This window comes from Ammospiza caudacuta, chromosome 28 (assembly GCF_027887145.1).
Source record: "Ammospiza caudacuta isolate bAmmCau1 chromosome 28, bAmmCau1.pri, whole genome shotgun sequence".
Classification (NCBI taxonomy): domain Eukaryota; kingdom Metazoa; phylum Chordata; class Aves; order Passeriformes; family Passerellidae; genus Ammospiza; species Ammospiza caudacuta.
The window spans coordinates 4,226,907-4,288,322 of record NC_080620.1 but is presented as its reverse complement, the minus strand read 5'-3'; the positions used below and the strand labels follow the sequence as shown (position 1 = coordinate 4,288,322).

General features: G+C 56.8%; 1 protein-coding gene across 1 annotated transcript; it reads right to left on the bottom strand.

Annotated features, from left to right (window-relative positions):
• Nucleotides 1–21,331: 21,331 nt before the first annotated feature.
• EFNA2 (ephrin A2) lies at nucleotides 21,332–60,692 on the bottom strand. The gene is made up of 4 exons (XM_058821193.1): nucleotides 60,571–60,692; nucleotides 26,109–26,398; nucleotides 22,751–22,816; nucleotides 21,332–21,548 (listed from the first exon to the last, which is right to left on the bottom strand). The coding sequence occupies exons 1-4, from the start codon at nucleotides 60,690–60,692 to the stop codon at nucleotides 21,427–21,429; spliced, it is 600 nt and encodes a 199-aa protein (XP_058677176.1). The 3' UTR covers nucleotides 21,332–21,426.
• Nucleotides 60,693–61,416: the final 724 nt, after the last annotated feature.

Below are 61,416 nucleotides of genomic sequence, written 5' to 3'. Positions count from 1 at the left end.
CGCTGCAGGGAGAGAGGAAGATGAGGATGCTGGGCCGGGGCTGCGGAGCACCGGGACCCTCCCCGGCAGCATCAGCGGCTCCCGCCTGGCTCGGCCGTGCCACCCCCCGGCCCGGCGCCGCCACTGCACCCCCCCGAGCCCCCCCCGGGGCTACGGGACCCGTGCGGTGCTCGGGGGGAGCCCGGGCGGCCCCGAATCCCCGCCAGCACCGGCAGAACCGGCCCCGCTGCGGGGAGCACCGGAACCCCCCCGGTGCCGCGGACCCCATCCCGCCCCGCACGCACCGGGGCCGCGCTGTGCCCCCCCCGAGCAGCCGGAACCGGGAACCCCCCCCCCCCCCACCTCTCCCGGTGTCGGGGGGCGCGGGCGCTGCCCGGAGCCGCCGCACGGTGACGCCGTCGCCCACCGGATGGGAACGGGGGGGGGCGGGGGGGAAACGGGGAGGTGGGAGGGGACGGGGCGGGGATGGGATTGGGACTGGAGAGGGGTTGAGGTACGGGGCTGGGCTGGGAATGGGCTGGGAATGGTGGGAATGGCACTGGGAATGGTGGGAATGGCACTGGGAATGGTGGGAATGAAACTGGGAATGGTGGGAAATAGATTGGGAATGGCACTGGGAGTGACACTGGGAATAGCACTGGGAATGGTGGGAATGGTACTGGGAATGGTGGGAATGGTACTGGGAATGGTGGGAATGAAACTGGGAATGGTGGGAAAGAGATTGGGAATGGCACTGGAAATGGTGGGAACAGAGAATGGCCCTGGGAATGGCAGGAATGGCACTGGGAATGACACTGGGAATGGCAGGAATGGCATTGGGAATGGCACTGGGAATGGCACTGGGAATGGCACTGGGAATGGTGGGGATGACACTGGGAATGGCACTGGGAATGGTGGGGATGACACTGGGAATGGCACTGGGAATGGCAGGAATGGCACTGGGAATGACACTGGGAATGGTGGGAATGACACTGGGAATGGTGGGAATGGCACTGGTAATGGTGGGAATGAAACTGGGAATGGTGGGAAAGAGATTGAGAATGGCACTGGGAATGGTGGGAACAGAGAATGGCACTGGGAATGGCAGGAATGGCACTGGGAATGGCACTGGGAATGGCACTGGGAATGGTGGGGATGACACTGGGAATGGTGGGAATGACACTGGGAATGACACTGGGAATGGTGGGAATGGTGGGAATGACACTGGGAATGGTGGGGCCCAGCTGGAGGAGGAGGATGAGCAGTGGAGGTGAAGGGTGAGATGGGATCAGGGGATCAGGCGTGAGTGGGTTTAGGGTGGGATTGGGATTGGTGGTGGTGCCAGGAACAGGGAATGGAGATGGGATGAGATTGGGCAGGGCTGGGACTGAGAATGGGATGGGAGTGAGGATGGGGATGGGGATGGGATGGGATGGGATGGGATGGGATGGGATGGGATGGGATGGGATGGGATGGGGATAGGGCCAGGGTGAGACTTGGATTGGGATTGGGGTCAGGAACAGAATCAGAATGGACGCAGGATTAGAGAAGGAGATGGAACAGGTCCAGGAATGGGGTGGGAGTGAAGATAGGGCTGGGAAAAGGACAGGAATGAGGCTGGAATGGGGCCAGGAACAGAGTGGGAGTGGGGATGGGGTTGGGGTGCTGCTGTCCCTGTGTCTGGGGCCACCCACACTGTCAGGGAGCCCGTGGGGTGTTGTGTTCCCCATAGCAAGGGGAGCAGGAAATCCCTCCTGAACATCCAAGGCAAGGAAACAACAGAATTTCCAAGGCAAGAAACAGATTTTCCAAGGCAAGGAAACAACAGATTTTCATGTTTTTCCATTAAGAATTGGAAATAAGGAGAACATCCCAGTGACCCTCCAGTGGGACTGAGGGGCAGACAGGCCCTGAGGATGCTTCAGGCGCCCCCGAATCCCTCATCACAAACAGGAGACCCCCCAAAAGGCCCCGCCATGAAGGTCTCACCAGCAGGAAACATTCTCCTTGTCATGGGCTCCCCGAGTATTTATTAGAATATTTTATCATATCTGAGGGAGGCAAACTCAGCCCTGCTTGATCTCCTCCAGTTGCAACTCCCTTTTGAAAGGGATGTTCTCCGTGCAGGGAGTGACCTGCTCCGTGAATAAATTGACTCTGCCTCCGTTCTCTCCCTGTCCTGCAATGTTGTGGAGACAAGGGTGGGCTGCAGAGGCTGCTTGGCATAATTAATATTTATCACAAGCACAATCCCCCCCCGTTCATCCCCAAAGAGTGGGGGGCTGCCTTGGCAGCTCCTTCCCTTTGGAAATCTCATAATTGGGCTCTTAATTAGGGGTCCAACCCCCCTGGCACCCACAGGCACCCGTGGGTGGGCATGGGATGGACAGAGGGAAATGGGGGTGGGAATAGGGCATCCCCCGACCCCTGCACACCCCAAAACCCCCGTGAGGTGACGGGTACCCTTTACAGGAGCTGTCCCAACCCAGGACATGTCCCCAAGGTGCAGATCCAGCTGCTGGCAGCAGGAATTGCCCCATTCCCTGCCGGGCTGGTGGGACGCTGGGGCTGGATCCGCGCCTCCAGCCTTTTGTCTGCGGGAGAGGAATTAATTATTTTGTTCTCTCATTACCCCGGACTAAAAAATCCATTTCTGAGCGGCATAAATTTCGGTGCCTGAAGTGGCTATTTTAACATCCCGGGAAACATTTCTCTCCCTCCCTCGCCCTTTTCCCAATCATTTCTGTCTCATTGGCAGCCATCGATGTTCCGGATGAAGCACAAGATGGAGGGACATTATCCAAACCCGGCAAAACGGCCTTTTCTGGGTGGAAAATGGGATGGAGACGCTGAAACGGGGTCCCCACAGTCCCCCCAAACCCCCCGGGATGGGGGTCCGGTGCAAAGAGAGAGCAGAGTCTGAGAACGGCCCCACCAGGGGCGTGTGCTGCTCAATTGTTTGGAACATAAAATGGAAATTAATACATGGGGTGACCCCCCCACGGCATCCCCCCCTTCCCCCCAGCGCCGCTCGCCTCGTTAATTGAACGGCGCGAAGCAAATGAGGTCAGAGCTCACTTGAGCCAGACAAGGACACGGGAACACGCGAGGCAGGGCTGTACCTGCCCGTGTTTAGCATTCCTGCCGGGATCCGCTCATTAAAAACCTAAAAGGCGGCTTAAGCATCCCATTAGAGCCGAGCCGGGCTCCGCAGCCTTCCCTCGCTGAGGTTTGCGAGGAGAGCCGGGCACGGGGAGGGGGTTTGCGGTTCCTGCCCCATTGCCGGCTCTTTGGGGGGGGATTGGAGCTTTTTTGGGGGTTCCAGGGGCAGGAGAGGTGCTGGAGCACCCCAAACCCCGTGCCTGGGTCAGGGCCATCCCAGCCTCATCATCCCCGTTCTTTCCAAGGAGATTCCCTCAGCCAGGCCTTGGGAACAGCTCCCACGCCGTGCCTCAGTTTCCCCAGCTTGGGCAGGGCCTTGGCTGTGGGTGCTGAGCATTCCCATTTTCCAGGTGTCCCCAGGGGTGTTCTGGCTCCATCCCCAGCTGTGGGGTCAGGCCCTGCAGGTGCTGCTCCAGCCCTGCCTGGCCATGGATTTTGGGATTTGGGGATTTTTTCACCAGGATTTTGGGAAGAGGATCCTGTGGGATGCCTCCCAGCGTCCCCTCACCCAGGACAACCCAAAGGGCTCTGTGCCAGGGCTGTGGGCACCGATCCCATGGGAGGCTCCGTTCCTGTGGCACTGATGCTGTCCCTGCTCCAGGGGCCAGCTGGGGACCCCACTCCCTGTGTCCCATCCCAAACAGGACCCCAGCGAGTGGCAGGCACTCTGAGCCTCTCTGGAGCTGCTCAGTGCCCCAGCCAGGAGCACCCACACCTCGAGGCTTCTCTCAGGTGCCACCTTGTGCCACCTCCTCGGGGCTTTGTCTTCCCCAGCTGCTCCATCCTCATCCCAAGGAGCCAACCCAGCATCTCCTCTTTCCAGAGGAGGCTCAGCCATCCAGCATTCCCTCTTTCCCAGCATCTCCCTACATCCTCCTCCACTTCCTCCCTCTTCCCTTTCTCCCTCTCTCTCTTTTTTATTTTTTTTTTTTAAGACAAGAAATGAGTTGTCTTCCCGCAGATGTGACTAAAAGCACTCTGGAAATGTCAGCCACTGCTGGAAAGGGACCCAGATAACATTTAGCTTTAGGTAAGAGAGTAGATTTTCTCTGCACTAATTCATATTTATAAGCTCTCGTGTTCCCGGGGAGAGCGCGGCGCTGATGGCACTCGCTGATTGCCAGCGCGCGGAGCAGGGAATTGTTTTCATATCCAAGATTAAAGAGTGCTTTCTGCTCCCAGTGGCACCTGTGTATTTACACTGGTCATTCTCAATTCATTCTTATAAGATTAAGACTGGAAATGGGAAATGGTTATAAAGTGCTGAGCCCGGAGGGGTCGGGGGACGTGACAGGGACAGGGCAGAGCCCGGACAGTGAACTGGGAGCAGCCACGGGGGCTCTGCTCTCCCAGGGTGGGAAAAGTCTGTCCAGAGGGAAATTCCTCATCCAGATCCCATGGGATGGTCACTCTGAGTGACTCCAGCAGGGATGGATGAGGATGGTTGGGATGGATGGGGATGGATGGAGATGGATGGGGATGGATGGGGATGGATGGGGGCAGAGCCTGGACCCCGCACCAGGAGCAGCCACGGGGGTTCTGCTCTCCCAGGGTGGGAAAAGTCCATCCAGAGGGAAATTCCTCATCCAGATCCCATGGGATGGTCACTCTGAGTGACCCCAGCAAGCATGGATGGGGATGGATGGGGATGGATGGGGGCAGAGCCTGGACCCTGCACCAGGAGCAGCCACGGGGGTTCTGCTCTCCATGGGTGGGAAAAGTCTGTCCAGAGGGAAATTCCTCATCCAGATCCCATGGGATGGTCACTCTGAGTGACTCCAGCAGGGATGGATGAGGATGGTTGGGATGGATGGGGATGGATGGGGATGGATGGGGATGGATGGGGGCAGAGCCTGGACCCTGCACCAGGAGCAGCCACGGGGGTTCTGCTCTCCATGGGTGGGAAAAGTCTGTCCAGAGGGAAATTCCTCATCCAGATCCCATGGGATGGTCACTCTGAGTGACTCCAGCAGGGATGGATGAGGATGGTTGGGATGGATGGGGATGGATGGAGATGGATGGGGATGGATGGGGGCAGAGCCCGGACCCTGCACCAGGAGCAGCCATGGGGGTTCTGCTCTCCATGGGTGGGAAAAGTCCATCCAGAGGGAAATTCCTCATCCAGATCCCATGGGATGGTCACTCTGAGTGACTCCAGCAGGGACAGATGAGGATGGTTGGGATGGATGGGGATGGATGGAGATGGACGGCTGGAGCAGTGTGGACAGCAGGATGGACACCGACTCACCACAGATTAGCTGAGAGCTTTATTTCTATTAAGATTAGGTAAAAGATTTATTTCTATTAAGATTAGGTGAAAGATTTATTTCTATTATGACTCGCTGGAAGATTTATTTCTACTATTATTATTTTTCAACATATCCCGGGGTTTGTGTCAGCTGATTAAAAGCAAACAAGTAAAGCTCCTCTTCTCCGTGGCGGATCAAGGATTTGGGAACTTTTAGAGCTTTATTTAGTTTTTCTCTGTTTTATTTAATTTATTTTTTTTAAATCGTGTTTGTGAAGTGGCTGAGCAGCTCCAGAGAGAGTTGGAGTGTAAATATGGGGGGAAAGGGAAAAAAAATACCAAAAACCCTGGGTTGTGTCAGGGATTGAGGGGTTGGAATTAGGGGGAGGAAAGGGGCAAAAAAAAGAGGGAGGAGGCGGTGGGGGATGCAGGAGGGGTTCGGGGTGGAAAGGGAAAAAGGCGAAAGGAGAAACAAGACAATGGCAGAAGGCACCCCGGGGACTTCCTGAGAGGTTTTAGAAATTCAAAATACGCCTTAGAGCCTCAAAGCTGTGTCAGTCACAGCCCCGGCGCAGGGATCACTAAGGCTGCGGCCAAACAATACCAGATTGTGTGAGGAAGGTGGGAAAATCGGGGGTCTCAGCGGCTCCCGCTCACACCAGCGGTTCCGCCCGTCAAGCACGCGTTCCACATGAATCAATTCTGGACAGAGCCGCGGCATAATCCCCGCCAGCCTCGCTATGACAACTTGAAGGAGAATTCGGCGGCTGAGTGACAGCAGACGGAGAACTGACAAGGCAAAAGGCCGCAGGACTTTCCTGCCCTTTTTTCCCCTTTTTTTTTCTTTTTTCTTTTTTTTTTTTTCTTTTTTCTTTTTTCCCTTTCATTCTCCCTTTCCCCCCCCCCCCCCCATTCCCCATCCCAGGAACTTTTCCCGGGCGGCTCCTCGGGGCGCACACGTGTCCCTGTGCTGCTGCTGGGGGCATTGCTCACTCCCTGCAGCCCCTCTGCCCTTCCCTTGCTCCCAGGGACCCTTCCCACAGCGGGATGCTCGGGGCTGTGGTCACCTCTGCCACCCAGACGGTCACAGGGGGACACGGGGCTGTGACCTCCAGCCAGGGTGTTGGTGACAGAGGACACGTGGCGCTGGCACTCGGCTGCAGCTTCAGCACAGGGTGGTGGGACCCCAAACTGGGGGCTCACAGCATCCCCCTGTGGGGCTGGATGGAGCCTGGAAGAGCAGAGTGGCTCTCCCAGCCCAGCCAGTGAGGCTTTAATTACTCCAGGCTCATTATTAGAGAGGTGTAATGAGCCCTGTGGGTTTTCCAGTTTATCCTGGGCTGTGGTCACCCATGTGGGGGTGTTTGGAGGTCGTGACAAATTCCACCCCTGACCCAGGGGACATCGGCATCACCCACTGCGTTGTGCCAGCAAAGCCACCAGCAGAGCCAGGGCTGGGGTGGAGTTCTGGGGGTGTTTTTGGGGAGGGGAGCAGCACCCCTGAGCAGCTCCAAGCCAATATTTAAAGATTCCAGTGGTTAAAGCTGCTCCTCCATCCCCACAGCTGAAAGGAGCACTAATCACCTCCCCGCGCCACCCCCCGCGCTCCCGCCTCGTTAGGTAAACGAGTGTATTATTAATAATCATATCAAGGATAAAAAGTGCTTTTGTCACCTTTGGATCCCGCTCCTTTCCGGGCTGCCCTGTTCCGGTTCCACATGCCTGCTCAGGGAGGAAGGAGGGAGAAAGGAAACTAATTAAAAATTGCCAGTGTCTTATGTCGGAGCGTTTGGGTGCGTTGGGTGGTGAAAGACGAGCGGCTTGTTGCAAGAAAATCAATTTTACAGTTACAGGAGCAGAATAAATAGAGGTGGTGCGTTAAGGCAGGAGGATGAGCAGCCCCTGAGGGCTCCGGCTCCGCGGGGATACGGAATGAGCCAGCCCGGGATGCTCCGGGTGTCCCCACCCCATCCCGCAGCATCCCAGCTCCATTTTGCTCAGAACCTGGTGGAAAAACCGCAAAAACTGCTCCTAAATTCAGGCTGGGTGCTGCAACCGGGGCAGAAATTAGGGAATTTTTTACAGGAAATTAAGAATTGGGACCCAAAAACCACCCAGAGCATGGCTGGGAGGTGCACTGGGATTTAGGGGGGGGTCACCTCATCCCGACCCCGGGCAGCCCCGGCACGTCCCAGCCCCTGCTCGAAATCCATTCCCATCCCCGCCGCACGAGGCTCCATCTGCATTTTATTCCTCTCGCCTCTCCGCAGGCCTGTGGCTAAAATCTATTGCTTTCGTGCAGGATCTCATTGTCTTTTTGGGGTCAGGGAGACGGCGAGGCAGCCAATTCCCCTTGGCGGGGGGGTTAAACGCTGCTGGCCCCGCTCAGCCGTCCCGCGGGGGCCCCGATGCCTGGGAATGAGGGAGCAGCAGCCGGGGGTCCCCGACCAAAATGACTTTTATGCTAAACGGGATGCGGGAGGGCTGGAGCCGCTGGGAGCGCCTCGGGATCTCGCTGCTGCTTCCAGAGGCATCGCCCGGGACCCCTCCTGCTCCTCAATCCCTTCCCAGCTCCTCTTCGCAGCCCTGCATCCCTTTTTCGCCCTTCCTGGCCCGGCTGGGCTCGCTGATCCTTTCCCAGCCTGATTCCAGCCCCATCAGATCTGTCTGTCCTTTACTCGTGGACATGACGATCCCTAATCCTCAAATCGTCCCTCGCCGGTTTTACATCCATCTCTAAGCTCCTCATAATAGATTTGTTTAAAAAAAAAGATTCAAAAGGGAAGGAAATAAAAAACCCTCTGTGGGTTATTAGGGGATGTTTTGGTTTTAATTGAAAAGTCGCCAGAGAAGAGGGGCTGGATTTGGATCCTCCTCGGTGAGAAGGACGGGACAAGTTTATCCCAAATGTTACAAGCATCCCTTTGCTGGGAAATAAAGGAGGGAAGGAGCTTGTGAGGGACTCCTTGGTGGGGTCAGGGAATCCCCAAGTGGGGTCAGGGGGTTCCCAGAGCATTGTGTGCAGGGACAGAGCCCACTCCATGCTGTGGATCCCTGGATGGAGTTTGCTGGAGCTGCTGCTCAGCTCCCAAAATGTTCCTGGAGTTTGCTGGGCTGGGATTTTTTTGACCAGGAGCTGCCTGGAGCAGGCTCTGGCCTGAGGAAAGGGAGGTCTCTGGGTGAATCAGCATTTCCGAGCTGTGCCAGGCATCCCAAATCCCCGCTCTCCATTAGCACCTAATAAAAACGCGGCTAATTATGAATTAGCGCCGGGATGAAAATGTTTTGGTTTGTGCTCCCCGGGAGCTGCTCAAACCCCTCGGCCAATTTGGAGCGAAGGATGGACAGCATCCCTTGGCCCCAGGGCCAGCGAGGGGGGACAGAGCTGGGGACACCCAGAGATGGGAGAATGAAGAGCTGGGGACATCCAGAACTGGGAGAATGCAGAACTGGGAGCACAGAGAGCTGAGAGAATGCAAAACTGGGGGCACAGAGAGCTGAGAGAATGCAGAAATGGGGGCACAGAGAGCTGAGAGAATGCAGAACTGGAGGCATCCAGAACCCAGGGCAGAACTGGGGGCACCAAGAGCTGTGAGAATGCAGAACTAGGAGCACCCAGAGCTGGGAGAACGTGGAGCTGGGAGCACCCAGAGCTGGGAGAACACAGAACTCTGGGCATCCAGAGCTGGGAGAATGCAGAGCTGGGGGCATCCAGAACCCAGAGCACAGCCAGGAGCACACAAACTTGGGGACACTCAGAATTTGGGGAGCATCAGGACTGCACTGCACAAGGGATCCTTCCACAAGGAATCCCTGCACGAGGCACTTTGGGATCAGCAGCATCCCCAGATGAGCAGATGCTGCCCACACCAGCTGTGTGAAGGGCACAGCGGCTGCCCTGGTGCCACAACTCCTGCCCAGTGTGGCCCTTTTGGGGTCCCAAAGCCTCCTGGGCCACCAGGATCAGCCCCAGGCTGGCACGGACTGGGCTCAGAGCTCGTTGTGGATTCACGGCACTCCCCGGCACAAATGGGTTTAAACTACCTTAAGTGTTTCAGCAGGGAACTGGCGCTGGCGGTGTAACACTGTATTACCACAGCATTAGGAGTGAAGTATTGATCCTAATCCCCTGGTTCAAAAATAGGATTATCAGAAGGGGAGGGGAGGGGAAGGAGGGAGGGGGTGCGGGAGGATCCTCAGCCCCAGCCCCCGGAGAGCCGGTCCTGCAGTGAGGGGAGAGGTTGGGGCACGGGGGTGGCACCGGGGGGATCGGGGGGGTATCCAGGGATCCATCAGGGCGGTACCCAGGCATCCATCAGGGCGGTACCCATGTATCCATCAAGGTGGTACCCAGGTACCCATCAGGGCGATATCCAGGCATCCATCACGGTGGTACCCAGGTACCCATCAGGGCAGTACCCAGGTACCCAGCAGGGCAGTACCCAGGCATCCATCAGGGCAGTACCCAGGGATCCATCAGGGTGGTACCCAGGTGCCCATCAGGGCGATATCTAGGCATCCATCAGGGCAGTACCCAGGGATCCATCAGGGCGGTACCCAGGCACCCATCAGGGCAGTACCCAGGGATCCATCAGGGTGGTACCCAGGTACCCATCAGGGCAATATCCAGGCATCCATCAGGGCAGTACCCAGGTATCCATCAGGGTGGTACCCAGGCACCCATCAGGGCGATATCCAGGCATCCATCACCCCTGGAATGGCTGCGTGCCCCCACATCCAGCCTCACCCCTCATGGATTTGCCCGCCCAGAGTTCTTTGGGGTGAGCAGGAGCTGCCACCGCTTTGGGGCTTCTCCTCCCCAAAGCACCACGAGGGGCAGCCACCGTGGCAGGAGCGGTTCCGTCTGGCTGTGTCCAACATTCCCGTCCCCGTGAAAAGCCATCTCCCCGCCTGATCGATCGCCACGCCGGTGCTCCTCATGGATTGATTGATTGACCGACGGAGAGAGCCCGGGGCTTGGAGAATTCCCCTTGCTGCCCCTCCTGTTACTTCTCTACCTTCTGGAGCAGGGTGAGGGGGGAGCAGCGGCTGCTGCGGGGCACAGCGAGAAGGGGAGGGTGCGAGGAGTGGGGTTACACCGAGGAGTGAGGTGGCACAAGGGGCGGGTGACACCGAGGGGCTGCTGCCGTGATCGCCCCGGGGGTGATGGCGCTGGGGGATCAGTGATGATGGGAGCGAATTCCTTGGATTCCCTGGATTCCCTGAATTCCCTGGGGTGTGTCCCACTCCCCGGGATCCTGGACATCCACCTGGAGCCGTCTCCTTACTATGGATTAATGCACATGACACAGACTGGGCAGGGATCGGGGCTCTTCTGTGCGGGGCTCTTCCTCCATCCCAGCCCCGCTTTTTCTTGAGCCTTTCTTACTACAGATAAATGTGCATGACAGTGGATTCCCTGGATTCTCTGGGGCGTGTCCCATTTCCCGGGATCCTGGACATCCTTCTGGAGCCGTCTCCTTACTATAGAATAATGTACATGACAGAGGCTGGGCAGGGATCGGGGCTCTTCCTCCATCCCAGCCCCGCTTTTTCTTGAGCCTTTCTTACTATAGATTAATGTACATGACGGTGGATTCCCTGGATTCCTTGGGTTCCCTGGATTCCCCGGATTCCCTGGGGCGTGTCCCACTTTCCCGGGATCCTGGGCATCCACCTGGAGCCGTCTCCTCACTATACATGACAGAGGCTGGGCAGGGATGGGGCTCTCCAGTGAGGGAGAAAAGGGAGGGTCTGCGCAGCCCCCAGCCCATCCCAGCCTCGCTTTTCCTTCATCCCCCTCGGCACCGGAGCCGGTCCCAGGGTGACCCCCCCGGCCCCTCCTTGGCCACGGCCTCTCCCCGCCTGGCTGACTCTCCATACAGTTCCCATTTCGCTCCTAATCTCCTCTCTTAGTTTTTAATCCCCTCTCTCCTCCCAGGCTGCCTTTCCCTGTCCTCCCTCGCCTCCTCTCCTTCCCCTCTCCCTTCGCCTCCCCCTCCCCGCAAGACAAATTACCCTTAATGATATGCTGAAGGCCATGACACCCATGTTGTCTCTTTGTCATCCTTCGCGGTGCAGCGTGAAAAGATAATACAAACCGCGGCACTTATCTACAATTGAGCGCCAAGACAACCTGCTAATCCCTTAATAACGCGGCGCCGGCCCCACGGCTGCGCTCCCGCCGCTGAATGCCAAATCGGCCGAATCGCCGCCGCTGCCGGAGCCCGCGGCCCGGCTCGGGGTGCCCCGGGACCCCGCGGGGCCGTGGTGCCGCTAAACGGGGGGTAAAACGCGGTACTGGAGCCCGAAAGGTGCGGGGAGAGGGTGAGAGATGGGCACGGCAGAGGATGGGGGGATAATCAGCGATGGATGGGTGCAAAAGGTTGGGGAGATGGGGGGGGAAAACGTCGATAAATGGGTGAAAAAGGATGGGGAGATGGGGGTCATTGAGTGGTAGAGGATGGGGGGAAATGCCCCACAAATGGACCTAAAATGTTGGGGAGGTGGGGGGGGAAATCTCAAGAAATGGGTGAAAAAGGATGGGGAGATGAGGGTCAATGAGTGGCAGAGGATGGGGAGAAATGCCCCACAAATGGACCTAAAATGTTGGGGAGGTGGGGAAAAGGCTCGATAAATGGGTAAAAAAGGATGGGGAGATGGGATTATTGAGTGGCAGAGAATGGGGGAAAATCCCCGCCTAAAAGATTGGGCAAATGGGGGGAAAACCTCGATAAATGGGTAAAAAAGGATGAGGAGATGGGGAATATTGAGTGGCAGAGAATGGGGGAAAATCTCCCATTAATGGACCTAAAACGTTGGGGAAATGGGGGGAAAGTCTCGATAAATGGGTAAAAAAAGATGAAGAGATGAGGGTCATTGAATGGCAGAGGATGAGGGGAAAATCCCCACCTAAACGATTGGGCAGATGGGGGGAAAACCTCGATAAATGGGTAAAAAAAGATGGGGAGATGGGGAATATTGAGTGGCAGAGGATGGGGGGAAATCTCCCATGAATGGACCCAAAAGGTTGAGGAGATGGGGGAAAAGCCTCAATAAATGGGTAAAAAAGGATGGGGAGATGGGATTATTGAGTGGCAGAGGATGGGGGGAAATCCCCATAAATGGACCTAAAAGGTTGGGGAGATAGGGGGAAAGCCTCGAGGTAAAAAAAGGTTGGGGAGATGGGATCACTGAATGGCAGAGGTTGGGGGAAAATCCCCACCTAAAAGGTTGGGGAGATGGGGAAAAAGCTTCCATAAATAATGGGTAAAAGAGGATGGGGAGATGAGGGTCATTGAGTGGCAAAGGATAAGGGGATAATTATCAATAAATTTATGCAAAGGGATGGGGAGATGAGATCACTGAGTGGCAGAGGATGAGGGAAAATCCTCCTGAATGGATCCAAAGGATGCAGTGGTAGGAGAGGTGAGCATGGGGTGGGTACCAGCTCCGAGGGGGAAGATGCTGGATCCCTGTGGGGCCCTCCTGATTCTGCTGGTGCCCATGGAAAACCCATCTGAGCTGGCTGGTCCTTGTCCAGCTGCAATCTGCAGGACATCTGGGCACATCTGGGCATCCCAGAGGGGTTTGTGCCTGGTGCCCACCCTCGAGGATCCCAACTGTTGTGAGGCAATGTGGGGTCTGTGACAGCCCCATGGGGAAAGGTGTGACATCCTTGCAGGTCCCATGCCCATCCTGCTGGTGTCCCATCCCATATGGCCAATCCCAGCACAGAGCACGACACAGATTTGAGGTGCACCAACATCTGGGCACATCTGGCCATCCCAGAGGGGTTTGTGCCTGGTGTCCACCCCCCAGGATTGTCCAGTGTCGATGTGGGCTCAGTGACATCCCTGCAGGTCCCATCCCCAAACCTGCTGGTGTCCCATCCCATATGGCCAATCCCAGCACAGAGCATAGCACAGACTCGAGGTGCACCAACATCTGGGCACATCTGGCCATCCCAGAGGGGTTTGTCCCTGGTGTCCACCCCCCAGGATTGTCCAGTGTCAATGTGGGGTCAGTGACAGCCCCATGGGGAAAGGTGTGACATCCCTGCAGGTCCCATCCCCAAACCTGCTGGTGCCCCACCCCAGATGGCCAATCCCAGCACAGACTCGAGGTGCACCAACATCTGGGCACATCTGGCCATCCCAGAGGGGTTACACTCAACGCCCCCCCCCATAAATCCCATGGGAGAACGAGCGTGGCTGCGCCCAGCACGTGACATCGGCGATGGGGACACCGTGTGACACCACACTGCCCTGACAGACAAGAATTGCCGCTCAATTTCCGGCTCCCTTTCCCCTTCCCACCCTCTGTGTGATTTACCTCTCCCCAGAGGAGCCCAAAAGCTGTAAACACACTTTTATTTGTCAGTCGTGTCCCCGCAGCCGCGAGGCTGTTGGGAAGGTAATAAATGATTCCGGTCCTCTTGGCTTGATGATGTCGGGATTAGGAGCCCTACATATTTTATGGAAACCTCTACATGATCTTCCTTGATAAATCATTTAAATAGGAGTGTCTTTTCTTGGTGTGGGATATAAAATATTTACTGGAGCGGGTGAAGGCTGTTCATCCGTGTTTACCCTCCCGCTTCCCAGCCTGGCTCTGGTGACAAACAGCTCAGCTCTTCACCAGCTCAATGGCACCTCGGCTGTGACACGGGGACAGGCTCCTTGGGCTTGAAAGCCGGGAATTTTGGGGATTTATGTGTTCCCCAAGTTGTGTTTTGCTGCAAAAAGGAGTGATTTTGGTGCAGCATCAGAGCATCCTCCCCGTAGCACCCACCAGCCCCATGCCAGGGTGTGTTGGCCATGCCATGACCAGATCCAGACAGCAAAACCAGGACTGCCACAAGGACAGGAGCTCACCAAGGGGAAATTTTGGCACCAAAACATCCCCCCAGCTTGCATTTTGTTGCAAAAAGAAATTATTTTGGTCCAGCACCCCAGAGCATCCATCCCGTAGCGACCACCAGCCCCATGCCAGGGTGTGTTGGGCATGCCATGGCAAAACCAGGATTGCCACAAGGACAGGAGCTCACCAAGGGGAAATTTTGGCGCCAACACATCCCCTCAGCTGCATTTTGTTGCAAGAAGTGATTTTGGTCCAGCACCCTGGAGCATCCTCCCTGTAGCGCCCACCAGCCCCATGCCAGGGTGTGTTTGCCACGCCATGGCAAAACCAGGATTGCCGCAAGGACAGGAGCTCACCAAGGGGAAATTTTGGCACCAACACATCCCCTCAGCTTGCATTTTGTTGCAAAAAGAAATTATTTTGGTCCAGCACCCCAGAACATCCTCCCCTGCCAGGGAATGTTTTCCACCAGCTCCAAACTGCAACCTCGGGGTTTCTCCAGCATCTCCCGCATCCCTGGGACCCCAGAGCATCCTCCCTGCAGGATCAGGGAATGTTTTCCACCAGCTCCAACCTGCAGTCTCGGGGTTTCTCCAGCATCTCCCGCATTCCTGGGACCTGCTCCCCTCATCCTTGCCCACTTCATCCCCACCTCATCCCCACCTCCACCCCCCGGCAGCCTCGGCGGCAGCGTCCTGCTCCCTCCTCCATTAGCATTCATGGCAATTCTTTTCATTTGTTACCTGGCAGGGGAATGAAAACACGTTGTTCCCCGCAGCGGGGGGTTTCCTACGGCGAGCCCCAACTTTTCAATCATTCCTTGGCAGCGCCGTGGCAGAGCGCGGCCCCCCCGCCCCCCGGGCAGGAGCCGGCGCTATTAAAAGGCTCACCCAGGGGCATGTATTTTCCATAAGACGCCGTGTACATGCTGTGCAACATTCAGGAGGATCATGCTGGAGCAATTGGTCCGGATATAATGCCGGTTACCTTGCGAGAGAGCAGCTCCGAGGGGAATGGATGCTCCCGCTCCGTGCCTGGGGGAGAAATCGCTCCCTGCAAAGCTCGGGGGGGTGCGGTGGGGATGAGCGGCACCGCTCAGGTCCGTGTTTGCCGACGGCCAAATTGGGCTTGGAAAGGGGGAAAAGGCGCAGGGAAGGTGATCTGGGGGTGGGTGAGAATCAGAGACTTCCCGCGGTGCCCTCACCTATGGGATACTGTGAAGAAATTCTTCCCTGTGAATGTGGTGAGGCCTTAGAATGGATTTCCCAGAGAAGCTGTGGCTGCACCATCCCTGGAAGTGTACTGGACAGGGCTTGGAGCAGCCTGGAGTAGCGGAAGATGCGCCTGGCATGGCAGGGGTGGAATGAGATCGGCTTTAATGCCTCTTCCCACACAAACCGTTCTGGGCTTCGCTGAATCGATGATTCCCAGGAATCTTGCACCATCCAGCAGCCCCCTCCCACCCCTCCACCACCCTCCCTCCTCTCCCCGGCCTGGGGGGGATGGAACAAAACCAAATCTCCAGCGGCCCGAAAAGTTCCATTTCCTGCCCCGCCACAGAGGGAGCGGCCACGGCTGAGCGCAATTACACACCCGGCTGGGTTGGCTCCTGCAAATCGATGGCAGCAAAGGGCCGGGGGTCCTTTGGCACCTGCATCCCCCCGGCATCCCCGGGCACGGCCCCGCATCCCGATGGGCCCGAGGGAGCCGCTGCTGCGCGCTCGCCTCCCCGCTCTGCTCTCCCGTTCTGTTCCCATAAATCATCCCCGCTCGGGGATCCTCCAGGTGCTCCGCAGCTCGTTCCAGGAGCGTTCCTGCTTGTAGCTATCAGCTGATAAGGACGGGAGGAGAGCGATGGCCGGGCAGGCGGGGAGGGGACGGCGGTGACAGGAGGGACATCGCGCATCCCCTGCGAGCTGGATCGGGGCAGGAGCTGCTGGAGGGACGTGACAGAGCTCAGGATGTGCCGGTGAGCCCGCGGCGAGCACACGGTGCGCGGGGTGTGGGGGTCACCTAAGCGGGGTGGGACAGGGGGACAAAGGGATGAGCCCTCCCAGCCCTGCAATGCTCAGAGGGGCTGAGCACACTGCGCCAATCTCGGTGGTCACTGTGCCAATCTCAGAGCCCACTGTGCTAATCTCAGAGCCCACTGTGCCAATCTCAGTGTCATCGTGCTAATCTCAGTGTCACTGTGCCAATCTCAGTGGCCTCTATGCCAATCTCAGTGTCACTGTGCCAATCTCGGTGGTCACTGTGCCAATCTCAGTGTCACTGTGCTAATCTCAGAGCCCACTGTGCCAATCTCAGTGTCACTGTGCCAATCTCAGTGGCCTCTATGCCAATCTCAGTGTCACTGTGCTAATCTCAGTGTCACTGTGCTAATCTCAGAGCCCACTGTGCCAATCTCAGTGGCCTCTATGCCCATCTCAGTGTCACTGTGCTAATCTCAGTGTCACTGTGCCAATCTCAGTGTCACTGTGCCAATCTCAGAGCCCACTGTGCCAATCTCAGTGACCTCTATGCCAATCTCAGTGTCACTGTGCCAATCTCAGTGCCCACTCTGCCAATCTCAGAGCCCACTGTGCCAGCCTCAGTGACCTCTGTGCCAATCTCGGTGTCACTGTGCCAGCCTCAGTGACCTCTGTGCCAATCTCAGTGGCCACTGTGCCAATCTCAGTGTCACTGTGCCAATCTCAGAGCCCACTGTGCCAGCCTCAGTGACCTCTGTGCCAATCTCAGTGGCCACTGTGCCACCTCCATCCAGGAGCCTGAGCCCTGCAGCACCCACCAGCCCCTGCAAAGCCACAATGCCACGGGGCACCCAGGGTGGCAAAGGGACAGCCTGGCCACTGGGAATTCATTTCAATGGAGCAAACTGAAGCTGGGTGTTGGATAAAAATTTATTTCCATCCCAGGATATTGATTAAAAAATTTATTTTCATCCCAACTCCTTGCTCTGCCTCGAGCAGCCCCGGGGAGGGTTTGGCCTCCTCCTGTGGCACACAGTGGGCATGGTTGCCCTGAGCCACAGTGCCCTGCCCTGCAGCACAAAATGGGAAAATACCTCTGGAAAGCCGAGCAGGGATGGGTGAATGAATAATCCTGCCTGCCTGAATGTCCCTGGAGTGAGCACCAGGGCAGGGAGGGAGCTGGGGACCATCCTGAGCCTCCTCACGGTGCCAACCTGGACCACAACACCAGGACTGGGGGAGCTGCATCCCTGTGCTCTCCACAGCTGGAATGCTGCACCTGGTGGGATTGGGATATTCCACGGGCCAGCAGAGCATGGAGCACCCACTGCCTCCAGGGGATTAAATTTAAAAAAACCTGATTAATGCTGAAATGCTGAAAGGAGCAGCGGGAGCGGAGACCTCGGAATGGTGCAGGATCACCCAGGGGTCCTGGTGCCTTTGCCCTGGAGCAGGTGGCGAGCAGGATGGCATCTCCCAGCCTGACTCCATGGAATCAGCCCCAGTTATCAGCTGGAATGACTCAGCTCCACTCCTGCTCTGACATTGCTGCGATGGGGATCCCGCAGCCCAAACAGGATCCAGCACACAGAGCACCCAGCTCTCCATCAGCACCACTCCTCACATCAAACCTCGATGCCTCTGCAGAAGAGACTCTAAACGATGGCTCAGAATGGCTCTAAACGATCCCATTCAGGCCCTAAAGCCCCACGACTCCATTAATTAATTACTAACGACGATCCGTCTCAGCCTCGCGCCTGCCCGCTCGCTATTTTTACCTCCCTATTTCCAACTCCCGGCGTTAAAAAATCATGAGCCAGGTCTCAGAAAACCTCCTGAGCGGGTCTAAAAACTCATTTTTTGGTCAATCCCTGCCAGGCTCTTTCGCTGGTGGTTCCCTGTGACGGAGGAGCTGGAGGTGGCACCCACGTCCCCGGTGGTGGGTGGCATCTCTCCCGCTCCTGGCACACATATGGCCTTTATTAAAAAGCAAAATTAGTCTTTCACCCTCTGGTGGCAAAACTTCAGAGCTCGGATCAGCTGTGGGAGCCTCAATTAATTACCAGCGGGTTGTTCCTATTGCTGCTAATTATGCTGGAATGGGCATAAAATGCCAGGAAGGAGCACGGGCTGCTCCAAAAAAAGTTTAGGATTTAAGAAAAGAAAGAGCCGGGGCAGAGGATGCTCGTGATGCCACCTCAAAGAAGCCTGTCCTGGCTTTGGTGGCCTGCCAGGATGTCACCTGTTGGTGTCTCATTGCTGGGGAAACTGAGGCAGTGGCAGGTGAGGAGCCGGGGCTGCGGGAGCTGCCAGCCCCGAGCGCCCACCCGCCAGGCAGCCTCGCCTCCTATAATTAAGTACTATCAACAATTGCACATTAATTAATTTAATATCCATTATTATTAATTAACAGGGTAATTAAGTCCTTCCTGTAATTAACACACCACCCAGCAGAGAGGCCTGGCTGCAGAGCCAAGGGAAAAGGAGCAAGGATGGACCAGCTTGGAGCCGGAGCCCTTTGGGGACACAACCCCAGCCACCCCCCAGTGGGGACACACAGAGAGGGAAAAGTGATTCCTCAAAAGCAAGGGCCTCACACGACATTTATTTGTATTTTATTATAAAAAAATACAGAATCCAAATGGGGGGGGGGTGAGAGATCCGGTTACCATCAGCACGACGTCGAGGACGAAAGCGGAAATGTCGAAGGACGGAGCGAGGCGCGACGGGGACCAGCACAGGGGGGGACAGCACCAGGGGCAGGGGGGGCTGCTCCAGGGGACCCCCAGCCCTCCCCCACCGCCGCCTCCGTCCTTCCACTCTCCCACAGTCGCTGTACACAATATAGATATTTATATATATAATCTATATATATATAAAACACAGACCGAAGGCCAGGCGGGTGCTGCCGGCTCCGTGGCAGAGCCCGGCGGGTGCCCCCCGCATCCCCCCCCCCCATAAACACAATGCTTTTGTCACCTTCGGGAACCACGACCTGGTCTGGACACACGGGACAGGGATGGCAGGGAATGCGATTTTTTTTTTTTTTTAATTATGTGGGATTTTTTTTTTTTGTAATTTTCTTTTTTTTTTGTAAATTTTTTTCTCTCTTTTTTTTTTTTTTTTTTTTTTGGATGGTCGGGATGAGCTTATTGCAAGATTCCAGCTTCCTAGTCTAAAAAATAAAAATAAAATAAAAATAAGATAAACCCTTCCATAAAATCCATTCTCAACAATACATAAAAAAAAAACGCTCACAGTATAGCGCTGTATGTACAGAGACAGAGGCCCCCCCCGGCCCCCACTGCGGGATCCACTCGGAATGGGGGGACTCCAGCCAGGTCTGAGCCCATCTCTGGCATCCCCTGGGACCACCGACCACCCCTGGCTCCTGTGGGATGGGCACAGCACCTCCCCAAGGTGGGACAGCCCCAGATTTAAGGCGAGGAGGGGTCAGACCCCGGGGCTGCGGGGTGACCCCTCCCTGGGGATCTGCCACCCCTGGGGTCACGGCCAGCCTCGGATTGGGGGTTTGAAGGAGGGGGTTTCACTTATTAATGCAAAGGAAAATGGGAAAAATCCCCAAGCCCAGCCCTGCAATGTCGGGGGACAATGGGGGAGCACCAGGAAGGTCCCACACCTGTTCACCGGCCCCCCCATGGGGGCTCCTGTACCCCCAAGGCATCGGGGGGACACGGAGCAGGGTGGAGGAGCAAAATCCACGGCACACACTCCTCTCACCCCGGCGCCAGCCAAACGCCCTCGGAGCGATGCCCACGGCTGGGCGAGCCCGGCCTGCCGGCTCCCAGCGCCCGCCGGTGCTCCCCGTGCCAGCCGCCCATTCCCGGTGCTCCCAGTGCCAGCCATTGGCAATGCCAGCCCTTCCTGGTGCTTCCCATGCCAGCCATCCTCAGTGCCAGCCCTTCCCGGCCTTCCCAGTGCCGGCCATTTGCAGTGCCAGCCATTCCCAGTGCTCCCAGTGCCAGCCATTTGCAGTGCCAGCCCTTCCCGGTGCTCCCAGTGCCGGCCATTCTCAGTGCCAGCCCTTCCCAGTGCCAGCCATTTGCAGTGCCAGCCCTTCCCAGTGCTCCCAGTGCCAGCCCTTCCCGGTGCTCCCAGTGCCAGCCATTCTCAGTGCCAGCCCTTCCCGGTGCTCCCAGTGCCAGCCCTTCCTGATGCTCCCAGTGCCAGTCATCCTCAGTGCCAGCCCTTCCTGATGCTCCCAGTGCCAGCGCTTCCCAGTGCTCCCAGTGCCAGCCATTTTCAGTGCCAGCCCTTCCCGGTGCTCCCAGTGCCAGCCATTCTCAGTGCCAGCCCTTCCCAGTGCTCCCAGTGCCAGCTATCCTCAGTGCCAGCCGTCCCCGGTGCTCTCCGTGCCGGTGTCCCCGGAGCTCCCGGTGCTGGCCGTTCCTGCTGCTCCCCATGCCGGGTGTCCCCGGTGCTCTCCTCGCTGCTTTCCCAGTGCCATCCTCGGTGCTGCCGTGCTGCCCAGACATCCCCGGTGATGCTCCCCAGTGTCCCCAGTGCTCTCCTGGCCTGCATCCAGTTTGCTGCTCACGGAGCCACCCCGGTGTCCCACGGGGACGCGGTGACATCCTGGCACGAGTGGAGAGATGCTCAGAGGGGGCTGTGTCCATCCAGGCCCCCCGTGCCCGGGGCAGGGTGTGGCCGGGGGTGGCAGGTCCGGCTCCGTGACGTCCTGTGGCCGGGCTGTGAAGGAGTCCGTGCCCACGGAGCCGGTGGCACCACGGCTGTGTCCGGTGCTCCCGGTGGCTCTGCCCGCGGTGGGGACAATGAAGGCTCAGCGGGGACTCGAGCCCGGCCCGTGCGGGTCAGTCTGGCACCAGGGGGACCCGACGGGAACAACTCAACGAATAAAAATAAAAATACTTTTTCTTTTAAAAAACCGAACGAAACCAAAACAAACCAAAAATAAAAAAAAAAAAAAAAAAAGGAAAAAAACCCCAAACGGACGAGGACTCTGTATTTGGTCTAGAAATGTAAAAAGCAACGCCCCACCGGGACAGCCGGAGCTGCGGGGCAGGGATGGAAATTCGGGACCCATTGCCCGGGGACAGCCCAGCACCGCTCCCGGCGGGACGGCCGTGCCACGGCGGGGACTTCAGGCGGCGACACGACCCTCCCGGGGCACCATGCGGGACGGGCGGGATCCGCGGAGCCGCTCCCGGCGCGTCCGTGCCGGTGCTACGAGACCAGCAGCGTCCAGACGACCGGCACCACCGCCAGCGCCGCCGGCGGCACCCTGAGGCTGCAGCAGGAGTTGTTGCTGGTGAAAATGGGCTCCGGGGACTCGTAGAGGGAATCGTCTGTGGAAAAGGAAGGGACAGAGCGAGGGTGAGACGGTGGGATGGCAGCGGAGGTGCGGGGATGCTCGGTCCGGGCTGGAAGTGGAGGCACGGGGATTCTCGGTCTGGGATGGAAGCGGAGGCGCGGGGATGCTCAGCGCACCGGGATTGGGATCTGGCAGCATTCCCGCTGCTGACCCCTCCCCAAATTCCAGCTTCCACCGCCGGGATGTGACACGGGGACATCCCAGTGTGGCAGTGAGGGTGGGAATGCCGAGGGTGCTCCTGCTCCTGCCCTTTACTGGGATTAGGGAGCGTTGTACCCCACGTCCCCCTGCGCCACAGGGAGGTGACATTGTCCCTGGGGTTGGACCCACTTGCCCACAGCCTGGGGGTCCTGTGCACATGGGGGGACACATAGGACCCCATGTGGCTGCTCCTCAACTCAGCTCACTCCAGTTTGCCACTGGATTATGGATTTATATGGATCTGGAGGCAGGAAAAGCAGAGTCTGGTCCTGCCTGGGGATGCTCCAATGTTCCACCCAGCTGATCCCCCTGTGCCCCCAATTCCAGAGGGTCCCTCGTGCCAGGATGAAGTTTCCAGACTCATTTTTGAATGAGTCAATTCCAGACTCATTCCAGGGCCAGACCCAGTCAAGGGGTGCCCCCTCCCACCATCCCCCAGGCCCAGCCTCTCTCCCCCTTCCCTTCTCTTCCCCTCCGCGAGACAGAACAAAATCCCAATATTATTAAAATACTAAAAAATAATATCGGGAGAGATTTTTTTCTCCCCCCTCTCATCCTGAATGGAACATGATGAGTTTTTACAGATGGTTCTGTTATGTTGGGTTTTATTTTAAAGCCACCAAAGGAAGGGAGGCGAGAGCCATCGGTTACCCGGTGACATTCCGCTGTCCCCAGGGAGAGCTGCTGCCATTTGCTAATTACACGTTAACAGGAGAAGAAAATTATTAATTTGTTTTTTTAAATGGCTGATTTATGCGAGTTGGAAAAGTAGCCACTGAGCAGGGATGATTATTGTTATTCATATATTTTTTTTTCCCTGTGTCTGGACAGTGCTGAGATGGCTCCAACAGAGCTGAGGGGCCCTGTCCCCATCCCTGTCACCATCAGGGTGGTAACCAAAGGCCACCACTTGTCCCCAACCCACAGGGCAGGACCTGGGGACTCCCCCAGGGACCTCCCAAACCTCTCACTTACTTGTTGGCCGAACATAAACCTTCAGCTTCAGGCAGGGCCTGTCCACTGTGTTCGGGGGGGAGGCGGCTGCAGGAGGAAAAGGGGACAATGGGGGTGGATTGAGGGGAAAGCAGCAAAACAAGGGTCAAGGCACTGAATAAAAATAATAAACATTGGGAGAGAGGGAAAGGGAGGAATGGCAGTAATTATCAGGGTGATACTTCCTCTCGGGATGAGAAAATGGGATTATTTTATATATATATTAAGAGATTTAATTTTCTCTCTTTTTTTTTTTTAATTAAAGCAAGGGGTTTTTTTACCCATCCCTTTTATTTTCTGTTTTGGCGCTTCACCCCATGGAGGGAAGGAGGAGGTGCTGAGCTGAGCAGGACCATGAGCACCCCAACTCCTCCATCCCAGCCCCATCCCAGCTCCTCCAGGGCTCCATGGGAGTGGGGATATTTTTACCCTCCTATTTTCTTTTCTTTTTTAGTGCTGCACCCCATGAGGGGATGGAGAATATGCTGAAGTGAGAGGCACCACAGGCATCCCAGAGAATTCCATCCCACAGCATCCCATCCCACAGAATTCCATCCTGCAGCATCTAAACCCACAGAATCCCATCCCACAGCATCCCAACCCACAGAATCCCATCCAGTAGCATCCAACTCACAGAATTCCATCCCATAGAATCCTAGCCCACAGAATTCCATCTGACAGCATCCTAACTGACAGAATTCCATCCCATGCATCCCATCCTGCAGAATTCTACCCCACAGCATCCCACCCCACCGCATCCCATCCCACAGCATCCTAACTCACAGTATTCCATCCCACAGCATCCCATCACACAGAATCCCATCCTGAAGCATCCCATCCCACAGAATTCCATCCCACAGCATCCCATCCTGCAGCATCACATCCCACAGCATCCTAACCCACAAAATCACATCCCACAGCATCCCAACCCACAGAATTCCATCCCACAGCATCCCACCCCACCGCATCCCATCCCACAGCATCCTAACTCACAGAATTCCATCCCATAGCATCCCATCCTGCAAAATTCCATCCCATAGCATCCAAACCCACAGAATCCCATCCCACAGCATCCCAACACACAGAATTCCATCCCATGCATCTTATCCTGCAGAATTCTACCCCACAGCATCCCACTCCACCACATCCCATCCCACAGCATCCCATCACACAGAATTCCATCCCACAGCATCCCATCCTGCAGCATCACATCCCACAGCATAACACCCCACCGCATCCCATCCCACAGCATCCCATCACACAGAATTCCATCCCACAGCATCCCATCCTGCAAAATTCCATCCCATAGCACCCAAACCCACAGAATCCCATCCCACAGCATCCAGACCCACAGAATCCCATCCCACAGCATCCTAACTCACAGAATTCCATCCCACAGCATCCCATCCTGCAGAATCCCACCCCATCCCGCTGCATCCCAGCTCCATCCCCAGGGCCAGCGCTGCCCTTGACCCGCTCCAGAGGCACGAGTGTGTCCCGGTGCCGGCGGGTTAATGGATTCCAATCCATGGGCTCGAGGAGGAGGTAATTTCTTTTCTTTCATGTCTGCTAAATACGGTTCCTCAAAGAGGCATAATTTCTAATGTTCCGCATGACGGGAATTCTAACCGGGTTAGCAATGATCAGCTTCCCATTTACTCCTGTGTAATCTCTCCCTAACGACATTAAAAAATAAAAAAAAAAAAAATAAAATAAAAGCGGGGGGGGGGGGGGCGAGGAAGAGAGACAGAGAGAGTTGTGGCCGCAGTTATTGCACCGGTGACATTTTACGGGGGGAGAAGAGAGAAGGGGGGAAATGGTAATTTAATATAGATAAAAGGAACAAATTAAGTGGGCTGAAAACAGCTGCTTTAGGAAAAAGAGGAGGAATGATAAGGCGGAGGAGCGTGGCCGTGGCTCTGGAGAGGGCGGCGGGGTTGGGGTCGCGCTGCCGCGTTTGGGGTTGGGTTTTATCCCAGCACCTGCCCCCAGCAATGCTGGATTGTTTTTCCTGTGGGCTCCTCTCCCCATCCTGTCCCTGTGGATGTTCTGGAAGTGGAAATTCCCTGCTGGGAGCCCCCATCCTGTGGCAAGCACTGGAGTTTCCTCCTGAGCGGGCCAGGCAGTTCAGGTTAGGGTGAGAAAGGGAGCCCAGATTTGGGAGAGCACAGGGATACATGGGAGAGCACAGGAATTCCATGTGAGAACATGGGAATTCCATGTGAGAAAGGGAGCCCAGATTTGGGAGAGCACAGGGATACATGGGAGAGCTCAGGTGTACATGGGAGAGCACACAGCATTACATAGAGCATAGAAATGCATAGGAGAGCACAGGAATAGATGGGAGAGCACAGGAATTACATGTAACAGCATGGAAATATATATGAGAGGATGGAAATTACGTGGGATAGCACAGGAATTACATGTGAGAACACGGGAATTACATGGGAGAGCTCAGGTGTATATGGGAGAGCACAGGAATTACACAAGAGCACGGGAATTACACGAGAGCACAGAAATACAGAGATCATGGGAATAGATGGGAGAGCACAGGAATTACATGTAACAGCATGGAAATATATATGAGAGGATGGCAATTACGTGGGATAGCACAGGAATTACATGTGAGAACATGGGAATTACATGGGAGAGCACAGGAATTACACGAGAGCACGGGAATTACATGACAGCACAGAAATAAAGAGGAGAGCACAGGAATAGATGGGAGACCACACAAATTACATGTAACAGCATGGAAATACATGTGAGACGATGGAAATTACATGGGATAGCACAGGAATTAAATGTGAGAACATGGGAATTACATGTGAGAGCATGGGAATCACATGTGAGAGCACGGGAATCACATGGGAGAGCACAGGAATCACACGAGAGCACAGAAATACATGGGAGAACATGGGAATAGATGGGAAAGCACAGAAATTCCATGGGAGAACATGGGAATTACATGGGAGAGCTGAGGTGTGCATGGGAGAGCACAGGAATTATATGTAAGAGCATGGAAATACATGTGAGAGGATGTAAATTACATGGGATAGCACAGGAATTACATGTGAGACCACAGGAATATTTTTGAGAGCACAAGAATACACAGGAGTTTATGGGAACACTGCACTGGGGCTGGGGACATTCCCAGTGCCATTTCCACTGGAATGAAACCAGTGCCTCTGGACAGTCCTGGTCATTCTCATGCCCAGTCAAACGTTTCCGTGGGATGTTTGTTTGCCCTGAGCTGGATTTTTGAGAGGATTCTGCAGCGTTTCGGCTCAACCAACACCAACCCAGCCACCAGGACCACCCCAAGCCCATCCCCACTCACAGATGTAGTAATACTCGTGGCCGGGTCGGAACTCGAAGCCCAGCGAGAAGGGGGTGAAGAGCTGGAACTTCTCGGAGAACTTGAGGGGCCCGTTGGGCGAGTCGGGGCGGTTGCACTCCCAGCGCTTGAAGCCGCGCTGCCGGTGGTCGCAGGACGCGTGGCCCTCGTAGTTGACCATGTAGAGGATGTACCTCTCCATCCGCTCCGGCAGCGGCTCCTCGTAGTGAGGGCAGTAGATGTCCAGGTAGTCGTTGATGCTCACCTCCACCGTGTAGTCCCCGCGGTGGAACCTGCAGAGATGTTGGGGCAGAGGGTCACAAACTCGTCTGGAGACCCCTCCCGGCGTGGAATCGCATGGAGGTTTGGGTTGGCAGGGACCTTAAAGGTCATCCAGTGCCCATGGGTGTTCTGGTTTTGGGCTCTGTTTGGTGTCCTGGGATGGGACCCTGCCGCGCCGCTCTATTTGGGACTGAAAATCCTCCTTGTTTTGCAGGAAAAGCCCAAGGAGGGACACTCCCAGGACATCAAGTGGTGCCTCCAGATGTTGGATATGAGTGGGTAAGGAAGGGCAGGTGAACACAGGACCGTGGAATCCCAGGATGGTTTGGGTGGGAAGGACCCTAAAGCCCATCCAGTGCCCATGGGTGCTCTGTTTTTGTGCTCTTTTTGGTGTCCTGGGATGGGACCCTGCCACGCTGCTCCTTTTGGGACTGAAAATCCTCCTTGTTTTGCAGGAAAAACCCAAGGAGGGACACTCCCAGGACATCAAGTGGCGCCTTCAGCTGATCCAGGACTATCAGATATGAGTGGGTAAGGAGGGGCAGGTGAACACAGAACCATGGAATCCCAGGACCCTAAAGCCCATCCAGTCCCCCCTGCCATGGGCAGGAACACCTTCCACCATCCCAGGTTGCTCCAAACCCCATCCAACCTGGCCTTGGACACTTCCAGGGATGGGGCAGCCACAACTGCTCTGGGCACCCTGTGCCAGGGCCTCACCTCTGTGTGATCCAAAGCCTGATCCAACCCCACCAGCCCCATTAACCTCCAGATTAACCCAAATCCTTTTTGTTTCATGCCAACAAACCGGCACCATTTGGCAGGAAACCGCACAAAAACGGCGATTCCCGGCGGCGCCGCAATCCCGGTGTCACTGGTGCTCTTGGCACTGACAACCCCAGAGATTAAGGGATTATCAACACTGGAGAACTCCCCGGCACATGCCAGCAACCCCCCTCCAGCTCCTCAGGGTGGCCCCTGTGATCCCCTCCCCAAATTCCAGACCCCCAGCACCACAGCTGGTGGAGCTCAAGGCCAAATTTGCTGTTCCCCCATGGCAGCTTGGCTTCCTCTCATCACTGAGTGAGGATTTTTTTATATAAATTTAAGGGGTTTTCTTATCAATTTGAGGTTTTTTCCTATCAATTTGAGGTTTTTTCTATCAATTTAATGTTCTCCTCATCAGGTAGCCCCCCAAAACCTCAGCACTGCCAGTGGTCACCCCACAGCTCCAGGGTTTGGCCAGTGGATGGAGGGATCAGCATAGCCTTGGTGGGTTGGGGACAGTGACCACAACTCCCTCAACCTCTCAAAGCAAAATTTTGGGGCTCCCAAACACCCCCTGAGGCTGTGACAGCTGCTGAGATGGCTCCAATTCATCCAGAAACACCCCAAAAGTGCAGCCCCATCCCTATGGGAGCAGAGAGTGACCCCCAAAAGGGAAGGGGGGCAAGAAGGGAGGACGTGTGGGGAGGACTGAGGGGGGTCCTGCAGCCCCCCTCCAGCTCATTACCTGCCTCATAAGCTCTCTGATCACACAGGGAACACGCTAATTAAGGAGCAGGGTTTCTCCCTCTCCTTCCCTCTCCTTTCCCGAGCCAGTTGTGCCAACCCTGCCCCTGGCAAGGTAACATTGGAAAATGTAAAATTAATACAAAGGGCTGGAATTTACAGGGAAACAATTTTCAAATGCGCGGAGAACAATAAAAAATATTTAAAGGAGGAAAAAAAACCAACAAAAAAAGCTTCTTCTCGCTGCCTTTTATTTAAAAAAAATTATTTATTTTAATGATCGTTACTAAAGCCCAAAGAAAGGCAGGGGGGCCCCCACTTACCAGGGGAATAATAGTAGCAATAATTATTACATTTTGGGGGAAAAACTCACTTTGAGGGAGTGACAAATTGCTGAATTAAAGCTGATTAAAGCTGATTAATGGCCCAGACACAGATGGATGCAGGGGGGCCACGGGGAGGAGGTCACCCTTGTCTAGGGGGCTGTGGGGAGGGGTCACTCTTCTTTGGGTGAGGGGGTTTAGGGGACCCCCAGCTTGGTGCACCCCATGTTCTGGGCTCCCCCACTGCATCCCAGTTTGATGCTATGGGATGGGGATGATTTCAGCACCAGGGATGCACCCAGGACAACCCCCAGCTCCATGGACACCCCAGCTCCAGAGCTCCATGCTCCCACCCTCAGGACATGTCACCCACTGAGCCTGGCTCCATCAGGTTTGGGTTTAATTTGGGTTTAACCAACAAATTCCCAGCACCGTGACACCTCTGTCCCTTCACGACAGGAGCAAGAATCCATAGAAAGGAAATTGTCTGGAATTAAAATCTCAGAGCTGGTGAAGCTCCTTTAGCAGTTCCCAACCCTGTGTGCCCTCACCATGCTGGGCAGGGTGGCAATTCCATGCTGGAAACACATTGGCTTCTCAAGTTTTTACCTCTTGGATATTCACCGTGGTCGGGAGAAACCCTTCCAAGGGGAGAGGCACCCGCAGATGGAGACCCCAGACCCAACCAGGAGAGCAAATCCCACACCCAAACCCTGGTCCTGCTCCCCCAAAGAACAGCCAGTGCCTCAGTTTCCCCTCAGAGCTGCAGCAGCACCCTCCCAAAATTCCCAAATTCGGGCAGCGACCCAGCGCAGGAACAAAGCGGATTTGTCTCTCTACACCCTGCGAGACCAGCCAGTGTCCCAAGGGTTAAATAATTCAGATTTTTCTTTCCTGAACAGCTTGAAAAGAGATATGATTGCGCCCACTGGAATACAGGAGGGGGGGGGGATATTATGGATGGAAAAGAGCTATTTAAGCTGAGGAACGGTGTTGGCACATAAACAAATGGGTTTAAACCGGCCATGAATAAATTGAGGCTGGAAATTAGGAGGTTTGGAACCACTGGGGGCTCACAGGGGCAGAGGGGCGAGGGGGGGACTGGGGCAGGGGGCCAGGTATGGGGTCCCCCCCGCTCCAAGGGCACCCGTCCTTGCGGGGCCAGGCACTGAGAGATTTAAAATCTCCCTTCCGCTTTCATCTCCCGAAATCTCCTTCATTCAAATAGTCACAGCGTGATCAGGAGTAATAAGCCTATTACAGAGCAAAATAAAACACAGCAGCCTCCCCCCCTGCCCACCCCCCCAAACCAGCCCCCCCCCAGCCCTCCTGCCCTCTTTGGGGCTATTAAACACAACCTAAAGGAAATTCAGATGTGGAGAAACCAATGTCACCCCTTCCCCAGCTCCCCCAGGTGTCCCCCTGCTCAGGAAATGGGGACAAAGTGGCTCCTGGAGCTGGGGGGGTGGCAGGGAAGGGTCCCTGGGGTGCAGGTGCCCACTGGCCCCTTGCACAGCTCCTTTCTGCATTAATCCTGTTGCTCAGCTGGCTCTGTGGCCGGCAATGGAGTTCACACCGGGAATGTTTAAGGCGGTTTTCCATCTGCTTCTCCTTCTCCTTGGGCAGGAATCACTGCCAAGCCCGGAGCCATCCCTCGGGATGACAATGGCAGCGCTGGGCAGGAGCAGGACGGAGCCACCAGGGGGAAATTGGGCCATGTGCTGGTCCCAGTGTCCTGGAGGCTGATCCCTATTCCCTGCTCGAGAGGCAGAAGTCACTTACGGAGCTGGGAGGGGATGGAGCTGGAGCTGGATGCACACCTGTGTGCACCCAGTTTAGGCCCAGTGGGTTTGGCCACCCCAGACCCCATCCCACTGCCCCATCCCACCACCTCACCAGTGCCAAGGTTGGTTTTAACCGTGTTTTCAAATATTTTCCATGGCAGAAGAGACCGTCCCCAAACTCCCTCCAGGCTGTGCCGGAGCATCCCAGCATCCTACCATGGCCAAGCCCTGGCGCTGGCAAGGATGAGATGGCATTCATGGAATGCCCTGTCCCCATCAACCCCAACCCCTGGGAGGGTGGCAGTGACAAATCCCAGTCCCCAGAGGCTCTGGGGTTGTCCCTGGTGGGACAGAGCGGGGACGGCGTCGTGGCTCACGGAGCACCAGTAATGCGGGCCGGAGGGACCCCGCCGTACACACAGCACCTAAATTATTTAATTTCTCCAAACTGCTGCACCTTTATAAATCATTAAAAGCTCCTTTTGATCTGTGTTAATGAGGTTTCCTGAGTGCGGGGCTGGGAAATGCTTCGGCGCCAGAAAGCGACGCCGCTGATTAAAAAAATCAAGAGGGGGTGAGTGGGAGCGTGGGGGGCACGGGCAGGGGCTGGGGGGCACGGGGAGGTGGGCACGGGGAGGTGGGCACAGGGCAGGGGGCACAGGGGCTCCCCAGGGCCCAGCCAGACAGTGGAGGGGCTTTAGGCATGCCCATCATGTTTATGTTCTTTCTCTTTCAGTTTCCCTTTTCAGTTTTCCTTCCCTTTTCTCTCTCCCTTCCCTCTCCTCTTTCCTGGAGCTTTCCAGCTGGGGAATGCCAGGAACATGCTGGTACCTGGGAAGTGCTGGTGCCAGGCTGGGCTTCTTGGTCCTCCCGGTGCTCTGGGAAACAATTCCCTGTTTGGGGAGCAGCGGGATGGGATGAAAGCCCCGGGGCTGTCACTGGGAGCCTCAGGAGGGTCCGGTCCCGTCGGTGACCCCGTCAGTGACACCGTGGGAGCGCCGTGGCGCCGGCCCTGACAGCTTTAATGCCGATATTTATCTGTGCTCCAAAGCTCCGAGCCCGGCTCCACACTCAGGAGCTCCATCACCGGGATCGGGACAGCTCCCGATGATGGCAGCTGGGTTTGGGTTTGACATCGGTTGGGGACACGGTGGGGACAGACAGGGGTGGGGATGGGGATAGACACAAGGACAGGGATGAGGATAAGGATGGAGGTAAGAATGTGGATAGAGACAGGGATGGGGACAGAGATAAGGAGAGGGATGGGGACAGGGATGGGGACAGAGACAGGGATGGGGACAGGGATGGGACAGGGATGGGACAGGGATGGGAACATGGGTGGGGCAGGCACGGGGACGGGGATGTGAATGGGGGTAGACACAAAGGCAGGGACAAGGATAAGGATGGAGATAAGAATGTGGATAGAGACAGGGATGGGGACAGGTATAAGAAGAGGGATGGGGAAAGGGAGGGGAATGGGGACAGGGACAGGGATGGGAATGGGGACAGAGATAGAGATGGGGACAGGGACAGGGATGGGGACAGAGATAAGGAGACGGATGGGGACACGGATGGGAATGGGGACAGAGACAGAGACAGGGATGGAGACAGGAATGGCGGGGGGGGATAGACAGGGACAGTGATGGAGATGGGGATGGAGATAAAAACTGGTATAGGTACAGGGATGGGGATAGGATTGGGGATGGGAATGGGGACAGCATGGGAATGGCAATAGAGACAAGGATGGGGATTTAGACAGGGACAGGGATGGTGATGGGACTGCGGATGGAAATAGGGACAAGTATAAGAACAGCAGGGAGGCAGGGATGTGGTGGGGATGGAACGGGGATAGAGACAGAGATGGAGATGGGCACAGGGATGAGGATAAGGACTGGGGCAGGCATTGTGGCTAACAAAAACAAATTCCATGCAGACCCAAGGGGCACTTCCCCAGCCCTGGCATCCCTGGAGCTGCTCAGGGAGCAGCACTGCCCCAGCTGGAGCAGGCGAGCAGCACCCCCAGCCCGGCTCCGCGGAGCTCACACCTCCACTGACGGATATTTCCCTTTCCCTCCTTTTAAGGTAAATGACAGAAAATCCCAGGACAGCCATCAGCCTCCGAGGTAACCTCGTCCCGCCTCGGCCGCGTTCCCACAGGACTCAGCGGCTCCTGTTACCTGGGGCAACGGCGGGGAAATGACGGCTGGCATCTAAATTGCCATCATTATGCTCCCGAGCCAACACTCCCCATTTACACTTTATTGTCATCTTTTGCTTTAGGGAGATGCTGAGATATTACAGGACGGGGTGACAGAGCGGGATGAGCGGGGACGCACGAGGAGAGAGGCGCGGAGATAAATGGGGACCCCCGGAGCTGTTATTCCAGCCTGATTGCGGATCCGGAAGCGGAGCCGAGCCCGATCCCGCAGGCTGTGGGGAGCTTTTAGCACACACAAGAAAATAAAATTTGTTTAAATGCAAGCGCCAGCCTGGCGGGGCCCGGGCACGTGGCAGCTGGGAGAGGATTCCCACCAAAACGGCGCGGAAGCAGCTCAGCCTCCTCCTGCTGCAGGGATGCTGATGGAAAAAGGGAACTGAGCCTCACCAACAGCTGCTGCTGGGCTGGGACCACGCTGTGGGGCTGGCACCCCTTTGTGGGGTTGGCACCCCTTTGTGGGGCTGGTACCTCAATATTGGACAGGTATCCCATTGTGGGGCTGGTACCCCATTGTGGGGCTGGTACCTCAATATTGGACAGGTATCCCATTGTGGGGCTGGTACCCCATTGTGGGGCTGGCACCCCTTTGTGGGGCTGGTACCTCGATATCGGACAGGAATCCCATTGTGGGGCTGGTACCCCATTGTGGGGCTGGTACCCCATTGTGGGGCTGGCACCCCATTGTGGGGCTGGCACCCCATTGTGGGGCTGGTACCTCAATATTGGACAGGTATCCCATTGTGGGGCCGGCACCCCTTTGTGGGGCTGGTACCTCGATATTGGACAGGAATCCTATTGTGGGGCTGGTACCTCAATATTGGACAGGAATCCCATTGTGGGGCTGGCACCCCATTGCATCTCCTGCACCCCACTGCAGTGAGGTCACTGGGGTCACTCCAAGGATACTCCTGGGCACCCCAAAGCAAAACCTGCTCTTGGCTCTCCAAATTCCAAGTTTATTCTGCCTCCCCATCCCACTTTTTGCACAAAGGAAATGCAAAGTTAAACTTGGGATGTCACCTCCCCATCCCCATAGGGGTGACTGCAGTGAGACGGGGCCAGGGGGAGGAACGGGGCCTTTCAAGTGTTTGCAGTGAAAAGAGAGAAAAAAGCAAAGAGTTCAAAACCTGAGCAACTTTCCAAGGAAGAGCCAGGGCGGCTTCACCCTCAGCCCCACAGTGCCATGCATGGGATTGGGATTGGGAGATTCCTTCCCACACAACAACAAAACACCTCCCTGAGTGGGACCCCACTGCTCACAGTGCTTGGATAAACCCAACCAGAGCCACGACCCCACGGATGCACCAGGAGCTGGGAGCTCCACATGACCCAGCACGACACGGACACGCTGAGTGGATGGACCCTGCCATGATGCCGAGCATGGAGCAGACAGGTTTTTCCCTCAGACTCATGACATCACCCTCTTGTCCAGAAAAAAAATGCAGGTGTCAGAAAGAAATCGTGTTTTTGGCACATAAATATTCCATTTTCCACATGCCACAGCCTATCCAGGGGGATGAACCCCCTCTTGGGCAGGTGGAGCCTCTTTTGGGGGAGCTCTACCAAAGCTCCCTGGAACTGCTCCAGCTGCTGCAATTCCTACCACTCACCCCTCATTAGCATGGATGCTCGTTAGCCCAGCGCTGAGACTAATCAATACTGCCATTAACCGACTCCCTGGAATTAATGCGCTTGAACCTGGCAGGCCACAGGATATTGGTCATTTTTCCACTTAACCTGGCAGGAGGAGTTTTTCCCTGTGCTGGTGGCTGTGGATGACAGAGGGAAGCTGGGACAGTTCATCCCTTCAGCTCCTGGCTGCTGGCTCACCACCAGCTTTGTGCTCACCACCACTTTTTGGTCATCCCTAGGTTGTTGGAGACTCTCTAGGGTCTCCAACCCTGTCCCAAGCCATTGGGTTGGAGACCCTAGAGAGGGTTCTGGGGTCTCCATCACAGCATAGGGACACCCAGATTGTGACCCTCTGGTGCCACCCCATTCCTGCAGCTGCTCCATCCCTTCTGCCCCAGGTTCCTGGCCCTGGAGCCCCGGGCAGGCACAGCCAAGCTGCTCTCCAGGGCACCCCAGAGCCACCCTCCCCTGCTGCTCCCGCCGCCTCGCAGCGCCTCTGGCTAAACAGAGATCAGAAATGTTAGATCTTTCTTAACATCTCCTGCCAGCACTGTCAGTGGCCCTCTCCAGAGTACCAGGGCCCTCTGTTATGTAAACACAGCACATTCTCTGTCAAAGATTAAAAAAAAAAAAGCCTCATTTGCACATAAAAGCAGCCTCTGCACTAGTTACGGGCACTGTGGCATGTAAGGAAGACTGTAGGTTAAATTCAATAATAAAGTGGGGCGGCACAGAGGTCCTGCTCCAGCTCCTTCTCCCACAGCTGCTCCAGCCCAACCTGCAGCCACCAAGTGGTGCCAGTCACAGGTCCCTGGGATGGATGGGGACTGAGGAGGAACCCTGAGCCCAGGCTGGGCTGTGCCTGAGTGACCCCAGGCCCCTCAGACCACCCTGGTGCTCCTCTGTGCCCCCTTCATGCTCATGGCACCCCAGACTCCACCATGCCCATCTCCTCCCCTTGGCACCCCATCCAGAGCAGGGCCTGCTGCCCCACATCCCTCCCCACACATTTTTGGGAGCTGGCACCACCCTCACACCCCAGCACAGCTCTGCCATTGTCACGGAGCAGCTCCACACAGGGAACCACACGGATCATGAATGTGACACCGGATCATGGATGTGACACCGCGGATGTGACACCCCTTGCTGCCAGCCCTTGGTGACTGCTGTGGGATGGCACCGGGGGGATCTCTGGCCAGGGCAGGGAGTGCCAGCAGCCCAGCTGGCTCCGGGGATGGCGGCAGCCAGCCGGGCCCGCGGCCGGTTCCGCGCAAATCGAATCAACAGAAACTGAACTGTCGGACAGACGAGGGCTGGGAAGTGTCACGGTAATTGTGTTAGTGCCAGCAGGGCTGTGGCTGCTCCAGGAGCCAGGGGCACGGTGAGGTGGGCACGGCAGGGTGGCACAGAGAAATGGGCACACAAGGATGGTCATGATAGGATGGGCACGGCAATGCCAGCACAGGGGCTCACCAGACACCCACATCTGTCAGGCCCAGGGGGAGGGAGTGAGGGTTCAAGAGGGATCAGGGCGAGGACCAGCAAACCCAGACAGCCACAGAGCCAGGTGGCACGAGGAGTCACAGCGATGGTTGACAGTGAAGGTGACAGGGACACCAGATTCCACCAGAGGGAGGTGATTCACTCCCAAATCACTGCATGTCACCATCCAGCACCCATGTCCCTATCAGCCTGGGGATCATGTCACCATCCAGCACCCATGTCCCCATGGCCATCCGACTGGCACACATGGCCCCAAAGACACCAGCCTGGCACTTGTGTCCCTGTGCACGCTCAGCCCTGTGCTCGCCAGCCCCGCTCACGTCTGTGGCAGCCGGGCACGTGCCAGCCGTGCACGGGATCACGCGTGCTCATCCGTGCTCCGGCGGCTCACGCTGAGCGCCCTAATTACCGCGTCTGGCCAGGCGGGCGGGCGCTGATAACGGGCACGGGACGGAGCTGCCGGGGGTTATCAGGCGGCGACAGCCGGGCCCCCCGCCGCCCGCGCCGCAGCCCGCTGGGACAGCCGGATCAAGGCGCGCTTTGGGGGTCTCCAAGGGGCGGGGGATGGGGTAAACAGCCCCCCGAGGGGTGACCTCATTAGCACGGCCGAGCCCCAGTGTTGTTGTGGCTGGGCCTGGCATGCTGCAGGCAGAGCCTTGGGATGTGGGGTCACCACGGTGTCGGTGCCAGCCTCTTGTCACCTCCCTGCTGTCCTGGAGGTGAGGGACATCCACCCTGCCAGTCCCACTGTCACCAGCCTGGAGGGAGATTTTGGGTGCTGTGAGGGCCTGGGTGGCAGCAGGAAAGGCCACTGAGGAGATAGATCAATGTCACACTCTGGTCTCTGAGCCAAACCAGCCACTGTCCTGGCAATCCCCAGAGCCGTTCCATTTCTCTCATCCCAGAGCCACAACCAGGACATGGCACAGTCCTGCTGTGACACCAGCATGGTATCCACTGCTTCCGTGCCTCAGTTTACCTTCCCCAGGGCTGGATCTTCCTGCATGCCACGGATCCAAGAGCAGGAGTAACAGAGAAGGAGCACATTCCCCATCCTAACTGGCTAAATACACACAAATTAACATGGATAAACACAGACTGCTGCATTATTTCACTTATTGGCCACTATTTTCAGCCAGCGGCCGAATTCCGGGCAGTGGCGAGATGGGTGGCAGCAGGGTGGGGGCGTTGGCAGGAGCACTGGTGACTCTTTAACCTTGGAGCACTTGGCCTAGCAGGGAATTTGGGGCGAGCAGTGTCGGTAATTTGATCGGCAGGAGCCGGGCGAGCGCTGGCCCCGCAATCACCGGGAAAACGCCGACGCAGTGGAAATCGGCCGCCGCTGCCCAGCAGGAGCGGGCACAGGGACACGGCTCAGAAGGAAGGACACAGCGGGCACCTGTGTGCCCCCCACCTCTGTTCAGTGCCACCCTGGCACTCCCAGGGGGCACCGGTGGGTTCCAGACCCCCACCAAATGACACCACTGTCCCTCTGTCCCGGCAGTGCGGGGCTGCAGAGCCAGAATTTATCACACCCGCCCCAACAGCTCCCTTTGACAGGGTCTCCGGGGAGGCTGAGCAAGGCCTTTTGTCTGCCCAACAATTAATTATTTCCTGGCTAATGATGAACTCCGACTTGCCAAGCAGGGAGCGGCTGCGTGGCAAACCCTCCCTCACCCCACTGTGCCCCCTCGCCACAACCCCTCCCACGTCAGGGTGGGATGTTGGGGTACCCAGGGATAAGACTGGGCTGTGAAACCTCCCTGCATCTCACCATCCTTCTCACAGGCACGCTGCCCACTAAAAAGGGCGCCCCAAAAGCAGGAGGATGGTGCTGGGCAGGCAGGATGGGCCCCCTCTGGCAGTGCCAGCAGGTGGGTGCTGCTCTGTGCTGCGGCAGCAGGTGCTGGCAGCACTCTAAGTGCCACTGGCGACAGCCCTGGAGTGCTCCAGGAGGGGATAACCGGCTGATGGGGCTGAGCTAATGGAGAAAATCCATTTAGGATCACTCGATACTCTCCCCTGGGCTTTCATTACACCTCAGGGCTCTGCAGGGCACCGGGCCCTGAGCCGGCCTCTGCCAGCCCAGATCCCATCGCTGCCGGCTGGATGTCTTGGCAGAGGGACTGGAGGGATGTGGGGAGGGATGTGCATGGGAAGGGATGCAGGGAGGGATGCAGGAAGGGATGAAGGAAGGGATGAAGGGAGGGATGTAGAAAGAGATGCAAGGAGGGATGCAGGAAGGGATGTGCATGGCAAGTGATGCAGGAAGGGACACAGGGAGCCTTGTGCACAAAGCCTGCAGCCCTGAGCTTGTAGCTGCAGGTGACAAGAGCAACGCCAGCAATCCCTGCGAGGGACAGCGACAAACTGGGGTGCGATGGGGCCTTGCCCTGGAGCAGCTCCCAAGGAGCTCGGCCTGGCTCAGTGCCACAGGCAGGAACAGCGACCCCCGGGGCTGCAGGCGCTCAGGCCAGGCTCCCTGCAGTGGGAAAGGCAACAGAGCCATGAAAAGAAGTAAAATAATTATCGGGCGCTGGCGGCTCGGGCTCCCGCCCGGCGCGTTCTGTTTAAGGCTAGTTAATAGCCAGTGTTCTCTGGTTAGGCCTGAATGACATTTCCAGAGTTATAATAACTGAGCTATTACTCGCCGTATTGATGCATTCCCCCCGCCGGCAGCGGCTCATCCCGCGCCGTGCCGCCCGGCCGCCGAAAGCTCCTTTAGTCAATAGCACTTCTATTTTTCATTACTCCCTGGAAATGTGGCTCTTGGAAGCTCATCCGTCATTCAATTACGCCCTGGTTCAGTCCTATCATACACGTGTCATAAAGTTCCTCAGATCTGAACTGCTGTTAATTTTCTGCGCCATCCCAAGGGGATGCCCGGGACGTGCCTGGAAAGCAACCAGGCAGCCGAGGGCATGCCGGGTACGGGCGCTCCCGGGAGCGGGGGCTGCGGCACTGCCCGGGCACGGGGGGCTCCAGCAGCCCAGGGGTCACCCCAGAGCTCGGACATTGTCCCTTCCCCACGGCAGAGGCAGCGGGCCTGGCGCAGCACGACCTTGGCAGTGCTGGGAATTTATTCCTTGGGTTGGTTTATTCTTTTATCAGGTGTTGGTTTAACAGGGTGAGCTCCCCCCCTTCCCCTTTAATCCTATCGGCATCTGTGTTCGGCACGTCCATACCCAGAATAATCACCTGCCTGGCAGATTTGTCACTTCACCAGATGTAATCGGGGAACTTTTCTCTTTTTTTTTTCCCCTCTTTTTTTTTTTTTCTTTTTTTTTTCTTTTTTTTTTTTTTTTTTTTCTTTTTGAAACTCTCCTTATTTTCTGTTTCTTAGAAGCTGCAGCTCGCGGGCAGAGGCGGCTGCTGCAGGCAGTACCTGTTCCAGGTCACCCTCCCCAAACCCAAGGGTTTGCTCTGCTCAGAGCTGGGGTTTGGCTGAGGGGAGGATGACAGGGCAGTGGCACCGAGGGTGGATGCCAAACGCTGTGCCATGATGGCTGTCCCTGCCATCCTCTGCTGGATGGGCACAAACCCTGAGCCAGAGGGGGAAACGGGCACAGGATGAAGCTGGGGGATGTTGGGGATGGGGATGCTCAGCCAGGTCAGGAAGATGCCAGGTCAGAGGGACACAGAGGTTGCTCACAACATCTCCCTGCACAGATGCCAAGGACCATCAGATCCTTCAGAGCCTTAAAAACTCACACCCAAGAGGTGATGTTGGTCCTGCTCCCCTTCACACCCCTGCAGGCACCACTCCTGCTGTCCCACCATGGACTGCCTGTGGCTCTCTCCAAGCCCTGAGGATCCCTGTCCGTGCTCTCCCGTCCAGGGCGTCCTGTCCAGTCCCCTCAGCAGTGCCTGGGTGGTCTCAGCCACTCCACGTGTCCTCCCAGCAGGACAATGACCTGGTCACCGTCCTGCTCCTCCGCACTCCCACGCGCTGCTTTCCCTAAGCCCGGACAGACACACGCCTGGGTGGGACAGACACACGCCCTGGTGTTGGAGAACACCCTGTCACTTGTCAGCCCCCGGGACAGCCATGCTCCTGCCAGGCCCCTTCCTGCTCCTTGGGATTGATAAACAAACATTCCCATCAGGAGGATGAGGCAGGAACAGCCCAGCCACGAGGGGACAATCCCCGGAGTGTCAGTCATGCTGGAACAGCTTTTACCTCCGTTCTGATCAGGGAAACTGAGGCAGGGAAAGGAACTGAGGCAGGGAAAGGGCTGTGGGTGTGCAGGGTGGGATGTGTGAGCTGGGCACCCTCTGCCAGCCTGGCATTTCCCTTCTCCCCTCCCACCCCAGGCTCCCGCTGCTCTCTGGGCACGGCTAATGACCGGCCTAATTGATCTCTGACGAGGCACCAGAGATCGATGCTGCCGGATCCCGCTGCAGGCTCTGTGAAAAGCCATTTCTCCTGCCCGGCCGGGCAGCACCGCCCCTCGCCCGCAGGGAAGCGCCCATCGATCGGGGCAGGGATCGATGGGGTGGGGAGGGGATGGAGGGGAAGGGGCCACCCCCGCCGAGGGGAGCATCCCCCGGCACCCAGCGGGTCCTTGTCACCATTGCAGGTGACACAGGGCACAGACAGCAGCCGGGGAAGGGGAAGGGGAAGGGGGAGAAGAGAAAAGAGAAGAGAAGAGAAGAGAAGAGAAGAGAAGAGAAGAGAAGAGAAGAGAAGAGAAGAGAAGAGAAGAGAAGAGAAGAGAAGAGAAGAAGAAGAGAAGAGAAGAGAAGAGAAGAGAAGAGAAGAGAAGAGAGAGAAGAGAAGAGGCACAGAGCCCAGAGGTCCCTGTGAGGTCACAGTGCCACCAGATCCACACCGATTTCCTCGCCTGACTCTTCCCCCTTTATCCCTTCCCCTTGTGTCCCACCGGCCAAATTTGACCTGATTTGGTGACACTGGCCGGGGTCTTTACTTCTCAGTGGCCCCATCCTCCCCTCTCCTTTCACTGGGGTTTAAGCCTTTTCACTCCATCCATTCACTCCAAGGCTAATCAGATTAAAGCCCTGCCCGGGGTGCTGCCTCCCCTCGCACAGATTCACCCCCTTATCCCCCCTCCCCTCGCTTCACCTCCTTTTTCCCCTGTCAGGTTTTGGCAGCCAACTCCAAGGGCCGGGCATGGCCATGCCAGGGGTCAGTGGTGGCACCAGCTGCCCTTGTGTCCCCAGGGAAGGGCACAGAGTGCGGGTCCTGGGGGTACACAAGGGGGAATATTCTTCTGGAATGATGAGGGTGCAAGGCAGGGATGAAGAGGGTGGCAGGGCGGGGATGAAGGCAGCACCAGCCACAGGTCTCCAAAACCATCCTGCTCTTTGGAGAATCCCTCCTCCTCCTCAGCCTGGCTTCACACCCCAGGTCGAGTTAAAGGAGCATTTCATTTAGGAGAAATTTAGGGAAAAAAAGGGTACTTTTTTTTTAACTTCTCCTCCTCTTTTCACCCAGAATCATGAGTGGGTGAGGGGGTGAGGCCAGGACCATGGTGCCCAACCTGGAGCAATTTCCCAATAGAAAGGAACAATTCCCCACTAGAAACTTCCTGGCTTCATCCCACGCGCTCCAGCCCCCCAAAAAATCACCCAATGCCCCCATCTTAAACCTTAACCATCGATTTCCATTCCCCTTGGCCCAGCCCTGCACACAAACGCATTCGCCACGGCAGGGATTGTATGCAAAGGCGGAGAGGGGGAATGAATAATTCATCTCCGCTGTCTTTCAGAATTACACTGTGGAAAAATAAATCTGAGACTACTATATTAAAAAAAAAAATTAAAAAAAAATTAAAGGAGAAAGGAGCCGAGGGGAGGGGGGCAGCGCTGGGTTCGCGGCCCCGCGGCCGGAGCGGGATGCGGGGATGGATGGAAATGAAAAGCGCCGGCGCGTCCGCGGCTCCTCTTGCATTGAGCGGCTCCGCATTGAGGCCGTGCGGAAACCGCCGGAATCCCTTCCTGTGCTTTGTTCTGCGGCCCTTTCAGCGGGGGCTTACGGGGCTGGGCAGGGGGCGGCGGGCAGGGCAGGGGGCTTTGAAGGAAGGCACTGATGCGATCGGATGGTTGAGTTCAAGGGGCGGCAAGGGGGGGCTGGAATGGGTCAGAGGGGCTGGAATGGGTGAGAGGGGCTGGAATGGGTCAGGGGGCTCTGCTGGGTGAGAGGGGGCTGCCCAGGGTGACTGCACTGAGGTGAGTCAGGGGAGGCTGGAATGGGTCAGGGGGGTTGGAATGGGTCAGAGGGACTGGAATGGGTCAGAGGGGCTGGAATGGGTCAGAGGGACTGGAATGGGTCAGGGGGGCTGGAATGGGTCAGGGGGGCTCTGCTGGATGAAAGGGGGCTGCCCTGGGTGACTGCACTGAGGTGAGTGAGGGGGGGCTGGAATGGGTCAGGGGGGTTGGAATGGGTGAGAGGGGCTGAGATGGGTCAGGGGGGCTGGAATGGGTCAGGGTGGGTAGAATGGGTGAGAGGGGCTGGAATGGGTCAGGGGGCTCTGCTGGGTGAGAGGGGGCTGCCCTGGGTGACTGCACTGAGGTGAGTCAGGGGAGGCTGGAATGGGTCAGGGGGGTTGGAATGGGTGAGAGGGGCAGAGATGGGTCAGGAGGGCTGGAATGGGTCAGGGGGCTCTGCTGGGTGAGATGGGCTGCCCTGGGTGACTGCCCTGAGGTGAGCAGGGGGCTGTGCTGGTGATGGAGGGGCTGTCCTGCTCATGGGGCTGTGCTGAGCTGAGTTAGGGGCTGCCCCAAGACAAGACCCCACTGGTCTGGGGTGCAGTGTGTCCCCCCAGCTCAGCCAGAACCCCCTCATCACCACCCTGCCAGCACCCCTGCAGGAAGGAGGGATGCTCTGCCCCATCCCAGAGCAGTCCCAGCTGGGTTTAGGGCCATGCCCTGACCCCTCCTGGTGCCCAGAACACCCTGGATGGCACCAGCATCCCCCTGGCAGCTGGTGGGGGCCACGTGCTGCCGCACAAACGGGGAGGGGAGGAAGCGGGAGGCACTTTAATTTGGCTATTTAAAAATAAAGAAATAACGCAGGCTTTGAAAGCCCGGAGGGGTCCCAGCGGAGGGACCTCATCCCCCCTTCAAAGGCCGCCTCTGCTTTCTTCCCCCCGCTCACAGCACACAAAGGTGCACGAGCACTTTCGTCTCTGTGGAAAGACCTTTTTAATTGGTTCCAGGCAGAAGGTTAAAATCTCTCCCCTTCCCTGTGCGCTTGGCTAAGAGGGGAAAGGGGGGGAAAAAGGGGGAGGCAGGGAGGAAGGGTTGTGTGGAAGCAAAACAACTCTGCCCGGTGTGAGCAGGGGGGCACCCAGGGCCAGTGCCCCCAACACGGGGTCCAGGGTCGCTGAGGGTGATGGGGATCCAGGTGGGAGCAGGGGACACCCAGGGGGGCACTAAAGGGGCTGTGCCAGGCTCTGGGGCAGGAGGTGCTCAGGGGAAAAGGGAGATGTTGGGTGTGAGGCTGCTCGGTGCTTCCATGGGAATGCAGGGTTTGAGGGTTGTAGATTCCTAAAAAAAGCAGGAGGAAACGTGGTGCCTGGGGTCTTCTCATGGGGAGGAAGCTGGGCAGAGCAGGAGGGCACCCAAGGGGCTGCTGCCACCTCTGTGTGTCTCCCCAAGGCCACAGAGTACCCTGGGCACATCCCCATGCACAGCGGGGTGACCCCAGGATGGCATCCCAGAGCATCCACCTGGAACCCAGCCCCTCACCATTCCCACTGCCATTGCCATCCCATGTCAGTGCCTCTGCCATCCTCCTGGTCCTGCCATCCTCCCAGGCCTGCCATGCTTCCAATATTTCCATCCTGATATTCCTGCCATTCTCCCAGCACTGCCATCCTCCCAAATCTTGTCATCCTCCCAAATTTTGCCATTCTCCCAGCACTGCCATCCTCCTAAATTTTGCCGTCCTCCCAAATTTTACCATCCTCCCAAATCTTGCCATTCTCCAAGCACTGCCATCCTTCCAAATCTTGCCATCCTCCAGCACTACCATCCTCCAGCACTGCCATCCTCCCAAATCTTGCCATTCTCCCAGCACTGCCATCCTCCCAAATCTTACCATCCTCCCAAATCTTGCCACCCTCCCAGCACTGCTATCCCCTATCCCTGTCATCCTATCTCAATCCTCCATCCTCCACCCCAATACTTCCATCCTTCTCGTCCTGACATCCTCCCAGCCCTGCCATCCTCCCAAATTTTGCCATCCTCCCAAATCTTGCCATCCTCCCTATCCTGCCATCCTCCCTATCCTGCCATCCTCCCAGCATTGCCATTCTCCCAAATCCCGCCATCCTCCCAGTACTGCCATCCTCCCAGCCCTGCCATCCTCCCAAATCTTGCCATCCTCCCATCACTACCATCCTCCCTATCCTGCCATCCTCCCAGCACTGCTATCCCCTATTCCTGTCATCCTCCTATCCCAATTCTCCATCCTCCACCCCAGCACTGCCATCCTTTTGGTCCTGCCATCCTCCCAGCACTTCCATCCTCCCAAATTTTGCCATCCTCCCAGCACTTCCATCCTCCTAAATCTTGCCCTCCTCCCTATCCTGCCATCCTAAATCTTGCCATCTTTCCAAATCTTGCCATCCTCCCAGCCCTGCCATCCTCCCTATCCTGCCATCCTCCCAAATCTCGCCATCCTCTTGTTCCTGCCATCCTCCCAGCCCTGCCATCCACGCAGCAACTTGGGTTTCCTTTCACGGAAGGGGGAGCTGAGAAAAACGCATCAATTATTGAGCCGGGGCAGCGAGCGCGCCGCGTCCCCCTTGCTGATGCCGCTCAGGTAGAGCCGCGCGAGCCGCAGTCAGACACCTCTAACACGATTAAGCTGCAGGGCTCTGCCAGCGCGCTTCAAGGTCAACTTCTCTGAGGCTGACAAAAGGCACGGCGGGCAGCGGCTCCCCCCGCCCCCGCCCGGGGTGGCAGCACGCCGGGGACGGGCACGGGCGGCACCCAGGGATGGCAGAGGGGCAGGGGCAGAGCGAGGGCAGGGTGGCGGGGGTGCCACGGGGATGGGGAGGCTGTGGTGGGGTTCTGCTGGGATGGGGATGCAATGATGGGGTCCCCGCTGGGATGGGGAGGCAGTGGTGGGGCTCCCACTGGGTTCAGAGTGCGGCGATGGGGTTCCTGCTGGGATCAGGGTACAGTGATGGGGTTCCTGCTGGGATCAGGGTACAGTGATGGGGTTCCTGCTGGGATCAGGGTACAGTGATGGGGTTCCTGCTGGGATGGAGAGGCAGCGCTGGGGTTCCTGCTGGAATGGGGATGCAGTGCCCAGGCTCCCAGAGGGATGGGGATGCAGTGGTAGAACTCCTGCTGGGATGGGGATGCAATGATGGGGTCCCTGCTGGGATGGGGAGGCAGTGGTGGGGTTCCCACTGGGATCAGGGTGCAGTGGTGGGGTTCCTGTGGGGATGGGGATGCAGTGGTGGGGCTCTTGCTGGGATCAGAGTGTAATAGTGGGGTTCCTGCTGGGATGCAGAAGCAGTGGTGGGGCTCTTGCTGGGATGGGGAGGCAGTGGCTGGGGTTCCTGCTGGGATGGGGAGGCAGTGCCCGGGCTCCCAGTGGGATGGGGAGGCAGTGGTGGGGCTCTTGCTGGGATGGGGATGCAATGATGGGGTCCCTGCTGGGATTAGAGTGCAGTGGTGGAGTTCCTGCTGGGATGGGGGGGCAGTGCTGGGGTTCCTGCTGGGATGGGGAGGCAGTGCTCAGGCTCCCAGTGGGATGGGGATACAGTAGTGGGGTCCTTACTGGGATCAGGGTGCAATACTGGGGTCCCTGATGGGATGGGGATGCAGTGCTGGATCTCCCAGTGGGATGGGGATTTGGCACGGAGCCCCCAAGCCCAGGGCAGGGACCCGCCGTGCCCCTCTGCAGCAAAGCCACCCCTGTCATGCCGTGAGGCAGGAGTGGGTCCAGCCCTGCTGGCTGCACGTGGAGCAGGAATTGGATCCAGATGTTTCCCCCAGCAGCCGGAAACCGCTTCCCCCATCCCAGCAGTTCCTCCTACAGCCCCACAGGCCTTGGTGGGGTCCAGCTCTGCCCAGCATGGAGTGGTGACAACAGGGCTGGGGTCCACCCCGGACTGGCACAGGCAGCAGAGGGACCAGGCAGCTCAGGAGGGGACAGGGTGGCAATGCCAGCTCTGCCGTGGTGCTCCTGCTCCTGGCGTTTGGGTACTCACAGTGACAGGACCCCCTGCTCATCCTCATCCTGCTCATTCCCTTCAAAAACCACCCTGCTCTCATGGCGAGGGAGGGACAGCCACCCCAACCACACTCCACAAGAACTCCCTGCAGAACAGGGATGGGTGCCCACCAGGATGGGTGATCTCTGGGTTGAGCACTCACCATGCCAGTCAGAAGGCAACAAAGCCATAAAAAACTCCAAACCTCAGCAAGGGAGGACCCAGCTCCAGTATCTGGGCACACATAGGTTGGGGAAGGGCTGACAGGCGGCTCCAACAATGGGGTGCATGACACAGGTCACTCCCAACACCATTCCTGAGATGTCTCCAAAGGACACCACACCCACAGGTCCCTGTCACCCCCTCAGGACATCTCCTGCTTTGGGGAGGGTTCCCAGGGCAGTGGGATAGAGATGCAGCTTTCTGGCCCTGCCACAAGACTGAGGAAAACCACTAAAAAAAACCTCAAAAACCCATCTGAGAAGCCAGAACCCAAATTCCTCCCCTCTCCCATTATTTAAAGCCCATCCAGCTCCCAAGTCCTCGAGGATGCAAGAATCTCAATTACCATTAAAAGAATGCGTTCCTGCTCCTCCATTACAGAGAAAAGCATGAAAACCCAACCCCTGGGAATTCCACAACTCTAGAAAGAAGAAAAATAAAATATTCATGTAATTTAGATTATTTAAAACGTGGCACTTGGTAAACCAGTCTCTGCACTGGAGGGAACTGGGGGTGCTCACACCTTGCAGAAAGCCAGGACTGGGGCTGGAAAACCCAGCTGTGCCCACACAGATCCTGGTGCCACCCTGGGCACCCCACACCCAGGATCTGGTGTTAAATGGGTTTTTAAACACCTCTGAGCATGTGGGATGCTGCAGAAGGACAGCAGGTTATTTTTATCATTGCATTAGTTCCAGTTTAATTGCCGGGACGTCATTAACGGCACGGAGCAGGGTCCAGGCATGGGGACACTGACATCAGTGTGTCCTGTCCCAAACCCTGTGGATTGAGAGCATCCATGTGCCTCTCCTCCCACCAACAGAGCTTGGTGACAATCAGGGACAGGAAATATCGACCAGGGACAGGAGCCACCAAGCAGGGCTGGACCCTCCCAGCTCATTCCCTCCCTGCCCAGATGCTCCTTCTCCTCCAGCTCCACCCAGCAGCTCCAGAGAAGAGGATTATGGCTCCCTCCTCCTCTTCCTCTCTCCATGGCAGGTCCCAATTCCCTCCAGTGCTCCGCAATTGGGAATTCTCCTGTTGTCCCTGGTTCTCCAGCCCTGGGGATCCATTGTGTCCACCTGTGACCATCTCCCTCCTGCTCCTTCCACCAGCCCCTCTCGAAATTCCCACATCTCCAACAGGGCCAAACACCCCTGGTTTGTGCCAGAGCCAAAGGCTGGGATCTCTCGGGTCACCCAGAGCTGGGATGCACACTCAGCTCCCAACAGGAAACCTCCCATTGGTGCTGACCAAGACCTTCCCAGCACTGGAGCTGAGCTAATCCCAGGTTTCACACACCAAAAGGCCGGGGGATGGCACTGCCATCAAGGGGACCCTCTGCTGTCCCTGTCTGCTCTGTGCTCAGGAGAGCACAGGGGAGCAGAGCCACTGCTGATAAACCACCCTGGAGGAAAGCGAAGCTGCCCATAAATAATGGCACACAAATGGGGACACTGGAACTGCCCTCGTGTCCCAGCCAGGTGTGATCCCAACACCTTCTTTCCATTGGAAATGCCAGGATTGTGCTGCCAGTGGCTGCCCAGAGCTTTGGATCATGCCCAGCACAGTGTCCCCAACCCACTAGGGACTGGCCATCCTCCAGCCAGGCCCCCAAAATGCCAGATGGGATCAGACACAGGACGTGGCATTTGCTGGGGGTGGTTTCCCAGCAGATCGAGGTTGCCACAGGTGCCCAAACAGGCAGAGCAGGGATGGGCAGTGTCACAGGAGGTGACAATGGCTTAATCCCAAAATAGGAATGGCTCCTAGCAGGGAAAGCCTGGCCATGGAGCATCAGCCCCAGATGGACACAGAGCTGCACCCCATACTCTGTAACACCCCCATACCAGTGCCCCTGCACCAGTTCAGCACTGGGGAGGTGACACCCGGCAGGGACAGGGCCACGTGGCTCCTGCAGAGCCCTGTGACGTTCTCGAGTGGGTTTGCTTTATAGGGTCAGGGAGGAAGGAACCGGCGCGGAGATATTTAAGTGGCGTTTCGCCATCGGAAAAAATTAGAGTCACAATATTAATTAATCCTCAAAGCACTTTACGAACATTAACTAATTAAGCCTCCCAACCCCTCTGCGAGGTGGGAAAGGTATCATTGTCCTCGTTTCACAGCTGCAGAAAACCAAGAGTGTGGAGGTGACGTGACTCGCCCAAGGTCGCTGCGAGCCAGGCAAAGGTGGGAACAGGTTCCCAAAATCTGCACCTTGCTCCTCAGCAGGGCAGGACCCAGCAGTGCTGAGCATGCTGAGCACCCTGGAGCTCAGGAATGCTGGATTCCAGCATCCCCAGCCAGGTCTCAGCATCCTCATCCCCGTCCCAGCATCCTGATCCCCACCCAGGGCAGGGTGGAGAGGGACAAACCAGGACCTGTATCCCCAAAGGGACATCCTGGGGGAAAATCCCACCAAACCCAGGGGCAGGGAGTAAAAACAGAAACCACCGAGGGGTTTTATGGAAAGCCCCACCGACCCTGCGTGGTTTAAAAGCGATTAGAGCCCTGCCTGGGTTATCAACCAGCGTCTCAATCCCGCGGCATCGATCCGGATAATAGCCGGCAATTGTTCAGATACAATATCATAAAGTCACTTTAACTACAGCCATAAAGCTTCCCCCGCCTGCAGCACCGCTGGGCTCCCCACGTCGTGCTGGGGACAGGCACCAGCAGCACGTGCTCAGGGCTGGGGATGGTGGGGGAACCCCTCCAGGACCCTCTGAATAAGGACAGGATCCTCAGGGATCGCCCCTCGTTTCCACTGCTGGGAGTGGAGGGAATGTGGAGTCTCCCAGGGCTCCCCTTGGGAATCTGCAGTGCTGGGGTTAGGGAGCTCCAATGCAGCCACTGAGATCTGATATTTCAAGTTTTAATCCGTGGGATTGATAGGAATTGGGAGAAATGGGGGGGGTTCTCCCAAATGTCCCTGTAGAGCAGCCTGGATCCCCCTGCTCCCCTGGTTTGTCATTGTCCCCAATACATGGAAATCCTGGCTGGGCAGTGCTGGAATCTGCCTCCTTCACCTCCTTCCCACTGCAGCCCCCCATCCCAGGGTGCTCCCAGTTTGTGCTCCCTGCCCTGGGTCCCCAGGAGCGCCACTGGAGAGCAGAGCTCTGGAGGACACCGCTGGAGAACCCAGACTCCTCACCCGCCGCCTCCTCACCCAGCGCTTCCCACTGCTTAATGAGCACAAAATATTTCCATGTTGCCAATTACTTGGTTCGTTTGTGCTGCTGCGGGCAGCGCTGGCGCAGGGAAAATCCCCCCCAGAGCTGGCCTGGCCCCCAGGGAGCAGGGAGAGCCCTGGCTGGGTCTCCCCAGGGCTGAGCATCCTCATCCTCACCACGCACCCCGAGACCCCCTGAGCCCCGGGGTCACCATCATCCCCAGTGACATTCCCATGGCCCCAGTGTGGCACAGTAGGAAAGCAATTCCTTGCTTTAAACAAATTTTGAGAGACTTAGAAAAGGTTTTGGGACCCCTTTTTTTGTCCCCCAGCAGACAATGGGGTCCAATCTGTTGGTGCCACTTTCCAGCACGGAGAAAATCCTGAACAACACCAGAGATGTGCCAACCTCAGGCCATCCCAGCTGGGTCCATCCCTGCTCCCATCACATCTCCAGACAGGATTTCCCCAGCTGGAGCCCTGTCCCCTGGCCAGAATTGCTGCTGTGACCATCACCACAAAATCATTCCAGCAGGTCGATCCCGAGAGCGGCGTTCCTTCCACCTGCACCCATAAATCCTCCCTCCAACTGGAGCAAGGAAGTGATTTATCAGGTGGAATAAAAATCACAACGTTTAAGGAAAAAATATTAAAAAGTCACAAAAATCCATCCAGCTGGATTCCCCTCCCATGGGAATGGGGTTTCAGTGACGCCAGGATTTTGGGGCAGCGAGGGACATGCTGGGAAGAGGCCAGAATGAATTGGGTCTGGCGCTGCCAAACCACCTGGATGTGGGATGCACACCGAAATCAGCCACAGATGTGAGCCACCGTGTGCCCACACAGATCCCAAACCAGTGTGGAAAGAGCTGGGGGGCTCCAGTCCCTCCTCATGGAGCCCTGGGCTCTGTGGACACGAACAAGGAACTTCACTGCCGACATCTCAATTTCTGCTCCCATCTGAAATTCCTACATCCAGCCCGGAGCGGGCGGACGTGCTGTACAGCAGGACATGGTGCTGTGAGAGCCACGTCCTTCTCCATCTCTCAATCACTCCACCAACATTAATTCCCTAATTTAGCCCCTGGCAGCAATCCTCACCTTACCCACGGAGAAACTGAGGCTGGGGGAGGGAGAAGCCATTTGTCTCCGAATAACGAGCTGGAAGCCAGATCCAGGATCACCCCCAGCTTGCAGAACAAGAGTCCCTGCTCCCGATCCAAAGCTTTCTATCATAAAAGACAACATTATGATTTATGATTATCATTGCTCAGCTTTGAAATGGAGTCCAGGTTCTCCTGGAGCCTGGATCCTGGCTGTGACACCGGGCCCTGGACATTCCCGCACTGCCGGCACTCCGCATCCCAATGTCGGGAAGAGCCGAGGAACAATGGAAAACTGCAGATGGTGGCAGGATGAGCCAGCAGTTTGGTGCTGGAACTGAGGTCCACTGACCCCAGGAGCCATCACAGAGAGGAGAAAGCTGGGAATGCCAGGAAGAGCAGGCAGGGAAAGCCGGGAGCTGGTCTGAGCTGAAGGTCACTGGTGGCAATGAGCGTTAGGAAAGCCGGCACTGGTTGGGCTGGACGCTGTCTCCAGAGCACACACCCTGCAAAAGCAATCCCCGTCCCCAAACCTGCTTCCAACTCTGCCAATTTAGCCTTAAATCCCACCTCAAAGGGTCACAAGTAATGCCAGGGCTGTGGTGGGGCACTGATCCTGGTGTTCCACAGGACTCGGCACCCGCGCGGCTCTGGCCAAACCAATCCCCGCGATCCTGCGGTGATCCAGCGGAGACGTGGATGGAACTCGGAGCCAGGAGCCATTTCTATTCCAGACAGGCTCAGATTCTCTGTTGGAAACTACACAGGAGCACCATTTTGACCAGCGTTTACAGCCGGGACAGGTGCCAGAATTCCGGTGTGCCAGTGCCGTAGCCGACGGCGGATCTCCAACAATGGGACGGTCACTGGGACAGTCACGGCACAGCCGCGGCTCCATCCCGAGCCCCTCAGCCAGAGCAGCAGATTCTCCCAACCACCCAGCGCCAAAGATCTTAAAAAAGCCAAGGAGAAAGCTTGGAGCATTCCCAAGATCGACACCAAGCCCTGGAGCATGAGGCTGATCCTGAAAGAAGAACCTTGCAAGGTTCAGATAAACAGTGATTTCCCAAATAAAAGATTTTGCAGCAAACCCAGCCCTCACCCAAACCCCTCAGCAGCAGCATGGAGAGGGGATGGGGGAGAGTCCTCACCCTAAAATGGGGATCCCAGGAGCTCACCCTGGGATGAGAGAGCGGCCGGACACAGAAAGAGAGGGAATTCCAGTTACAGGATTTGTACAGGTTTTTTAAAATGCAGAAAAATGGTGGAAAGGCAGGAAAAAGCGGAATGGGAAAATTGAAACATACGAACACCAGGAGGGAGGGAAATGCTCCTGCGAAAGAGAATTTTTTCCCAGTAGTATCTCTCCTACCTCCCACCCCACTCTCCTGGATGCCCTGCTCAGTCAGTGCTGAGAATTGGGCGAAATTTGGAAAAAACTTGTTTGGAAGGATCGGCACATCAGCTCTGGCTCAGGCAGCTCCAGCGCAGTGTTGGGTAAAAATAAAACACAATTTGTGGGCACAATGTAAGAAGAAGGGGTCGGCGAGCCATCCAGGAAGGTTTGTGGAATTCCAGCGGAAAGATTGTTCCAAATTCCTGGATTTGGAAAAAGCTGATATTCCAGAGGTGAAGAACGGCTGACAAAAGGTCCTTTAGATTTCAGGGAAAAGGGAAAACAACCGCTGTTGCATTGTATAAAAGCACCAACCATTCCAAAATAACCTTGGAATAAAAACGCCCATCCCAGCACAGGATGGAAACGGACAGACGGACACGGCCCAGGCGGCTCCACCAACCCAACCCAGCATCGCTGGGGCTGTGCCAGCATCTCCCGACCCTTCGGAAGCCGGGTACCCCCGGCCCTCCCCGCCGTCCCGGGGGGCTCTGCCCCGCGTTTTTCCACTCAATTTCCTCCCCGCGTCGGCAGGAGATAAATCCCTCTGCTGAGGCAGGCGGCCGGAACGGCAAAGCCAGCGGTGCCAAGTTTAATAAGCAACCCTGATCGAGAATCCAGATAATAATTGGGATTATCGAGCTGGCTGGGAAAGAGCTTCCTCAGCTCCTGACGGCACCCACGCCCGGCACCCGGGTGACAATGACACCCGCGGGGTGCCCAGTGGGGCTGGGACGTTGATGGGAGACTGGGATGCTCCTGAGGAGCAGCAGAAGCCCGTCCATCACTGAATATTAAAATAAAACCAAAATAATACACCTCTTTTTGAGTGTGCTGTCAGAACCTGCGGCACAAGGGAGCCCCCAAAATTCCATGGGAAGAGCCTGGGGGTCCCAGCTCCATCCCCACCTCTGCAGGAGCTTCCCTGCATCCTGATTTTTGTGGGGGACACACGGAGCCAGCACCGTCCCAGCGCCTGCGGAGAAGCTCAGCCGCTGAAATAATCCCGTCGCGGTTGAATTTTGTGCAGGGCACGAGGTCCAGGGGCTTTCTTTCCTCAGTGGAAACAGGATTGGAAAAGGGAAGAATTGGGATTTTTTCGAGTTCTCTACAGGGTCAGGCTGATTTTATTTTACTGCAAATATAAATAGGGTTTTTGATAAATAATAAAAAAAAAAAAAAAGAAGTCTAAATAAAACCCCCCTGGAAGACATGGCACAGAATTTGGAATGCTGGCAGGAATTGCTGTAGCCGGGCTGAGTGCTCTGGAATATTTGTATTTGCTGTCTAAACACTTTATCTCTTTCCCAGCACATGGGTGAGTTTTGCTCCCGTGTAATGTTCAAGGAAAAATAAACCGAGACGGATAATTCCTCCTCTTCTGCAGATAGAAAAAGAAAAATCCGACAAAACTTAGTTGCACTGGGGGGAAACAGCAAAATATTTCCAGGGAAATTCGGCCGAACGCCAAGGAAATAGATGGGGGAGGCAATTGGGATGTGGCAGGAGGAGGAAGCTGGGGATGGAATGGGGATTCCCCATTCCCAGCCATTAAAAACCCCCATAACCATTTATTCCCTTTTTTTCCCAAAAAGTCAGCGGCGCTGGGAATTGAAGCCGAGAGAGGTTTGGCACAAAAGATCCGAAATCCAGAGCTGGATTCTTGGGAGATTTTGGTGCTGGTGGAGAAGGAGCTGAAACAAAAAGCCCATTCCTGGAGTCGAACAAAAAAAAAGGTATTGAGGGATGGTGTGAAACTCTGCGGATCTGGGAACGCTTTGGCAGCACAGCGGGAATACTGGGGTGGGAATACTGGTGGTGGGAATATCAGTGGTGGGAATATCAGTGGTGGGAATACCAGTTTTGGCATCCACAGGGAGCGGTGGCTCCAGGTCCAGCACTAGGATGAGGTTTAGTGGGATCGACCTGGCACGGGCAGCTCCGGCGTTTGCACGGACACACGCGTGTGCTTGGTGGTTCACAGCTGCAGGAAAACAGGAAAATCCCACAAAACAAGGCTGGAGAAGCTGGAAACATCAAGGAAAGAGGAAAATTGGGAGGTCAGGAAGAGGTGATGAGCTGAGGGAGCGTAGGGATGGATCCCACAGGGTCCCACCATGGCATAAGTTTATCCCATGGGATCCCACCCCAGCACAGGTGTATCCCAAAGGATCCCAGCATGGCACATGGGTATCCCACGGGATGCCACCACAGCACAGCCCCACCAGGACACGGTTCAGCCCTGTGGCTGTTCCTCTCCAGCAGCAGCATCACCCCCTGTTCCGCTGGGCCTTGGGAAGAAAAAACGGGAAGAGGGGAGAAATTTAAAAGTGGGAGAATTAAAAAAAAAAAAATAGTCTAAATCCCTGTTTCTGAATCCCTCTCATGTTGTTTCAAAATGAAGGATGTGCCCTAAAGGTGACACATCTGTCCCATACAGAGCTGGTGTCACACCAAGGGAAATGCCGGGAATGCTCCCACGCTCCGAGCACCACCTTGCCTTGCCAAAATCCACAAAGCTTTGATTTCTCCACAGGTTTGGGGCTCAACAAGAAAATTTTGGCAAAACCACTTCCCAGCCGCCCTTTAGGATGAAGCCTCAGGCTGGCAGCTCCATGGCCGTGGATCTCCCCATCACCAGCCCCATTCGCACTGAAGGCATCGCAGCTGAGGCCACAGAGTGACCCCGGTGGTGACCCCAGCCCTGCCCTCACCCCCTCCCAGCACAGCCCACTCACAACACCCCCCCACAGCCCCCGCTCTGCTCTTTTGAGCCGGGAGCCTCATTAGGAGGTAATTAGCTGCGGAACAATGGGAAGCTCTTTAGCAGCCCAGGCACAGCGGCAGCAACAAGCCAAGGGGGGAAAGAGGGAGGAGAAATAAATAAATAACAACACTGTGACTACCCGGGAACAAGCCAGGACGGAGCAGGGACACGGGCTCCATCCACCTTCCCTGCTCTCAGCTTTGTCCCTTCCCGCTTCTCCTGCCGGGATCAAACCAACCCTGGTGCATCCCACACCCCATGGGCGCCATTTCCCCGGCCAGCCAGTGGGAACAGCCACGGGGTCCCCAAATCCACAATGGGGCAAAGAGTTTGGGAGCACAGATACCCCTAAACACAGCCCTGGCTTTGGGGAGGGCTTCAAAAATGCCTCTGGAATTCATCTGGCAAAGGCCAAAGTGGCCAGCGGGTAATCCCAACACTCTGGAGAATCATGGAATCACTTGGATTGGGAAAGAGCTCCAAAATCCTGATTCCCAGCCATAATCCAGCCTGGACTCTTGGAGCACGGTGCTTCTCCCTGTATTTGCAGAGGCCAAACAGGGCCTGGTCCTGTTTTTGGGATGGATCTCCAAGCAGAGGGAAGCGACCATCAGGATGAGCATTGAGTCATGGCAAAGGGGGAAAAGGAATTGAAACAGCTCTCAGGGGCTGCAGGTAACATTGCTCCGAGCTGCCTGCCTTCCATAAATCCCATTAAATCCAAGGGAGCGGGGCAGGATCTCTGCCCCAAGTGGGGAAAACCAGCTTGGATCAGAACAGAGCCTCAGAAATCACGATTAATATCTAACACAAAAGAACCGAAATTGTCACCATCAGGAACGAGGAGCTATTTAAGGAACAATTGCTGCAATTTTCCAGCCAACCCAGCAGCTGAACCTTGTCAGGCACAGGCAGGTATGGCTCCAGCCAGCTCCTGATGTGGCACTGGGATGGACACAGCCAGACAGCCCTGGAGCCAGGTAAACCCACAGCCAGGTACATCCTGGAGCCCCCAGGTAGGAATTCCAGGGGAATGTCACACGGGGTGGCACAGCACTGCCAGACAGGGGAATTTTTGGCATTCGGATTATTTGTGTGTGTAAAGTGTATTTATGTGGGAGTGGGGTGCGGTGTATTTATTTACACCTACATATGTAAATAAATCGATAATTTCTATAATAGATATTTATATATTTGTATGTAAATATATATAAAAATCAATATATATATATATATATATATAAATGTAAATATAAATGTGCCTTTCTTTATACAGCAGCACTTTTAAAGCTTTCCATGGTACCCCCCAGGGCATCTTTCACCCCCTGGACTGTTCCCACTGCCAACCCTCTGTGTGTACCCCAGGATACCCCGGGATCCAGGGGGGATTCTGGGGGGATCCAGGGGGGGATGTTGGGGGGATTTTGGGGGGAATCTGACCCTCCAGCAGCTCCACACACCCCCAGCCCATCCTCGCATTAGGATGCGGCGCATGGCCGGCATTTGGATACCAAATGTGCAACCAGCAGGGAATGTAATTGCGGTCCCTGGAAAGGGACAGGCGGAGACGGCGACGGGCACGGAGAGAGAATCCTGTCAGCGACGCCGGCCCGCTGGTGTCTGCTCTCCATTAACCACTCGCCGCAGCCCTGGGCTGGTGAGGAATTGCTAACACGGCTTAACGGGCTGGAAAAGAGGGGTGGGAAGGGCTGGGAGTGATCTCGGCACAAATGGAGAGCAGAAGGAGGAAAAACTCAAAGAGCAGGAATTGCACAGGACGAGGCTGAGAGCTGGCACACCCAAACACCCAGCACCGCTCTGGCACGCCGAGAGGGGACTGGGGCTGATGGTGACACAGGAATAACCCAAGTGCCAGGGTTAAAATTCACATTAAAATCACTTCAAGGGGGGAAACAGGGCAAAATTCACAATAACATCACGCCAAGGAGGAAACAGGGTAAAATTCACATTAAAATTACGCCAAGGAGGAAACAGGGCAAAATTCACATTAAAATCACTCCAAGGGGGAAACAGGGCATGTTTCTGATGTGGGCCTCAGTATGATGTCCATGGGAGCAGGCAGGGGAGACACAGAGAACTGGGGACCCCAAAAGTCCCAGCCAAAGCCAGGACAGAGAGGTTTTGGGATCCAGCCCCAAACCAACATGGAGACATGGGTGGGATCACCCAAGCTGAGCCCTCTTGCTCGGCCACCCCTCTGCAGCACCAAATTCCCCTGGAATAAACAGATGTGGCATCATCTTCACTCCCTTCATGGAGAAGTGGGACATGCAGCCTGGCCACAGCCCCTTGTGACACACAGGTGGGAAAGTTGGCCCTGGTTTGGTGGTCAGTGGGTCACGGCCACGGCTTTCCTGGCCACAGCCACCACGCTCCAGCCTCTTGGACAAAGCACCAGCGACTGGCAAGCGCCAGGGCTGCAGCTCCAGGAGATGGGAATGCAGGAAAAAGGGGCACAAAATGCAATGGGATTGGCAACATGATCTAAATCCCCTCTCCAAGATGTGCCCCGCTCGCCTCAACCCCACCACCCCTGTGGCAGAGGCACTTTTCCCCCCAAAAGTCCTGCTCTGCCATCACCCTGAGCATCACCTGGCTCAGTAAATCCCCCTGCCAGAAACCATTTCTCCGGTTCTCGATCCCAGGATTGGGGAGTGCAGAGGAGCAGAACAGAAATCCCAGCTGTGCTCACAAACCACGCCGAAAAATAATACAGAAATCAGCAAAAGAGGCGTTCGGAGGCAGCGCCGTGACCTCGGCGCTGAACCAGGCCACGGGCACGATCCCGCCCGGTCCTGGGGATCCGTGCTGTGCACAGAGGGACGAGAACCCCTGTCACCGTGCACATTCCTGCCGTGGATCCAGGCACACGGCAGAGACCACGGGATTGCTGCAGGAACACCGACCAGCGTTCAGGAATGACGATTCCCTGCCCGTCACCCGGCAGAGCGGGGCACGGCAACAAATCCCAAACCCTTCGTGCTTCCGTGGCTTCCCAGGGGTTTCCAGCACGGCCACAAGACCATGGGTCATGATCACAGGCCTGGGGACCTCCTGAGGACAGGTCACTCCATCCCACAGACCCTTTCCCCCATAGCACGGAGGTTTTCCCATATCCCTGATTTTTTGTCGCGCGGCGCCGCGTGCCGAGACACCCACCCTAAACCCGCTGTGGTGGGGGGGAAAATGGGGGGCCAAAACTGGACACTCCAACCCGCTGGTGACGCTGGACACTCCAGCACACCCAAATCGACCCGGTTGGCTCCCATGGAAAATCCACCCTGGAACGCTACGGGTGAGCGGCTCCTGCACCAGAAAACACGGAGCAACGAGCCCTGGGTGTTGTGCCAGACCCCTGCCCGCAGTGCCAGGCCAGGGAGGAGCCCCAAGGTCCCATCCATGGGCACATCACCCTGGACACGACCAATGGATCCACCCATGGCCGGCCCAGCCATGGCCAACAGATCCACACCCGGGGAGCGACCATCGGCAGCGCCCGTACGTGCCACGGAGCAAAAACCCACACTTCCACATGGTAACGAAACTGCCCATTATTATATAATTCTGCCTTCATCATCCTTCATTTTTTTTCCTGGATAACCTAGGAGTTTCAGCCAGCCAAACGTTTTCCTAGTGCATCCTCACAAAACCATTTAAAAATAAAAATAAACCTTGTAAATCCACAGCGAGTGGTTAAATCTCTCCCCAGAACAGGGAAATTGCAGCATCCCGAGGTACCACTTATTTTTAATTTAGCCCCAATTATGAAATATAGAATTATTCTAATCTGGGCAAATCATATCGACCATGAGATTTATTCCTGTCTTTTATAAAATATAGATTGCTGTATAAACCTGGAAGAAAAATATTTAGCGGCAGAGAAGGTCTGTGGGTTCAAACAGGACATTTTAACCTTGGGTCTTTTCCCCCTTTTTTTTTAAACCCCTTTTTATTTCCCCTTTACTAAAGGAGACATTGGCAGGGGGAGAAAAGAATGAAAACAAGCGACCAGAAAACACAGAAATACATTTTTCCTTCATTTTTAAGAATGAGGCGGTCTTGTAGTAACTCCAGAGGAAAAAAAAATAAACCCACCGCTGGGTTCAAAAAGGGAATAAGCAGGAAACTCAATGGCAATTTCAATCTTTGCAACCCCTAATAAATTGCCTCGAATTCCGAGAGCCGAAGGCGCAGGCGGGGAGCGCTGGCGACACGGGGCGCTCCCACATTGGGAAATTTGGGTCACATCCCGGAGCCAGGCGCTGCGGACGTGCCTGCTGAACCCACCAGCCATTGTCTGCTCTTCCCTCCCAGCCCCTCGCTCTTCCCCCTCCACTCCATTTTTTATTTCCCCCCCCCCCCCACCGTCCTCGAAAATATTTTCCCTGCCAACAGCAGATTTAGAAATGTATAAATATATATATATATGGGATAATGATCCACCGTGGATTTTTCCAGGAGAAATTCTCGGCGGCTTCTACGAAGGGGTGAAGGGGATGGAGGCGATGCCATCAGCGGTGCTGGGTCCCGGGACGCCACTGGCCAAGGGGCCACTTTTGGCTGTTGGCACCACCATCAGAACCCTTGGGTGCCAAATCCCATCCCCAAGAATCCCTGAGCGCCAAATCCCGAACGTCAGAACCTTTGGGCGCCAAATCCCAGCCACTGGAACCTTTGGGTACCAAAATCCCAGCCACCACCCCAACCACCCTCATCTCCAGGATGCCAGAGTTGGACCCGGGGGGACACCTCACACATGGTTGGCATTTGGGAGAACAAAAACCACAAAGTGTGGGAGCACCAGGAGCTAAAAAATCAAAAAACTTCGCAACGGGCAAAGAAAAAAGAAAAAAAAATTAGGGGAAAAAAAAAAATAATTCCCTGGCTCTTACAATCCCCCACAAAAATGTGAGGGAGATAATAAAATCCATATGCACCGCAGGCGGCCCGCGACGCAGGCACCACCGCCAAGGAACCACCAGCAAGGCACAAAGGGACGGGCTGGCCCCAGTTTTGGGGAGGACAGAGGGGCACGGGTGGGTCCCCCCAAAGGGATGTGTGGAGGTTGGGTGGACACCAAGTGCTGCTGAGGGTTCCCAGCCCTGCGCACGTCCCAGCGCCGAAATGGAACTTTATCCAGCTGCACTGGTGACATCGAGGGAGAGAAGGTGGCACCAGAAGGTCCCCTCATGGATGGCAGAAGGGGATGAGGCACGCAGAGCTGGAGGAGCTGCCCCACATCCCTGGCAGCTCTGGGGATGAGGACCAGGCCACGCCGTGCCCCACAAGGCCACTGTCACACAGGGATTGAGGGGGACAAAGAACTCTCTGCTTGACCCAGAAAACAGGACAGCCCAAAACCAGGGACCACAGGGGCTGCACCCACCAAGCTCATCCCTCACCGCTCACTGACACTGCCAGGCTTGGGAGAACTTTGAGGAATTTGGGGGGAAATGGGGATTTGGTGGCTGGTGCTTGTTCTTACAGGAATCCCCAAAACCAGGCCCGTTCAGACCCCAAAGAGTGTCCCCAACAGGGAGGGTTGGGGGGTCCCAAAGGTCCCAACCACCTGAGCATCCCCAGAGCAGAATTCCTCCCGCTTCCAACTCACCAGCAGTTTTGGGTTCCTCAAAATCGCGAACAAAGAAACACGACAGAAACAAAACTCTTGCCCCCAAAGAAAAAAAAAAACACTTGGTGGGGATAAAAAAAAACACACAGAAAAATCGAAATTCCAACTGGAGTCAGGAAACGAAGCCAACTGTGGGGATTGCGCTCCCAGGATGGGAATGACCCGGGAGCAGCAGGGCCGGCCATCCCCAGCCCCGCACGCCCCGTGCCCCCCTCGGGCCCGTTTTGCCATTTTCCCCCCGATCGTTCTTCCCGACTCCCCCGCAGCCGCACCCGCCGCTTTGGGCGGATTTCGGGGTTCTTCTCGCAGAACCTTCATCCCCAGAGAGGGACCGGGGTGGTGGGGGGGAGGAACTTGAACTTCCCCGAAGCTGGGCGCGGAGGGGCCGGGGGGGCCGAGCCGCAGCCGCCGCCGCCCCCGGGAACGCGCCCCGCGCCCCGCGATGCTCCCGGCGCTGCCGCAGCCCCCGGGGACGCTCCGCCCGGGGCCCCGCGGGAACTTTCGGGGGAGGGAGCCCCGGGGACCACCCCCCCTCCCCGGGGCCGCCCAGCCCGTTCACCGGACCCCACCGGGGGCTGGAGGGGGACCCGAGCGGCCACGGGCGGCGGCGGCCGCTGTCACCGGGCGCTCAGCGGGTGTGCGTGCGGGGGGAAAACACCGAGTGGAAGTCGGGCGCCGAGGCCGCCCCGCCGCCCCCCGCCTCACCTGGGATTGCTCCGGTTCCAGTAGACGGCGAAGCGGTCCGAGATAACTTTCCCGGTCTCGTCGGTCCAGACGCAGACGCCGAGCAGCGCGGCGAGCAGCGCGGCCGCCCCGCAGCGCACCATCGTCCCGGCGGGCGGCGGGCGCGGCTCCGGCCGCTTCAGGGGGCGGCGGGGCCCTGGGGCCGGCCGGGGACGGCGGGCGGGCGGCGGGCGGCGGCGGCGGCGGGCGGGCGCCCAGCCCTCACCATCGCCCGCGGCCCCGGGCGCCGTCAGCGGGGGGACTCGGGGGCGGCCGCGGTGCGGCGGCGCCGGGGCAGCCGCATCCCGCGCTCGGGCGGCGGGGACCGGCCCGGTTCCCGCGGCGCCCCGGGATCGCCCCGGTACCGGGAACCTTCCGCCACCCCCCACCACCACCTCCCGCGCCCAACTTCGGCCAAGTTCCTCCGAGCCCCGCGGCGCCGCCGCCGCCGCCCGGCGCCGAGCCCCGGGTGCTGCCGCCGCACCTGCGGGCTCAGCCCCGGGCCCCGCCGCGGGCTGCTCCGCCCCGGGGGACACCGGGGAGACAAAGGCCGGGCCGGGAGGCCGCCGCTCGCTCAGTGCCGCCGCGCCATGCTGCGCCCGCCGCCCGCGCCCCTCGCGCCCCCCGCCCGGGTCCGCCCCCGCGCCGGGCCCGCCCCCGGTACCGGCCCCGCCCCGCGCCCCGCCCCCGCCCCGCCTCTGACACATTGTTGCCACCGGCGGCCGCGCGCGCGCTCCCGGCGCGCTCCCAGGGCGGGGCTCCCGCGCGCCCCCGCGGCCACGCCCCTGCGGGGGGCAGGGGGGGTCGAAGATTGGGGGGGGGGTCGAA

Excerpts from the sequence above, each read along its gene's own strand:
- EFNA2 (XM_058821193.1), bottom strand. The coding sequence starts at position 60,692 with ATGGTGCGCTGCGGGGCGGCCGCGCTGCTCGCCGCGCTGCTCGGCGTC. Across the intron at positions 26,399-60,570 it reads TGGAACCGGAGCAATCCCAG|GTTCCACCGCGGGGACTACA; the intron begins GTGAGGCGGGGG and ends ACATCTCTGCAG. Across the intron at positions 21,549-22,750 it reads GGTTTATGTTCGGCCAACAA|ACGATTCCCTCTACGAGTCC; the intron begins GTAAGTGAGAGG and ends CCTTTTCCACAG.